The following is a 72,089-nucleotide window of genomic DNA, read 5'->3' as shown; positions in this document are numbered from 1 at the left end:
GGCACTACATGAATTGGGCTTACCCACTTGCAGTCATAAATTGGATAGATGATGCCTGCATCCAATAGCTTAATCACTTCTGCTCTCACCACTTCTTGCATGGCTGGGTTAAGCCTTCTCTGTGGCTCCCTCGATGGCTTGGCATTTTCCTCCAAATGTATCTTGTGCATCACCACCAAGGGGCTGATCCCTTTTATGTCTTCAATAGTCCAATCGATAGCTTCCTTGTGCTCTCTCAAAACAACCAACAACTTCTCTTCTTGAGCACCAACTAAATCAGAAGCTATGATCACAGGTAAAGATTCTGCAGGACCAAGGAACTTATGCTTGAAGTTATTCGGTAAGGGCTTAAGTTCCTTCTTGGGAGGCTCGGGTACTGATGCCTCCTCCTTCTCACTGCTCACCATAGGAGCATTCTCCAAAATCGCATCTGCTAGCTCAAGTAACTTGTCTAAATCCAAATCATCTCCAAACTGAGCTAGGCATGCTTCTAGGGGGTCCTCCATGCTTGATTCTTCAATAGTGTCCTCCATGATCTCCTCTATCAAGCATACATTTCTTACTTCATCAAATTCCAGTGGTTGCTTGCTGATATGGAAGATATTCAACTCCACTGTCATATTTTCAAATGAGATCTTCATTACCCCGGTCCTACAATTTATCACGGTGTTAGCCGTAGTTAAGAATGGTCACCCTAGAATTACTGGTTTTTGAATCCCAACATTCGGAACCGGCTCTGTGTCTAGCACAATGAAATCCACAGGGAAATAAAATTTATCCACCTTAATCAAGACATCCTCGATTATTCCCCGTGGAACCTTCACTGACCTGTCAGCCAATTAGAGTGTCATCGATGTGGGCTTTAATTCCCCTAACCCCAACTCTAAGTAGACTGAGTAGGGCAAAAGATTTACACTTGCTCCAAGATCCAATAACGCCCTCTCAATACAACAGACTCCTATCATGCAAGAGATAGTAGGACACTCAGGGTCCTTGTACTTGATGGGCAACTTGCATTGCAGGATTGAGCTAACCTGCTCGATCAGGAACACCTTCTTTGGGAAATATGTCTTCCTTTTGACAATTATCCAGTCCTTCAAGTACTTGTCATATGATGGCACTTGTTGGATGGCATCCAAAAATGGGATATTGATCTGGACTTGCTTGAATACCTCCAAAATGTCCTCAAACTTCCCTCCTTTCTTAGGTGCTAGCAACCTTTCAAGGTAAGGTGCTTTAGACACAAATGACCTAGAAGGGTCCTCAATAGCTGGTGTGGCTTTAGATGGCTCAGCATCTCTCTTCTCCTTGTTGTCACTCTCTTTCCCTTGTGGCACAGCAGGGTTCTCTTCAAGCAGAACCACTTGATTGTCCACTTGTCTCCCTGACCTCAGTATGACAATCGATTGCACCTACTCCTACCCGTGCGCAAGTTCCGAAGAACTTCCAACCGCATACTGCCCCTTTGGGCACGGGCTAACTAGGGAACTTTCCCTTCTCTCTTTCACCCAAGTGACTTGCGATAGACCCATCTAACTCTCCAACTTGGCAATCGCTTGGGTGTTTACCATTGTCATGCTCCTCACTTCACTGATGGATTGGCCGGTCATCTCTATGAAATCCCTTTAGAGTTTCCTCCAATGACTGTGAAACTGACGCTAGCATTTGAGTGGGAGCTTGGTAAGCAGGTGATGGCTCTGGCTGGGCCAAGCGACCATGAGTCGAAACCGGTGGAAGAAATCCAGGAGGGTATTGATTGTGAGCATGATGAGGGGCTCCTCCCTGATTCATTGGTTCGTTCTGCATCCATGAGAAATAAGGGTGGTTCCGCCACCCCAGATTGTAGGTCTCGGAGTATGGTCCATTTGACTGCTTCCATAGGATACTCTGCAAAAGCTAGCATAGATGGACAATTATGTGGTAAGTTCATAGGACTAGCAAAGATGGAACAACTATCAACATTGAAAGTGTTGGCAGCATTGATGGACTGGCCCACAGCGAGAGCGTCGACCTTCTTGGTGAGGGCATCTATCTTTATCCTCAAATCAGTGTCCTCCTTATTCTCATAGATGCCTCCTTTCTTGAGAGAACGAGTGGACCGGTCCAGACAACCCAAAAAATCCCACAGCTGTGAGTTGTCAGACAACTTGTCCAATGCCTAATGAGCTTCATCCCTGTCATACTTAAAAATGCCCCAACCCCCCCCCCCCCTCGGTTCATTGACTCGATCATGCTACAGTTGGATTGAGCCAATCCTTGGTAGAAGAATTGAACGAGTCTCCACTTCTCATATCCATGAGGAGGGCACTTTATCAGCAGATCTTAAACGTTCCCAACTCTCACAGAAGTTCTCATCTTCCTCCTGAGTGAAAGATCCAATCTCCTTACGACTCTCATTCACTTTTGACATTGGGAAGAACTTGTTATAAAACTTGCTCAACAAGATTTCTCAAGATGTAATGGATCCGGGTGTGTTGGAGTCCAACCATGCCTTGGCTTTATCGTGCAGTCAGAAAGGGAAAAGTCTAAGGTGGACAGACTTTTCAGAGAAATTTTGAAATTTAAAGGTGGCACAAATGTCGTTGAATTTCTTTACATGACTGTAAGGATTTTCAAGTTCCAAGCCATGGAAGGAGGGTAGAAGTTGGATGACGTGTGGCCCCAAATCAAAATGGGTGGCATTGGTTGGTGCCAACACTATGCAAGAAGGGGAGTTTGTCGCAACTTGTGCGAACAAATCCCTAAGCGATGTGGTCTAGTCGACATTCCAAGCTCTAGCTTGCTCCACATTCTCAGCTCTCGCACCCTCGTTCTCAACTCTAGGCTACTCCACATTATGAAGTATGTTATCTCCCATCTCAACAGTCTCTCCCTCGACTGGTGCTCTTCGATTTCTTCTAAAGGTTCTATCAATGTCAGGATCTAAAGGTATCAACTCTAGGTTCAGGGATCTCCGACCAAGCATACACTAAAAAAAAATCCTAAAATAAACTAACTAATGAAAATCAAATATTCACAAAAATAAGAAGGACAAAACAAAGAATTAAAACAAAATACTAACAAAAATCAAACAAAAGAAATGCAAAAGATGTTTTTTTTTTCTTTTTTCTTAGCCGCTTCTCATTTGTTGAAGCTGGCTACAGAGGTGTGCTCGAGCGCATGTAAGGTGCGATTGAGCGTCAGTCAGCTGTGCGCTCGCACGCAACTACGGAACATTGAGTGCAGGCGAGCAAGATGTGCTGCGATAGGCTCGAGTGCGCTCGATTGCACTGGCAAGGACTGGACTTCGCTGAATCTGCAACAAAACACAAAAATAAACTTCTATCCCCTCTTTTTTTTTTAGATCAAAATTGTAGAGACAAAAAAATAATAATAAAATAAAATAAATTTTTTAAAAAAAAAAAAAAAAAACTGCAAAAAAACTAATAAAACAAAAATCTACCTAAACTAATAGAAAAACAAAATCAATTTAAGCAAAAAATCGGTTTTTACAAAAACAAACAACTCCTCGGCAACGGAGCCAAAACATGATGTGAGCAAATTTAAATAACTCGCAAGCACACGAGTCGTGTGAAATAAAGCGTGTGCAAGTACGAGGTCGAACCACATGGAGTTGTGTTGCAAAAATAAATTTTTTTTATCTAAACTAATTATAGTTTAACCTAGTTTCGAAGTTCGAGTGATTTGGTCATGGAAAATTCAAATAAACTAAATAAAATGATTAAAAACAATTAATGGAAAAACACTAAGGTTTTCCAAATCCACCTCGCCAAATCGAATAACACATTCTTGATTTTATGCATACAACCGACAAACAGTAAGTTTTATACATTGTTCGAAGTTCGTAAAAATGCATATTAAATCATTCAATGAATCCAACCGTTAAATGAATCACAACGAATATCCAATTGAGATCAAAGCATCCACTGTATCCGTTTGATATACGAACCACAATGGATATCCGTTCTCAGTTGAATCATTTGATGTATCCATGGATGAAACACAACGAACATCCAACTTTTTATGAATAACAGACAAAAGAATAAAATGACAAGGATGTATGAATATCCAACATTTTGATTAAACATAAAAATTGTATGAATAAAATGACAAGAATGTGTTGTTTATCAATGACGAGGCTTCATCTTCAACCTTAGTTGAAGGTTTTAGCCTCTCATGATTACAAAACTCATATCAAAATGAATTACCATAAGAAACGTAAAACTTACAAAGAGAAACGTAGCAAAAGCCCTACAACGACAAAAAGTCAAAAATATGCTCTCTACGGTGCCTCCCAACGTGTGTTTTACAAAAGAAAAAATGATATAAATACTAAAACCTAGGGTTTCAGCATTGCCAGGTCAGTACGGGTGCACTCACTCGTACACTTGAGCATGCGTCAGGGCTCTGCAGTGTAACACTTAGGCGCTACGGGTTTGGGTGATTACACGAATGCGCTCGATCGCAGTCCCCCTGCACTCGAGCGCACTTCCAGAGATGCTCTTCTTCAACTTCTTCACAATTCTCACACCAAACACCGCAATTTTCTCTCAATGACCTGCAAAACACTAAAACACCAAAACTACCCGAAAACATCAAAAAATAACAAAGCTAAGAGTTTAACAAATACATGTTAAGGGGCCCAAATATGCAATATTTGGCGCTCATCAATGGCATCAAGGAGTGGGATGTTGACTTTGACTTGCTTGAAGACCTCCATTATGTCTTGTATCTTCTCTCCTTGCTTCCCAAAGTGGAAAGTTGCCTTAAGAAGCTCTGGGAATGGGACCCTAGGTTCATATGGTATCTCAAGAGTGGGGGCAGATGAAGAAGATGCCTCTGTGCTTATTTGTTTACCCTTGTCCTGATGCAATTATGTGAGGCCTCAATTTGCTCATCTTTCCTTTCTTTCACATGATTGTCTACCACTCTTCCACTCCGCAATGTAATGATGGCGCAGACTAGATTTAGATTAGAGGAACTCCCCTTCCCAATGTTCAGTCCCTTAGGATTGACCATCGGTCGACTTGGAAGCTTCCCTTCTTCTATTTTGTTGAGGATTTTAGCCATTTACGTCATCTGAGCCTCTAACTTGGAAATTGATTGAGTGTGCGAGTTCACTGTCTGACTCATCTTGCCCACCCTGCCAGTCATCTCGCTCATCATTTGCAGCATTCGATCCTCAAAGTTAGAATCTGACTCCTTAGACCTGGTGTAGGAATTATCTTACCTCCAGCATGGGGCAAGATGGTTGGCATAGAAGAGATAGAAATTCCTGTAATGGTCACAGGCGGTCCTGCAACAAGGACTAGTAATTTTGATCGGATTAGAGTTATTTTTCGTAGCACTCCTACCAAAGCTCATGTACACATTGACCTCACTGAAGAGGGCCCTGTTGCAAGTGAACCTTCATGTAGAGGGCCTAAAACTAGAGGTGGTGCAACTGGAGGGAAAACTATGGATGGTGGAAGTAGAGGGCCTAAAACTAGGGGATTTTGCAGGCAGAGGTGTTACAGTGATAGGTGGTGCATTCCGAGGTGGTGGAGGAAGAAGTGGTGTAGTGAGAGGTGGTGCAGGCAGAGGTGCAATAGCTGCATCTAGTGGTGTTGTAGCAAAGTCTGGAACTGTTGCGAAATCGAAAGGAAAACGTATTGTGACAACAATACAAAAGGGAATTGAAATTATGGAAGTTAAGAGAAAACAGTTGAATCCAGAGTGGAAGCCCTAATGTCATGGACATGAAGTCCTATGTATGTTTGTTTTTTTATATGTAATGTGTATAGAGAACTTGTTAATGTCTATGGAAATTTGATGTATGGAAGTTAAGCTGTTTTGTTGAGGACTATTGTGAATGTGTATGGAAATTAACCTATTTTGTTGAGGATTATTGTGAATGTGTGTGAAAATTAACCTGTATTAAAAGGATTATTGTGAATGTATGGAAAGTAACCTGTTTTATTGAGGACTATTGTGAACGTGTATGGAAATTAACCTGTTTTAAAAGGAGGATTATTGGTCCTGGGCTGATTTTACTAAATTTTGCATTGCATTTACTCATCATGTTGGATGCATCGTTTGGGTTGTCTTTATTTTGGTCCCAAATTACTAACTGCATATATATTTCTTACCATGTAATTGTTATTGTTTGGGAAGAAGCTGTTCACATTAAATAAGATGGCTTCAGGGGTGGACTATTGTTGATTTGATTAATCCACATTTAAAGGAATTAAATTGAATGAATGGGGAATTGAGAGATACCTAAGTTGAGGTTGCTAGAATGGTAGTATACCTGCTACACTTTTGCTGGAAACTGAGGGGGACATATACTCAATTGTGCTCAATTATGCTCAAGCATATATAGGCATCTATTATGTTCAAACACATATATACTCAATAATGCTCCAACATATATACTCAATTACTCAATTTTAGAATGCTCAATTATGCTCAATTACGCTAAAACATATGTACTCAAAACCTAGTTATACTCAAGTATGCTCAAACATATATATGCTCAATTACTCAAGATGGCATGTAGTCTTATGCTCAAAGACATGTAAACCCTAAACACATTGATATAGCAACTAATAACTTCATTACAAATAACAAACTTCATAGAGTACGCTACATGTTTTGTTAAAAACTACATTACAACCACAATGTGCTTCCAAAATTACACAAGCACAACAAACCACATTGTGCTCCCAAAATTACACAAGTACAAAAGACCACATTGTGCTCCCAAAATTACGCATAAACATAAAAGACCATAATGTGATCCCAAAACTACATACACCTCAATTCAACTTCATATGGCCAACTTTGCATTCATACGGACCACTTGGAGTGTATCCAAAAAAAAAAAAAGCAAATTGCACTAAAACAAATTATCCTGGAACACACAAGAATTGTTTGGTAATTCCTCTTCACTGCATGGAGTTTGATCTCCCCAATCTCTACTTCCTTACATTACCGGGAAATTTCTTTATCCATTTCTATCTTCACACGAAGATTTTCTTTCTCCATTTCTACCTTCACCTTGCTGACTTCAACTTCAATTATGTTTTCACAACATTTTGCTTCTGCCAACAATTTTTCGTGCCTTCGCCAGAACCAACTTCCAACCCTTTTACAATTGGCACACAACTCAGGATCAATCCATTCAAAGAAACCACAGTCTCGGTTAATCTATTAAGTAGTAAACAAATATTAATCACCACCCTAAACACAAAATATTAATTCCTAATGAACATTTCAGTTGTATGGTCATGCATTTTCTGGAAAGCACTAGTACTGCAGAAACAAGCACTATGCAGAAAATTACAAAAGCACTTGTTACATTCCCTTTTATTCGCAACTGCCATTAGATTTTCATGAACATTAAACATAACCAACATGAGACTCAATTGCAGGTGTTATGAATGTATAGATGTAGTCATGGAAGTTGCCACTTACCATATGTGTAAAACATAAATTCATACATGTGAAGTGTACCCAACAATCAGTAATGATCGCCAACCACAAGTCTTAGACAAAGTGTTGGAGTATAAAGTAGATAAACTTCGAAGCAATTAGATACACAATAAATTTAATTAGGGTTTTGTCTCAAACTTGAAATAGCGAAAACATAATAGTTGGAACTTTTATTGACAATTTCATAGCTGAAACAAATGGTGACAAGAATAATGTAGTTTTACTTGGTAGGATTTAGGAGAATTCATGTGAAAGTGAAATGACATCGATTACAACGATTCAACTACAACCAAACATGCACTGTAATCAAAATTAGAACCCAAAACAAGAAATTATCAATATCCATCCGAAACACAGAATCCACACCGAAAATTAGAACCTGAAACAAGAAATTAAAACATGAAATTATCAATACTCATCCTAAACACAAAACCCACAACAAAAATTAGAGCCCGTAACAAGAAATTATCAATACTCATCATAAACACAGAACCAACTAATAAGTGCTAAAATATACATATTTTAGCCCCTTAATTTATGTGTGTTAATCTTTTAGTTGTTCTATTTTATGTTGTTTTGCTTCATTTTTGTGTTTTTGTTTATTTTTAGGTGTTTGAAGGAAAAGGAAGCTTTTCTGGAAGTTTTAGGTATCAAGGACCAATTTTGGGAAAAGCTGAAGTTTTGATCGAGCGCACCAGACTTAGGTTCAAGCGTAGTAGAGGAATGATCAAGCACAACCGACAATCAATCGCAAGGCATGGCGATCGAGCGCACTCGAGCTACCCATATGCAGAAAGACTTATTTTCCACTTAAAAGTAGGTTTTCCCAACCCTAATTGGACTAGGGTTTTGTTCTCCAATATTTTTAGGTTTCCTAGGGTTTCTAGGTTTTTGTAAAGCCTATAAATAGACCCCTTGGCCTCTTAGAAAATAGACAATTTCCAGAGCGGAGAATTTGAAGGCTACTTCAAGAAACATTTTCTGGTTTCTTCTTTCCCTTTTTCTTTTAGTTTTAGTTTCATTATGTGTAACTAAACAATTGTTACGGCTAGATTGAAGCCTTAATCATGTCTTTTTAAGTTTAATATTAGTGTCTTTGTTTCAATCATATGTGGTTATTTTAATTGATTATGTATGTAATTGAATTTCCATTGTGATTGTGTCTCACCATTATTTGCTTGTGATTGGAATCTATTAATTAAGTCAATTTAGATGACCGAATCTTGGGCTTAATAAAGTGACGAAAAATCCTCATCATGGGTTCTTGGCTTAATCAACATGGAAACTAGCACTAGATACCATGCCCTAGGATTCATGTGTTTGTCGATCTCCATAGAATTATGTTTCTCTAAAGAACAACTTAGTAGATACCATGCTAAATCCTTTAGGGAAGAAAAGAATTAGAGTAGATACCATACCTAATTTGTTGCTTAGGGAGATCAATAATTTAAGGTGTAGATACCATGCCCTTAGATTGACAAATAATAAAATACCATGTGATTGGAACATTGATCTAATATTTTCTTAATTCGTATGATCTTTATATCTTTTCACCACTGCAAATCTATGACAATTTGGCAATTTAATTTCGGAAAATCAATTCTAAATAAAATTAACAATCCTCGTGGGATGATCTCGTATTTGCCCAAATATACTATTGTTGGATTTCATGCACTTGCAAGTTAAAACGTGCTAAGTATTTGCCTATTAATTTATATGGGTATTTGGTACAACAAATTTTTGGTGCTGTTGCCGGGAATTGTTTGATTTTGTATAGAATTTTTTTTTTTTCCCTAGTTTTTTTTTCTTGTTTTCTGATTTTAGGAAGTTGAGTTCCATTCTGCAACGGTGCGATCGAGCGCACTGCTGCAGGGAAATTGAGCGCAAGCCGTTTAGTACTGAAGCTACTGTGTTTCTTTGTTTTTTGTTTTGCCCGAGTACGATCAAGCACACCTCGCTGTGCGTTCGACCACACCAGCAACCGTGCGCCCGAGCGCACCCCCGCACACACACACACACCTTTGCACGAGTGCGATCGAACGCACCCTCCAGTGCGATCGAGCGCACAAGTAAAGATTCCTATTCTTCGAGCTAGTTGTGTTTTTCTTTTTCTTTTTATTTTTAATTTTAATTTTGTTTTTATTTTCCTTTTGTTATTTTAACTTCTTTTTATTTTATTTTTGTTTTCACTCATGTGGGGAGACATTCCAACACCCCATATGAACACACCGTTCTCTACACCAGGGAATGATTTCTACTCTACATGGAGCCACCAGTCTCATCTATCATGGCAACCGCAAGCTCCTTCAAATCATGCTCCACAATTTCCTGAACTGCTCCATCAATTATATCCGTAGTTCTATGATCAACCTCAAGCTCCACAATAGCAGTATCAGGCCAAGCCACCTCTTCCAAAGAGCTCTGCCTTTAAAGAAAATGTATCAACTATTCTCAGCCAAATGGAGGCCAGCAATCAACTTCTACAATCCATCGATGCCAAAATAGAAGCTCAAGAAGAGGAGTTATATCCCATCTATTGGCCGCCACAACAACAATATCAAGAAGAACCATCTCTTTCAACGATTGTTGATCTTAAAGGTAAGATGTTGAATTTTATGAGCAAGTCTACTCAAATGGTAAACTCTTTACAGGAGATGGAGAACTCTCACTCTGAATCATTTACCAGGAGAGAGGCTCACCTCAAGCAAATATCAGATACCCTCAAAGAAGAAGAGCTCCAAAATCAGTTGGTGGCCAATTCCAATGGACACTACATGAAGGATGAGAGTATTTGCTGTCATAAGCAAGCTATCATCACATTGAAGAGTGAAGAAGTGGTTGAAAATCAAGTGGAAGAGAGAAAGGAGGAGAAAATTGAGTTCCCACATGATCCACATCAAGAAAAGGAAGAGAGCATTGAGGATTCTTCAACATCCACTCCTATTTCCGAAGTACCAAGAGGGCATAAGAGAAGTCTGTTGGGGCTATGTGATGAGCATAAAGAGACCAACGAGGTAGAAAAACTCCCTAAGTATTCTTCTCACTTTACTACAGTTCATAATTCCCTTCCGGATGAGAAACTGTTTAAGAATGCTCAGAGTGATCTACCCCTATCTGGAGACATTTAGAATCACCCCACAGTAGGAAGAATTCATTCTCTTTGATGCAAGAGAAGAAAAGACTAGTGCTTCAAGTTTGAACCAAAGGGTCAAAACAGTCTGGCTGAAGACGTTAGGCTTAGCGCTCATGGGAGGCACCCCACAGCATATCCTTTTTTCCTAATTATTTTTAGTGTCTTTTTGTTTTCCTCTGTTTTGTTTTAGTGTTTTGTTTTTCAAGGACAAGTGTGCTTACATTCAAGTTTGGGGGTGTGCTACGAGCCATACCTTTCCAGGCAGTTTTACCATCTCCTAGGTGAGATCTTTCCATGATATATACACATTGAGGACAATGTGTGAAGTTTGTGGGTATGGGAGACACTTACACACACTTTGTCCCTATATATATTTGTTTTATAGAAAAAGTGCATGTTCATGTCTGTCTTAAAATTTTTGTTGTTCTAAGAAGTAGGATTTGATTTTCATTAGTGATTTTAAAATTATGAACACATGATCTAATGATAGAGTTTCTGAGTTTGGTTACTTACTTTATGCATGTGAGAATTCACCTATTTGATTTGATCCACAAAAGCACACTAGTACCTTTTTTTTTTTTTTTGTGAGTTATGACATGTATGTCTGATATGTATGTTTCTCTTACTTGGGTGAAGCTGGATGATTTATTATATGGATACTTTGGCATGAGTTTTCAAAAAAAAAAAAAAAAAAACTAATCAATTTTAAAATTCTTCACTAAGTAACTGGCCCTCTTGCCTCATTAAGCATTGGGTGTTCATGTCAAAAGGTGAAAGTTTTGAATTGATTAGTGTCATGGCTAGTTTAGTTTTGTAGCCTCATTGACTCGAGTTAGTAAGTCCTTTGGGGTGGCTTTACACCTATTGCCCTAAAACCATATGGTTTAGGATGCATTGGCCTAACACTCATTACATGGGTCAATTAGAAAGCTTAATAGAACCAAACATTGCACAGCCTGACCAAAAGGAAAAAAAATAATATGACTCCATGCCGTAGTTTTTCATGTTGATAAGGATCTTGGTGGAATTTAAGATAGTGAGATAGTGCGCATTGGAACTACTTGGAAGCTTCATATTTATTTGCAAGTTCACCTTACACCATTTTGAGCTTGTAATGCCTTAGCTTGCATGTTGTAAGTAATTAAACTTTTGAAATTCCAATTCATTGTGAAGATGGAGTTTATCTTTTTAAGCTTGCTAATGACTGAAAATCCTGATTCTTAGTGATGCTTTAATTTTAAGGATGACATGAATTGTGCATAAATGTTTGTGGTTAGCATTTCTATAAACTCTCACGAGACTTCACTTGTCCTACTAGGGATGCCCAGGGGTTCAAAAAGCTTGTTGCATATGCTAAATGTAATCGTGTTTCCTATGAAAGTGGAGATAGAGTAGTTTTTGTTTTTTTTTTTTTTCAGTTTAGTATTGCTAAGGGACTAGCAATATGTAAGTTTGGGGTGTGATAAGTGCTAAAATATACTTTAGCTCCTTAATTTATGTGTGTTAATCCTTTAGTTGTGCTATTTTACGTTGTTTTTACTTCATTTTTGTGTTTTCGTCTATTTTTAGGTGTTTGAAGGAAAAGGAAGCGTTTCTGGAAGTTTTAGGCATCAAGGCCCAATTTTGGGAAAAGCTGGAGTTCGGATCGAGCACACCACACTTAGGCTCGAACGCAAGCTGTGATCAAGCGCAAGGCATGGCGATCTAGTGCACTTGGCGACCCAGATGCAGAAAGACTTATTTTCCACTTAAAACTAGGTTTTGCCAATCCTAATTGGACTAGGTTTTGTTCTCCGATTTTTTTTAGATTTCCTAGGGTTCTAGGTTTTTCTGAAGCCTATAAATAGACCCCTAGGCCTCTTAGAAAATATACAATTTCCAAAGAGGAGAATTTGGAGGCTACTTCAAGAAGTGCTTTCCCGTTTCTTCTTTCCCTTTTCTTTTTAGCTTTAGTTTCATTATGTGTAACTAAACAATTGTTAGGGCTAGATTGAAGCCCTAATCATGTCTTTTTAAGTTTAATATTAGTGTCTTTGTTTCAATCATATGTGGTTATTTTAATTGATTATGCCTATGTAATTGAATTCCCCTTGTGAATGTGTCTCACCATTATTTGCTTATGATTGGAATCTGTTAATTAAGTCAATTTAGATGACCAAATCTTGGGCTTAATAAAGTGACAAAAAAACCTCATCATGGGTTCTTGGCTTAATCAACATGGAAACTAGGAGTAGATGCCATGCCCTAGGATTCATGTGTTTGTCGATCTCCATAGAATTATGTTTCCCTAAAGAACAACTTAGTAGATACCATGCTAAATCCTTTAGGGAAAAAAAGAATTAGAGTAGATACCATACCAAATTCTTTGGTTAGGGAAATCAATAATTTAAGGTGTAGATACCATGCTCATAGATTGACAAACATTAAAATACCATGTGATTGCAACATTGATCTAATATTTTCTTAATTAGTATGATTTGTGATGAATATCAAAACCCTAACCTCTTCATTATCTTTATATCTTTTCATCATTGCAAATCTGTGACAATTTGGCAATTTAATTTGGGAAAATCAATTCTAAATAAAATTAACAATCCTCGTGAGATGATCTCGTATTCGCCCAACTATACTACTGTTGGATTTCGTGCACATGCGAGTTAAAATATGCTAAGTATTAGCCTATTAATTTAGGTGGGTATTTGGTACAACACCCACAATGAAAATTCGAACCCGAAACAAGAAATTATCAATGCTCATCCTAAACACAGATCCCACAACGAAAATTAGAACCCTAAACAAGAAATTATGGGTTTGAAGAACTTGCCAAAATTTTCGCAACACTCATCATAAACACAGAACTTGCCTTATAATTTTCACAACCCACAAACGTCCTCCCGAAAGTTTTCTATGTTTGAGTTGTTTTCACAATCATCAGCCGCTCACAATAGCAAAGCCACTGCGGGGAAGATGAAGCTCCGCTTTGAGTGGAACCAACCGATGCACCAAAACTTTAGGTAGAGTCCATCATTTTTCCTTCAATGCAAGAACCCTAGATCCACTCTCACTCACGCCTGTGCCTGCCCTTGAACCATCTTGCTTTCTCTCTTCAGCTAGCTGTATCGCTTACTCTCGTGCGTCTACCCTTCACTTCTTGTTGTTTAAGTGTTGCCAAAAAGTAACTGCAGGTTACTTTGTTCATTAGCTTAGGTTGGGTTGGGTTGGGTTGGGTTGGGCGTGGGTCAAGTGAGACTGGCGTGCGTGCATGTTGGAAAGGGATGGGGACATTTTGGGGACAAAAGGGTCAACAGTGATCACGTGTGTCGCACGTGATCACTATTCCGTCAGTCATAGCGGCTTTGACTAACGTAATGGTCGAATTGAAAAAGTTTGGAAGTTTGGGGGGGTGCATTGCAAAAATTGAAACATTGGAGGTCGAATTGAAAATCGCCTCAAACTTTGAGGGGAGGGGGGTAAAGTGTAATTTTTCCAATAAAATAAAAATGATCACAGTAAAGGGAAATGACCAACTAAACAAAATGTTGCGGTGGCAAAGGGCTATTGGGGTGAGCTAGGGATCAGTGGGGCGCGGTGAGGAAGAGACCGGTGAAACTGAATGCGGCAAAGATTGGCGTGGTGCAGCTGGTGTCATGTCCCAAAATACTGATAAGTGCTAAAATATTCATATTTTCAGCCCTTAACTTGCATGTTTTATTCCTTTGGTTTTACTTAATTAGGCCATTTTAATTCCTTTTTGTGTTTTTCATACTTTTACACGCTTTTGGAAGAAAAAGAAGTAAAACTAGGTAATTTGAACTCAAAAGAGGAAATGAAGACAATTGGAGCTCCTTGGTACTGCGATCAATTGCAGGGTACTTGCGATCGAGCGCAATACCCGAGAGGATATAGCAGCAAATAGGCCAGGAGCGATCAAAAGAAGGAACGATCACAGACATGCGATCAAGCGCACACGGGCAGCAATTGAGCGCACCCGTGCGCAGGAGACTTATCAAGTGGCGGCTGGATTGACATTATTTCCATATTAGGGTTTTTCAATTCCAATTTGTAATAGGTCTCAAAACCCTACGAAATCCCTAGGTTTACTACTTTGTCTAGGACTTCTAGAGCCTATAAATAGACCCTTAAGCCTCTAGAATTGAGGACGGAAGGAGGAGAAGAAGAGGAGCTCTTGAAGTTAAAATCTCGGGTTTATTCTTTTCTTTTCTTTTCTTTTCTTTTCTTTTATGAAGATGTTTAGCATCAACTCTATGTGTAGCTAATTTAATTAGTAGGGCTAGATTGAAGCCCTAGTTATGTTAAATTAATATTTCAATATTGGGGCCTTGTGATAATCTTGTTGTGCTATTTAACTTGATTAATACCTGCTTGCATGAATTCCTCATATCTGTGTGCCTGATCAACATGTGCATGTGGTATGGACTAGTTAGTTAGATCAATTTGGATGACCGAGTCTTGGGTTTAACTTAAGTAACAAAAGAATCCACACCGTGATTCTTGGGTTAATCAACATGGGGAACCGGGAGTATATACTCATGCCTTAGGCCTCATGTGTTTGTTGATTTCCATAGAACATATGCTTTTCTAAAGAACAACTTAGTATATACCATGCTAAATCATTTAGGAAAGAAAAGAGTTAGAGCATACACCCATGCCTAACTGGTTGCTTAGGGAAATCCATAGCTTAAGGAGTATACACCCATGCCCTTAGGTTGGCAAACATTAGATATGCATAACATGATCAAAGCATTGGCATATTGTCATATTAATTGAATATAATTAGTGGTGGATATCAAAGCTCTACTCTTTTTATTATTATCAACTCAATCTCTAATTTACTTAAGGAAATTATTTTTAAACGGAAATTCAGCAATCCTCGTGGGAATGATCCTGTACTTGAACCATATACTACTATGTTGACCTTGTGCACTTGCAAGTAAAAAGTACAAATATTTACCTATTAATTTAGGTAAATTTTTGATCAACAAATACCAACCCTTAAGAAAAGGATTTATTTAAAACAACCACTTGATTTAAATCGATAAACACCCAATTAATCTTAAAGAGTTTTAATCATAAGCATAAAAGTGCAACTCTTCGAGGAGAAAAACTTTCTATTCGAAAATAGCCAAAAGACCAAAAATCAGCTTCTGACCGAACGTTAGATGGGGGACCACCGAACGTTCAAGCTCAACCCTAGTGTGAACGTTCTCCTAGGGACCACACCGAACATTCGCTAACTGAATTGTAAACCATTGGGCATTAACCAAACGTTCAACCTGTAACCCTAGAACCATTGTGTAATAGTACATTAAACGTTTGCACCTAAGTACCGAACATTCACTGACAGTCGAAAAAGGAATTTTAACTAAATCTCCACCTTTTTAAACCTAAGCATGCCCCTCCTACTATAAATACCCCCTCCTTCTCGCCCCAAACTCCACCTTTACACTAGAAACCCTAATCCTAGAGTGAAAAGAGATTTTTGAGAGAGAATGAGGTAACTTTGGAGTGGTTTGCCATCTTCAAGGAAGATCTTCCGCATTTTCTTAGTTTTAATGTTATTCTTGTGATTCTCATGCTCTTTACCTTGAAGATGAATTGTGTTATCATTCTTTTTGAAGAACAGAAAAGGGTTTTCAAACATTTTAAAAACACCTCATGTTTGCTAATATTTGCATGTTATTTTATAGTTTATTATGTTGACATGCACTCATTAAGAGCCTAAGATGAGATTGTTATGTGATGATTTGGAGATAGGAGCTTTACACGCACTTTGGCCACTGATAGAATGTTCTCTGTATTATGATCAAACATTCGCTCTCAAGCCCGAACGTTCGGTCATAAGCTAGAACACTTGAGTCATGTCCAGAATGGGTGAAATTATGCTTTTTGTGACCATAAGGTAGTTTGCTACCTTATGGTAATTGCCTTAATTACTGATAAATAAGATACATTGTATGACATGGTACACCGGTACATGCGGTATAATGGTTGTGGGCTTACTATATATAATTGATTTTATGGTCAAATATGTATGTTATAGGCCTTGGATCCAACGGTTGTTTCGTGATCGGCATAGTCATGTTTGATTGGCGAGTCACTATAAGACGTACATCATTAGTAGTGTGGGCCACCCGAGGTCTAACTTGGTCGGGCTGCTACTGTTATGGACAGTAGCGTACAATAGCCGGGGCATTGAAATTGTATTATAGGTCCTTTAGGACAGTGCCAACTCTGTTGAGAATGGGTAATATCTCGAGTAGACCATAAATGATAGTTATGATCTATTAAAGCATTAATTTTTTGCATTAAAACTTATAGGCGATTGTCACTGGAATTACACCTACACATCTCTGAAACCAAATTATATTTTTATGGCGTAATAATAGAGGCAACACCTCAATTGCTTACCAAAATAAATACATGTCTATTACTTCCTATAAACTGGAGCTCATTTCATACTCAACTGTGGGATTTACTTACTAAGTCTTAAACTTAAGTAGTGTTTGCGGCTTGTTAGATTATCTATTTTAAGAGGGCTTTTAAAGAAAAAAAGCCTGGAGACTCTACCAGGTTTGATTAGAATAAACTGTATTTCAGTTAGTAGCTCCCAGTCTGTGATTAATGATCATACATGCATGCCTTGTGATTTATTTTAGATATCTCAGATTTGTTAATTTCACCCTCCGACCAGAATGGTCAATGCCTGTTTTAGGGGCGTTACAAATGGACGCAGCAAAGATCGGCATGGAGTGACAGAGAAGAAGGCATCAGCGCTAGGTCTCTACAACCGAAGGAGGAGGTACCAGAAATAAGGCTTGGACGGTTGAAGGCCAAAAGCGAACAGCGGCAGAGAAACTGAGCCAACTAAGAATGTCGGAATCGGCGCTAGGCCTTGGATGAGACAGCAGGCCGAGACGTGGCAGAGACGCTAGGCCAGCTAGAGCTACTCAACCGTGGATCTTCACTGATAAGCAAAGTGAGATTCTTTCTGATGCAGCGTGACTTCGTGAGATGCAAAGTAGTACAGTAAGAAGAAGGGATAAATACTCCTAAGACCTTGATACGATCAAGAATCTAAGAAATCTTCTCTAAACACTAGATACTCTATAGGGTTTGAAGGAAAATAATGAAGAAACTCAACTCTAAGTAATCTTATTGATAAAAACAGAATAATAATCAAAAGCTACGTTCAATAAAACATGTATATATAGGCCTACAAACTCTAAACCTAATAATAATACGAAATTAAGTCGAACTACAATTCTACAGCCATACGGTCTCCAGACGAGGACTTCAGACGAGACTCTCGGGTTTATGCCAGTCTGGACGGGTTGCAGACGAGCTTGCAGACGAGGCTCTCTAATCTAAATAATTCTCCCCATGTTGGAGAGAATTCATCCTCGAATTCGGATGGTCCTTACTGTGATCCTTTGGATGCCCAAAACACTCACTCCATTCTTTCCTTTTCAAGATCACACCAATGTAGCATCCTACAATAAGTAAGACTCCACTACTCACTATAGGGTTGTGATGATCATGTTGAAAAATTTTCTTGCTATCTAGAGATGGATCAAACTTTGCCTGTTTTGCCTTCTTTGGCTCACACACCATGAAGATCTCCAAGGAAGATCAATGACCCCTTCCTGTTGTGGCATAAAATCCTCATCTACCAAATAAAACTTTTCACAAGTTCTGTTAGAAGAATTTGATAAAATAGTATCTACCCCAAGGAAATCAACATAATCAAATTTCTCAACAATAAATTCAACGACTTCAACTTATGGGCGCTCATCAAGCACATGGTACTGCCTAACTATCCGAAAGATTTACCTCTTCCTAAGGTTCCTCTTCGTCGGGATATGTGTCACAATCTACGACAGAGCCCTCTTCACGGTCACAAGACAAAAAACCTCTCACCAGATCTTTGTCGATAATATCGCCATCATAGAGGTTGGTGGAGAATCCCAATCCACGAATCCTTGTGAAGGATCTTCAACATCTTCATGCTAAACACATTCATGAACATTCCCATGCTTGAACTCTTCATTAAAGAACTCGGATTCCTGGAACTCCTCATCAACAGATTCACCCCTTCTCCTCCACATAATATGGATTTGGTAGATGGATTTGAGGATCATGAATAACAGATAAGTTGGCCCGTCGCGAGCTCCCCGCATCAAACCATGCCTTCTTCCGTTGAGAATGCGCCCTACTAAAGTTAACCATGTCATCCTCATCCACAAAACGTGGAGTTGGTTGACGGTGATGAACGTTAGGACCACCCATGTAGTCCAATTGGTTAGTGAGGATCTCTATCTGTCCCCTCATGATCTCCAACTGCTCCTCTATGTGTTGCCAACAAATCGCCGATTGATTCTTAATCTCCACCACCTCTATAGGCACCTTCTTTTTGTCGGACGTTTCTATCTTTTCTTTAACAAGGAACTCTTCGGGTTGAAAGCAACCTTGGAAGCCCGGGGTGTCGAGCTTGATGCATGCTTCCCATGGAATAGCATGAGCTTGTGTCATAGGAAATTTCTTTCGCACTCCGTACCCCGCAAAAGGATTGACAGGTTCATTCTCAATGATAAATTTTCCTTCCACCTCCGCATACCACGGTCTTGGTTGAAGACGACGACCATTGTGACCACCCATGTTGAATAATCAAATAGTGAGGGCTTCGACTTAATCCCTCATAGCCTCGAATTGTTCCTCCATATGTTGCCAACATGCCGCCGGTTGCTCCTTACATACGCACTACACTTCGTTCATGTCTACACAACAGTTGCCCCTCCTCATTTATGGAAAGTAACTTAGGCTCTGATACCAACTAATGTAGCGTAGAACTTGAGAAAGGCAATAATAACAACAAGAAGAAGGAATAAATACTCCTAAGATCTTGATACGATCAAGAATCTAAGAAATCTTCTCTAAACGCTAGATACTCTCTAGGGTTTGAAGAAAAATAATGAAGAAACTCAGCTCTGAGTAATCTTATTGATAAAAACTGAATAATAATCAAAAGCTACGTTCTAGGGTCTATAAAACATGTATATATAGGCCCCCAAACCCTAAACCTCATAATAATACGAAATTCAGTCGAACTGCAATTCTACGATGGCCGTTCGGACGGAACATAATGCCGTCCCGACGGTCACTAAAATTAAAGACGAAAAACTAGAAAATAACATAGGCGTCCGGACGGTCTCCGGACGAGGACTTCAGACAAGGCTCTCGAGTTTAGGCCTGTCCGAACGGTTGCAGACGAGGCTTTCTGATCTACATCACTTTCTCTCTAACCCGACAAGAGCAGCTTTTTTTTTTTTTTTAATCTCGTCATATACAAGTGCAAGATCTACTATAAGAGATTTGGAAATGTATTGACTATCAATAACAAGATATAAAAATAGAAGAAAAGAGAAATTCACAGGACCCTTGGATTAAACACTGGCGTTAGCCAAAAAAACTCTAATACCATCATAAACAAATGGAAAAATGAAATAATAGCGGAAATAAAATATCCACGGATAAAGTTCTAAGGCTGCATTTACTCTTATTTAACTTAATGATATTAGAGCATCTTCAGCAGCTTAGCTAAAAGACCAATATTAGCTATATTTAGCTATTATTGCTCTTTTTTTAGCTCCAACAGAGTAGCTTGCCGTTAGCTAGAATAACTACATTGCTACAATGAATAGCAATTTGAAGCTATTCACTATAGCACACTAGATTAATAAAATATTGTTTATTTTTCTTTTGTTTATTGTTTGTTTATTTCACTTCTTTTCACCCAGCATCTTTTATTTCTTTTGACCTCTTCACATCTACTACGTCTCTCTTTCAAACACAAGATTTATCTCTCTCGCTCACAAAATTTCTTCACACAGTTGGATGAAAAAATTGAATGTAGGAAAAATTTATTTCATGGAAACAAATCAATTGCAGTTGGACGAAAAAATTTAATGCAAAAAAAAAAAAAAAAAAAAAAAAAAAAATTATTGCATAAAAACATACGGATGGAAACAAATCAAATGCAATTGGATGAAAAAATTTATTTATGTTATTCATTTTAAGAATTAGTACCTCCATGTGAGATGAATGTTCCTCATATGTGTTTATTATTGTTTTTATGAATGATTTCTATATATGTGTTTGTTTTTCCCTTTAATTAAGTGTTGGCAATAATATAATAAAAAAAGAATGAGAAATAATATTTTAAAGCAAGTAGTGAATGACATAGAGAATCTTTTGGAGTGTGTAGTGAAAAAACAATAGCTAAAGTAAAAAATTGTACTTTTTCACTAAATAAAATACCTAATACTGCTGAAGATGCTCTTACAATACAAAGGCTTTGATTTATAGGAAAATTGAGATAAATACGTATAGTAATTAAATCTAATTGATTACAACAACTATAACCATACGACCAATCGACTTACAACAATAGCAGATATACATCAACAAAAAGGGAAATGAATATTACTACCTACATATTCAAGTCCCGGCCAAGCAATACTAACACAGAAGGTTATCTTGATCCATTTTTTATTTCACTCCCTCAGTCTAAAATTGCTTACATTGCTATTTTGTTTAGGTAAGGAGATCAACTATATGAAGATTTGAGGGCTCGAAGGCTAGTAGGTGACTAGTTTTCTTACAAGAAATAAGATATCGTAAAGGGTTATAAGTTTCTTTTTATCATGTTATCTGAATTTTTCATATAGTGGTTTTTTGGATTTGACTTCCCCGTAGTCATTTTTACACATTTAATGTGTTCAAAGGGATTTTCCACTTAACCAAAAACTATGTGTTGTGGTTTGATGTGATTTAAATTCTGTTTTGATATTGTTGTTCTTTCTTGCTTGTGTTAGGGTAAAGAACCGATCTGGAGTCTTTTCAAAGTGAGTCAATTGATTCAATAGTATAAAAGAACTGTTGGTTTATTAAAGCAATATTAATAACGATGATTATAAATGTATGTATGTATGTATGTATGTATATGCAACGTAGTGACCTTTTGGTTTGAGTAAAGTCTTTTATTTATTTTGTTTCACATCTCTCGTTCCAAGGCTAAATACCAGCCTGGTTTAGCGGTTTTTGGAGCCGATACTTGTACCATATAAAATTTATTGGTTTTCAAACTAGTAGCTCGCAACATCCTAGACTCCTAGTCCATTGCTAGCACACAGCCTCCCAAATTGTTTATTATCAATATTTTTTATTCTCATCACTGAGGCTCCATATGCAATATTTCATTTATGTGCAATATTCAAAGCAAATAATGAATAAAACAAGTATTATATTATTGAAAATCAATGTCATTTATCAGTAAATAATTTATACTTACATTCTCATAGAACGTTGATGTGGATACGTCTTATTAGCAATACTATAATTGAATTTAATCATTTCATTAGCTTAGGACTACCACTAAACCTCATTATATTCATTTATCCATTTTTACTACCCATTACCTTTTTATTCCTCCTATTTAATTATTTACTTACTTTATTTTATTAAACTCTCGTACTTGTCCATTTATTTCCATCCTATCATCTATATTTTGTTTTTTTTTTTTTTCTGAAACATATCATACTCATTCATTGATAAAAGTTGCGAGCCTAAAGCTTTTACAAATAGAGCAAAAAGCTCTGAAGTAAATCATGGAAGCTAAAGATACAGTCATCAACAACAGATCAAATCAACCAAAACACAGCATCCGCTAACCTATGACTAAATATCAGGTTGAAAACTCAGATCTGCATTAAACAGACACCATCTAATGCATAGGTAGCGCTTATTCCTCGGCCTTGAGAGCAAAACCTCCAAGCCAATACTTATTCCTCGGCCTTGAGAGCAAAACCCACAAGCCGATACTCATCCTCCTCGACTCGAAAGCCAGGATAAATTTCACATCCACAACCCAAAAGTTTGGACCAGTAATATCGGACAGCAACCGGGCGCAACAAAGTAGGAGGAGAAAGTCTTATTACAAGCATAAATAAAACCAGACAGGGAAATAAAGAGAACAATAAAACTAATGCAGGAAAAGAAATTACAGCAAATAAAACCAAATATAGGGGAACTCAGGAAATACAACACAGAAAAAAAAAATAAATAAATAAATGCAAAAAACACTCAAAGCGAGTCACGGCAGCCGAAGGAGGCCTATCGCGAGCTGGCCGGAAACTACCGCAGAGGGTGGCATAAAAAGCTTGGCGCGGGAGGGGCGAGTGAAAAGACCCGACAGCGAGCGGTGAGCAGCGAAGCGAGCGCGGAGGAGATCGGCGACACATACACCGGAGTCATACTCCTCCATGGCTAGGCATTTTAACTTTTTGCCATAGGCCTCGATGCTTTTTTAAAAGATGCAAATTATAATAGATGAGTACTCCATCAAGATTAATGACATATAGTGATTGTTTTTCCGTTACACTACAAACCATGCAATGATATATGAAAACATTTTAAAATGGAATTGATTTCATTAGAATTATTACTCTTCGCTCGCCTGAGTCTTTTAGCAGCTATGGTTTGAATGTTTAACCAACTTATGCCCCAAAAATAATAATCATCCCTAACCCTAGCTCTACCTCTCCAGAAGGTGTCATTCAATGCATTCTCAATGCAAAATCTAGCAAGATGAACCCACTAAAACACCAGCCATGAACCAACCCTCTTCTTACCCTTGATTTTTTTTTTTTTTTTTTTTTTTAAATATATTTGCCCACATAGAGAAAAGTAAAGAACAGAAATCAACAAACAGCTCTAATCTGGAAGACGCAGTTAGGATAAGAATAAAAAACCAAAGGAATAGACATGAAAGAAAGCTCTCATGATCTATCAATTCACTGGAAAACAATCCATGAATTAACAAGACTACCCCAGAAAATCAGAACAATAATGACGACTTGCGGTCAAGGAAATAAAGGATTTCGACAAGGGTTTATCTGGAAACGAGACACTTAAAAATTGGTGTTTTTATATAATTAACAAACAATAATATGTTCTCCAAAAATGTGGCAAAAGCACTTGCATTCATTCTTCATCCTTGCTAGCACATTCGCAACGCATAGCGGAGCGGATCCGGGCCCAGTTCCAGATGCTGACTAACATAATATACTCTTACTTACCTCTCTAAGCAGCCCTGCCGTGATGAAAATTGAAGCATCCTCCTCAACCCTCAACATCTTTTTACTTTTACCATGTCCATGTGGGCTTAAGGCTTACATGATAATCCAAATCAAACAAATATAAATATCTTTAAACCGACCCGACTGTCTAAAGATTGTACTGCCCATGTAAGTCTTACCACTCACAAATGATTCTCCTGGGAATGCCCCTGTGTCCATCTTCTATTGAGCTGGCCATGTAATCCTCCCCTCTAACTGCCTCTCCAGTGGACTTCCGCCTTTATCTTTCGGCTGTTCAAAATAGGCGAAGCCTCCTCTAGCATCTCTTCCAATCCCCTTGACGATTGCCCCTTTATGCTCAAGTGGTTTCCATCTCCAATTTCCTCATGATCTAAATTCTCATATTTTGACCAGCTTTGCCTTGTTTTTTTCATCCTCTACTGCCAATTCAACACCATCTTCAATAGGGCCATCCCGAAGCTCCAAATTTCGACCATTCACCCTCCACTCTCCTGGTTCTGCATTCTCATTTCTCTCAGCATTCCTTTCTTGGTCTTCCGTCCCAGACTTGAATCGATTTGGAACTTCTCTCATGATCTCCTTTTGGAGCAAATGCTCAGGATGCTGACAATCTTTAATTTCTACATCCACCTTGTGATCAGTAATAACAGTAGCCATCTCTGCACTCCCATTTTCATTACTTTGGTTTTGCCTACTTCTTGGTGGCATGCGATGATTGTCAGCAGATGAATGATCAGGGACGAGAAAAGATGATATCTGCTTTGAAGCCTGTTCCTCATTCACAGCTGGAGGTTTTGATGGGGCCCGATGACTTCTTCCTTCCACCTCACTGCCCTGGGATGGGGGCACTCTGTTTTGTTCATAGAGTTCCAGCATTTGATTGCTAACTTCTGTGAGACAAAATAACCATAATGATTTAAGAAAATCTTTAGATATGTCCACCTAATAACAACACAAAAGGACAGCCCGCCATTCGAACAGGAATACCAATGGCAAATGATTTTGTGTATGGCCAGCTTGTGGCTGAGCCAACTTCTGACCTTCATCAGGCAATAGAAGCCATCCATTATCATTCTTTCCAGGCTGCCCACCATTTTAATTTGTTAGGCGCCATCAGAAGGAATGATACATAAACGACAGCTAGAATCATCTGGTTTTGGTCTATTTTCACTATTCAAAAGGGACAAATGCTACCGGCAAACAACAGGAAGCATTTGAGCCACAAGGCAGTTAAAGGCTATCATCCCCTTGGGTCCAAACAATTTCAACTACTAGATGAAGGGAAGGAAGGAGACCAACCCTCCAATTGACATGGGGTGACATCAAATTCTTGCCACCAGACCTTCTCACCATCCGATGGAAGCTTCACTTTGAGGAACTTGGCAGCAAGGAAAATGGCACCTGCCGCAATATGATGAGGTTTAAATTGCAGGCAGAGCGGTGTTCTCAGCCTGCAAGCCATTTTCCAGTGTGTGAACAAAAAGGCAAGAGAAGGAAGAGAAAACATTGAACTGGAATTAATAAAACTAAGAAGAATAAACAACATTGGGTCATACCCGTCATTTACAAAATTCCATGCAACTTGAGCAAGGGCATTCTGAGCAACCTTGAATTTCTTTATCGCTTCAACAAGAGGCTTATATGGGTGGTGAACATTGAGGTCGAAACCCAAAGTGGCAAGTACAACCCTCTCCCCGAGTAAAATTAGCTCCTTTTGTTGTTCATATACTTCCTGAATGATACATCATGAGGATCAATGAGACAACTACAAGACCAATAATACAATACCATAAGACAGGAAAAGGGAAGAGTGGGGGGGGGGGGGGGGGGGGAACTTAAAGCAAGGAGATGGTTTACCAATGGTACAGCTGTTGGTGAGAAAAGTGAGGAAGCTGAGCAAGAATTTTATTATAAAAGGAAGTGCAGGGCAAGAAGTTTTCTCATAAATACGTATATTCTGGCACTTTAACAATATCATCAGTAAGTGGACACCTTCTGTTTAATCCTCTGGGCTGCAGCGGGATCTTTTTTGTGGATTATCTCGTAAGAGACCAGAATAACATCCTTCAATGGACGAGGAGTTTCTTCAACCTTCCCGGCCAAGAACATGCACACAGTTGCGATGGTCTGCAAAGCAAATTAATGAAGTTAGGCAAAAAAAAAAACACTTATGGACAATTTTCTTAATTCAGCTACCCACTTTAAAAATTACACTATCAGAAAATCCATAAAGAGGCAAAGAGCGAAATAAAAGCCATCATATAGACTGAGCAAGTACAACAGGGGATTTAAAAAAAAAAACAAACAAACAAATAAACAAACAAACTTTCAACAACTGATTGGTATTATAGTTGAGATGCGAAGCATTGCAAATAACATAATTTAATAATTGTACATTTTGAATAAAAAAAATCAGTTTTTTGAACTCTAAAAAGTGTTGGCCGCCATTAATCTTTGTAACCCACCCCTTTTGGAAGTTCACTAACAGCATAAAAATGAGGGGAAATAAAAAAGAAAAAAAAAACATAACAATTATTTTATATCAGGAAGTACTACTTAGGAAATATAAGAATAACTGGTAAAAGGAAAACCAAGGATCCAACCAGAATGGCACAGCAACATTGGCACTACATGTTTAAAGAAGCAGGAGATAAACACCCACAAGTCAGAATCTAATCAAGACAACCATTTTCCATGCCCTGTAAGCGTGCTTTTACTTTCAAGACACTGCTTTAAGGAAGAGTGCTCAGCAATTTGCAAAGGAAGACACAAACCACTCAAAAAATAATGGGCGTTTGTTACACGATTCTACTGGTCCGACCTAAGGTTGTCAGAATCAAGCTTCAAGAAAGGATCAATTAAGGGTCATCAGAGTCAAACCATAAAAGTTGAAGACTTATGTGCACAACTTACCACAACTGATTAATATTAGTTTTACATGAAAAACATTACAAATCATACAATTGTCAAACACAATTTAATCATAGTAAATCTTATTAAGAATTTTGTTGCTTTGAACTTTAAAATGTTTGCTTCCATTAATCTTTGTAACCCACCCATTTGGAGCTTCACCAAAAAAAATATTCAAATAACAGTCTTTAAAAGTAGAAAATGAGGCAAAAAATAAAAAAAATAAAAAACAAAACTTCTAATTTAGACCGCCAAGTACTACTGAGATAAAATGAAAGACAAACTGACAAGAGTGACTTCACACAATAAGGTAACTCTAAAAACCCATTCAACCATTGCACTTTTCCCCTATAAAATCTCACTTTTCTACTATGCAAAATTAGCCTAATTCGTTGTGTTGAATAAGTAGCATTGAGACCACACCTAATTCATTATTGGATGAAAAGCTGTCACAAAACCCAATGTGCATATGTCAAGTTTTTACCTAAATGTCCCTGCCCTCCATGGGAAATAAGGAAAAAGAAAATGGTTTAAACGTTGGAAACATCTCGAATGTGTGAGCATGTGTCAAAAGAAATGCTGGAGAAGCTTTGATATCCAAAATGTACATAAAACCTTAATAGCATCAATTCCACTTGGTCTAGAAAACATTGAATTTGCAAAAGGAACTTCTCTCTAAATTGCTTTCCAATTTACTCCTACACCACCAAATAACACGACAGGCCATTTAAACTCACGTGATCCATCACTCATGCAAGAACCAAGTTAAACAGAGACTAATGTACAACAAATTGAAAGTTCAGATGGATTAATTCCAAGGGTAATATATATTCCACAGAGTAAAACAACCTACCCTTCTGTCATTCTTTGCATGTGATTGCCGAAGGAAAAACCGATGACAAAATATTATTGCCGTGGCGATGGTTACCTGGGGCCTGCATTGAGAACAAGTCCAGTGAACATTCTGGCCATATCTAGGGAACAAAGTATCATCAATTTTTTTAATAGTTAAAGAATATACCAGCAGATCTACTGTATACACATATACTAAAAAAGCAGAAACTTATGATTTTGGGTAAGTCTGTGCATGTCATAAAAATTGGTCTGCCATATAACATCATAAAAATTAACAACATAGATATAGATGCAATAATCTTCCACCATAAAGAAGCTTCATGTATTGGGTTGGCAATTTCTGTCATCGACAAATTTAATGCAACAAAGCCATCAAATAAAGAACTCTCTCTCTTTCTCACTATTTAACTAGAAACCCAAATCAACATCAGCTTTAAACTGTGCACAAATTAAACTTGCAAAGATTTAATTGATGAAGTAAAAATTATAGAAGAAATAATCAGAAGTGTTGCATATAATAAGTTAGTTAGATATTTTGCAAGAATTAAAATAAATGGACAAGTATGGACTTACACTTTTAACCTCATGCCCAAATCCTGCAAGAATGTGCAGTATGACTTGCGTAAATAAGTTTCTTTCTTCAGGTCAATCACATCTCTTCTTGATGGAGAATTTTCTTCAATTTCCTTTCTGGACATGTACCAGCGACCCACTTCCTCTTGCCTGTCTTGGGAATTTCTTGAAGACCCACCATCAGATGTTACATGATGTGATGATTCCCCAGATAAAAGTCCAGCCATGTCAGTCTTCAAAAAGTACAGGACAGTGGACAAAGATATGGCTACTCTAGCGAAAACAGGTCCATTTCCTGCTCATGGACCAAAAAGATGAGTCAGAAATTAAAACACACCTGAATATGATGTACTAGAATTTTTTCTATGCATAATTTGATGCACTTGAATTATCACATACTTACAAATAGAAGTTCAGAAACACCATGAATTTGTTGAAAACTAGAACTAAGTTACAATTAAATAATCAACAGCAAATGCTAAACAGCAAAAGTCATACAAACAAATCGAAAATCCTGCTGACAGTAAACATCAACATGAAAAACATTGTAAAATGATTTTTAAAAGGAGGGCACAAAGCTAACACAATTAGAACTTATTAATCATAAAACCAGATCATCTTCTCTGTTTAGTCATGATCACTCCATATTTGACTCAATAAGACAATCAATAAAAGTATTCAACCGCAAAGTAGACAATTATTTTTTTTTCTATTATAATTCTCACTACTAGAGCTACATAATCTACACTCTTCACATTGCCACCAGCAATTTTTCTTCACAAGTTTCTCCAATCCATTGGCCTCACATAATATTCACAATGCTTTGATTTTAGAGAGAGAGAAAACACCACTATCATAAAAAAAATTATATAAATAAATAATAATAATAATAATAATAATTCTCACCAAGAAAGCTGCTAATGATTTCAAAAACTTTATTTCATCAGTACGGTGACAAAGTTAATACAAATAATCCAAATAACAATGTTGACCATGCACTTTCAATTCTACAGGCTCAATGATCTATTATTGGTCTGCCATAAGACATCATAAAAATTAACGTAGATATAGATGCAATAATCTTCCACCATAAAGAAGCTTCATGTACTAAGTAGGCAATTTCTGTCATCCACAAATTTAATGCAACAAAGCCATCAAGTAAAAAAATCTTTTTCTTTCTCACTATTTAACTAGAAACTCAAATCAATATCAGATTTTAACCGTGCAGAAATCAACCTTGCAAGGATTTTTCAATAACTTACTACTAAATAAATAAATTTTTTGATAAGTAATTCAAAATCATTAAAAGCGCAAAGGGATGCAACCTAGTAGACATAAAGTATACAAGAGAACCCCTAAAGTATAGAAAAATAATAACAAAACACCAAAAACTTAGAAAAAATAGAAACAAGCAATCTAATAAACACAAAGGGGCTTTAGACAGTATTTTGATTACGTGGGACATAATGGTGGTGGTGATGTTGTCAGGTGGAGAAAATAGATAAGTGCATGGGGAAGTGCACCTTGGTTGCCACCTATAAAAACATTGAAGATCATTCCATCGGGGCTTTTGTGGGTGTCTATAGCCCTAATTCTAATAGGGATAGAACACTTCTTTGGGATGAGTTGGCTGGTATACTCAGTTGGTCTAACTTGCCTTGGTGTGTTGGGGGTGATTTTAATGTTACCCATTTCCCCAATGAAAGTCCGGGAGAGGCTTGCTTATGCCCTACTATGATGGAGTTTTCGGACTTCATTTTTTAATCAAGGCCTGATGGACTTACCTCTTGTTGGCGATACTTTTATTTGGTCGAATAATCAGTCTTCCGCATGATTCAGAATTGATAGATTCCTTGTCTCTCCGGTGTGGGAAACTCGAATTCTTGGTGCATCCCAGAGGAGGCTCTCTAGACTTTGATTGGATCATTTCCCTACCTTCCTTTATTGTGGTGATACTCTAAGGAGGAGTAGGTCTTTCAAATTTGAAAACATGTGGCTAAAGTTGGAAGGTTTTGTGGATAAGGTGAAAAAGTGGTGGGTCTCTTATAATTTCCAAGGCTCGTCGAGCTTCATTTTAGCTTGCAAGCTCAAGGCTTTGAAGATTGATTAAAAGAGATGGAATGAGGAGATGTTTGGCAGTATAGAAAGGAAGAAGAAGATTCTTCTTCTTGATGTCCTTGAAGAAAAAGAATGGGCCTTAGACGTTGAGAAGAAATTGACAAAGGCAAAAGTTGTTAGCGAGTTAGAAAGATCTATTCTCATGGAGGAGGTGAGTTAGAGGCAAAAACCTAGGGTGTTGTGGATAAGGGAGGGTGATAAGTGTACTAAATTCTTTCACACAATGGCTAACTCCAACAGAAGGAAGAACTCCATTGCCTCCTCATTGATTGGCAGTACCATTTCTACCAACCCCACGAAGATAAGCAAGCACATTGTCTAGTTTTACCCAAAGTTATACACCAAACAGTTTAGTTGGGTGTCGTCGGTAGATGGCCTTTCCTTTGATTCAATAGAGGTAACCAAGGCTAGTTGATTGGAGAGAGATTTTGAGGAAGAGGAGGTAAGAGAGGTAGTGAAAGCTATGAACAGTGACAAGGCATCGAACCCTAACAATTTCTCTATGGTGTTCTTCCAAGCTTCTTGGGATGTTTTAAAAGAGTATGCCATGAAGAGTGCCTTATTGCTTTGTTTATCGTCCTTATTCCGAAGACTCTAGGACTTTCACCCAATTAGTCTTGTGGGCGGGTGGGGGGTGTGGGCATTTACAAAATTATTGCCAAGGTTCTAGCAAAATGCATTCATAAGAGGTATGCAAATCCTAGTTCCTATTCTTATTGCCAATGAATGCCTTGATAGTAGATTAAGATTTGGTGAGCCAGGTGTTATATTCAAAATGGATCTAGAAAAGGCTTATGATCATGATAATTGGGACTTTCTATTGTATATGATGAGGAGGTGTGGCTTTGGGGGAAAATGGTACCCTAGGATAGTTCATTGTGTTTCTTCAGTATGTTTCTCGGTTTTGGTAAACGGCACTCCATCAGGTTTTTTCAATAGCTCCGATGGCTTGAGACAAGGGGACACTTTGGCCCCACTATTGTTTGTCCTTGTGATGGAGGCATTGGGTAGCTGATTTCTGCTGTAGTGAGTGGGGGAACTGTTGTCTGGTTTCTTTGTGGGTAATGTTGGTGGGTTTGATTTCTCTCATCTCTTGTTTGCTAATGATACTAGGATTTTCTGTGGTGCTAAGCCAAATCATCTCCATCATTTTTGTTGCTTCTTCCTATGCTTTGAAGCTGCTTTGGGCTTGAATATTAACTTGGCTAAGTTAGAACTGGTTCTCATGGGAAATGTTGAGCATGTGGAAAGGTTGGCTGGTATTCTAGGTTTTGGGATTTTCTCTTTGCGGATGAAGTATTTCGGCCTTCCGATACGGGTCTTTTATAAGGCCAAGCATATTTGGGATGGTATTATTGAGGGGATAGAGCGTCAGTTGGCTAGTTAGAAAACAATGTACTTGTCCAAGGGTGGTAGGGTTACCCTTATTAAGAGCCTATGTATTTCATGTCTCTCTTTCCTATCCTAACAAGTGTTGTCAACCGTATTAAGAAGCTCCAACGTGATTTCTTATGAGGTGGGCTAGGTAAAGAGTTCAAATATCACCGAGTTAGCTGGTCCAAAGTTTGTTCTGTACTCTCTGCGGGAGGGTTGAGAATTTAGAACTAGCTAGTGTTCAATCGTGCTCTCTTAGGTAAATGGCTTTGGCGCTAGGTGCATGAAAGATAGGCATGGTGGACTCAAAGTTTGGCAGTGCGTGAGGTGGATGGTTTTCTATTGATCCTTCAGGAGCGTTTGGGTGGGGCTATGGAAGAACATTAGAAGGGGTTGGGAGAAATTTTCGTGTCACACCAAATTTAAGGTGGAAGATGGCTCCAAGTTCAGATTCTGGCATGATCAGTGGTGTTGGGATGTGGCCCTGAAGAAACCCTTTCTAGATTTATACAGTATTGTGTGTGCAAAGGATGCCTTTGTTGCGGCTCACTTGGATTTTTATGGTGGTTCCAACCTGTAGATTGTGAGCTTTACCAGAGTAGTCATGATTGGGAGTTCCCAAAATCAATTAAGGCCTTAGTGAGAAATGATGTGAAAAGCATTGATGACGAATAACAATTAGCACTACAAGAATGCCTAAAATCTCAATCAAACATAAAATTCACAACACATGAACAATAATACAGTTGCAAAGGATGGTAATGGACAACTAAGCAATAAATTGTTTACCATAAAGTACAAAATTTTGCCAATCTCAAATAAGTACCACCTTCGAAAAGCAAACAAATAGGTATAAGCTTATTATTTAGGACTACTATGGAATAGACTAACTTTACAAACACAAATACAAAACTAATTAACTCTTAAGAGTTCATGTAGTCTTGGACGTGTAATAGCTTGAACAAGGATTAATGTTATTACTACCATAGTATCCTATCACAGCCACTCAGTTGAATGGGAAAACAAAAGAAAAGAAAAGAATAAATAAATGTTTTTTGACATTATATATGGCATGTCAATTTGAGCACACTATTCATAGATAACCGAAATGTTCTTGTTGGTTGTCTGGTTTCAAACTAAACCCGGGAAAGAGAGAATTTTCAGAAATATTATGAATCTAGAGGTATAGCTCCAATTAACAATTATAACCCCAGAATGTAAATCAAAAGCTTCTCAGAACTCCCACATCAATCATTTGAATCATGTCCAATTCTAGTGACAAGCCACTCTAAATTATTTTTCATAAATCCTCCATGAAGCCATTCCCAATTAAACCACCAACGTCTTTCACAACAAGAAGAATTCAATAGCAACAAAAAGTTGATGAAATCCACAAAGTCTGCTCTATATCCCTTCCCATAAATCCCTAAAACAAACTAGCCCATTGAGGCTGTTATGAGAGGGAAACCCTAAGCATACTGCAATTTGGGTTTCAGGTTAAATTAGACATACAATTGGGATGCATATTTATAAAGGACAACAGGCGTAAAAACATTTAAAAATTAAAAATTAAAAAAATAAATAAATAAATAAAAAGGATATAAGACTGCTAAAACATATAAGCTTCGAGTAGGGAACACGAATGAACACAGCATTCACAACAAATGGACAGCAGTTGTGGCCTTTACAGCAATTTGTATAAAAAACAACTATTTGCCAATTTGTTCCCCAAAATATGACCCCGAAAAAAAGAATAATTGCAATTACTCAACTACGCGTAAAGCTTTAAAAGAAACTTAAAAATCAAAAGTTGCCAAATTCACATACGCAAAACAAAAACAAAAAAAAAAAAAAAAAAAAAAAAAACGAAACTTTTGAAAACCCTAGATAGAGAAGTCATCATCATGTTAGCATGTTAGCTATTTGTAGACAGAAACCTAAAAATCGGAAAGTTAAATGTGAAAGGAAGGGGAATTACATACTCTCCCCATCCAAAGTTAATTTCACTTTTACATGTTCTCAAACGAAAGAAAGGAAGCAAAAAAACTTTAAAAATAAAATAAAATAAAGGAAAAGAAAAAGAAGGATATCCAGACCTAATTCTTTCACGTAATCCTGGCCTCCAGATTCCCAAGCGAATTCAAATCTTCATTGGAAGAAAAAGGCGTAAAAATCCCCCCTTGTTTCTGAACCTAAATAGCAGCAGCTTTTGGAAAATCAAGATGGAGAGCGATTGTAAGGGATGGGGATCTTTAATCTCGTAAAAAGAGAGAAGAAGAAGAAATAATGAAAATAATAGAAAGAGAGAAGAAGAAGAAGAAGAAGAAGAAGAAAGGGAGAGAGAGGGGAACCTGGGTCGGTCAATAGCCGGGCGGTGTCGCTGCTGCTCCTGCGGTAGCTATTGCTATTGCTGCTGCTGCTGGAGAGGCCTTTCTCCTTTCCTTTAATTACGGGTCGTATATCAATATGTGTTTTTTTTTTTTTTTTTGGGTTCGACCCACCCGATCCGAGTGGGTCACAGATTGACCCCCAGTGGGGTTTTTTTTTCTTTTAATATAATATTTATAATAATAATTTTTTATTTATAAATAGGAGTAGATTTGAAATTTTAAAAAAAATTTGGGGTATAAAAGTCTTTTACTCATTTGACCGCTTAATTTAACTGCGAAATTCTAATGGAATGGGGAAAGTGAAAGGAAATCAAAATTAAATATACCAAAATGAGAGATTTTAAACTTTAGAAGAGTGCAAAAGACACGTAACTTCGTGGGATAAGTAATGTGTCCCCTTATTTGTATTTAGGAGAAAGTCCACATAACTCCCTCAAACTATCACTCAATTGACAATGTCCCCCCCAAACTTTCAATTGTGGCAATGTCTCTCCAAACTACCAAAAATTGTCAATGTTCCCCCAATGACGAAATTACCCTTAAAAATAAAATAAAAAAAAAACTAAAAAACTAAAAAACTAAAACTAAAACTTCTAGAAAAAACCTAAAACTAACGAAAAAAAAAAAAAAAAAATCCAAACGTTGGCCAATTTTATATTTTTTTAAAATCAATTTTATAAGAAAAAAATTTTAAAAAAAAAAAAATCGATTTTTTTTGTTATATAAAAATTGAAAATTTTCGTTTTTTTATTTATTTTTATTTTTTTTCTATAATTTTATTTAAATAAAAATTTACGTTTAAAAAAATAAAATTTTCATTTAATAAAATGAAATTTTTTGTTTTTTAAAACTAAATAAAAAAATAGTTTTTTTTTTAAATAAAAATTTCCGTTTTTAAAAAAAAAAATTAAAAATTTTTGGTTAAAAAATTTTTTTTTTTTTAAATATTTTTAAATTAAAATTTTTTGTTTTTTAAAAAAATCATTTTTTAAAAAATTTATAGGGGTATTTTTGTCTTATTGAGAAATCTATAGGGGCATTTTTATCTTATTGCTAGTCTTGGAGGGACATTGACAATGTTTTGGTAGTTTGGAGGGGACATTGTCACAATTGAAAGTTTGGAGGGACATTGTCAATTGGGTGATAATTTGAGGAGAGTATATGAACTTTACCCTTGTATTTAAGAATCGCAGAGGAGTGAGCTATTGAAGCTGAGAATCGGTTGATCTTTCTCTCAATAATCACACGCTACTCCCTCCCTCTTTGAGGTGCTATTGGGTTGTGGTTGTGGAACTCTCTGAATTCTATATATTATTTTATCACTATTACTTTTTTTTACCATACAATACATTTTTACATGTGAATATGTGTTAAGACTTTAGTCATATTGGTCAAAGCATTCGAATGCCTTACCAAATATATTTCCAAAAATAATGTTATCTTAGAGTCTATTTAGAAGTGCATTTGAGGACTTTAAAACAACATTTAACACACTAAAAGTCCGTTTGGTAAAAAAATTTAAAGCGCTTTTAAAGGTCAAAGAGCCTAAAAATGACAAAAATCACTATTGACAAAAGTTTAAAAATGAAGCTTTTGTCAAAAAAGTTATTTTTAATTTAAAAGTTCAATTTCTCAAACACAATCACAAACAGGGGCGGATCCAGAGGAGGCATATGCCCCCGGTCAACCCCTAAAAATTATCCTTGCCCTTTGGTAAATTTTTTTTTTTTATGCCCCTCAGCCATGATTATGCCCTCTCTCAGGAATAAGTATGCCCTTTAGCCATGATTATGCCCTCTTCCTCATGCTTTAGCCATATATTATGCTCTTTAGTAAAATGAAATTTGAAAAAATTTAGAAACTTAGTGTTTCAAATGAATGGAAGGAGGAAGACGATGAATAGTACTCTAAACAGTGCGTTTTCTTTTTTGGGAAGGACCATGATACAGATTACACGGCGTGCTAAGGAAAATTTTTTTTTAATATTTTAATGCAAAAAAAAAAAAAAAATTGCACGTGGCGTTCTGTTTTCATTCACCCTTTTGGGAATATTGACTGGGGAGTGGGGACAGGCTGGACAAGCGAGGCAAATAGATAAAAATAAATAAATAACTAAATAACTAAAAAAAAAACTTTGAAAATATGCCTAAATGGGAGACCCGCGTGCTGCAAGCCTGCAACAAATATAAACAAAACAATAAAAAAAATTAGAGAATTGCTACACTTACAAAGGCTTTTACAAACAAAGCCTTACAAACTGATGTGGCAAGAAAAAAGACAAAAAAAAAAAAAAAAAAAATTGGGATCAACTGCCCGTGAGAGACCAGGCTGGGTCGCTGGCAGACCCACTCCTGGGTCTGGCCGCGACCCGTCGTGCGCCGTGGGTCTAGGCCAGACCCAAGCATGGTCTCCTGCCTCCTTCTTTGCCCATCTCTTCGCCTGCTGTGTCTCCCTCTTCCTACTTTGCTTTCTGTGATCAAAAGTTGTTTGGTTGTTAAGAATGTTAAACAGGAAGACAAAAACTACTCACATTTCTCTTTCTGAACCCAAAATACCACAATTCAAACTGTAAGCAACACATTAACAATTTTTTCATTTGTTAAAATTTTTTTCAGTCACAGCAACAAGCCAACAACCATGGACTTTCCAAGAACCAACCAAGCAGGATGAATTTTCCTCAGTGAAGAATATGGTAAAAACAGAATTCGATTCTATACAGAGCTATCCCCGAGTTTGCAACCATACAGACCAACACTCAGGCAAACTCAGACACTCAACAGAAGGTCTGATGATGGATACAATTGGAGAAAATATGGTCAAAAACAAGTGAAAGGAAGCGAAAATCCAAGAAACGAAGCTATTCCCCTGAGTTTGCACACCTGGATCCAGACCCAGGCGGCCCCGCTGGGTCTCGGCCAAACCCAGCGTGGGTCACCAGACCCACACCTGGGTGACCCACGACTGGGTCTGGCCACGACGCTATCTACCGTTCCATCGACGAATCCAACGCCAACGAGGCTCACTTCAAAGAAACAATCACCATGTTCAAGAAACAGAGCAGCTCTAGAGCTAAGCGTGGCACTCTTGATCAAAGATTGGATGGAGTCTAGCTCTGGCGCAGCCTTTTCATCATCCGAAACAGAGTCAAGCTACATACACAAATCAAAGCCCAAATTGCAGAGCTCCAAGAAGCAAGGGAAACCGGAGTATAGGAATTCAGAGAAGCAGTCCAAGCCGAAAATTGAGGGTGGTTTTACGCACAAACCTCACGTACCCACGGCGGGTGGTGGCCAGACCCGCCGTGGGTCTGGCCGCCCACGGCTGGGTCTAGGCCAGACCCAGGCATGGGTCTGCCCGCGACCCAGTCTGGTCTCTCACGGCAGCTGGTCTCAAATTTTTTTTTGTCTTTTTCCTTGCCACATCAGTTTGTAAGGCTTTGTTTGTAAAAGCCTTTCTAAGTGTAGCAATTCTCAAAAACATTAAAGAATGTACTAATGGCCAATGTGGAACGAGTGGTGATATGGGTTACGTCGGCGTGCGTAAACAGTAACGTACGCCGGTGATCAGGCATGTGCCACGTTAGATAAAAAAAAAAAAAAACCGTTTTTTATTTTTGAAAACAACGCCAATGTCAAAGACTCAAATCCCTCCCCCCATTTCATTCTTGAACCCCTGCCCTCAAATTTCCCCCCAAATTTTCCCTCCCTCCCCGTACTGCGAGACGCTTCACCACTGCCGGAAAGCTGTACAGCTCTCTCTCTTTTTGTTTGAGCATACCCAGATGAGAAAAAAGTGAAAGTCCAGCTTCTTCTTTCACCCACGTGATTTCAACGTGTTGAGTGTTGAGCCTTATGGGTCTAAATTTCTTTGATTTCTTCTGTGTTTCCAATTTTTGTTTGGTTTTGTGTGTGATTTCAACGTGTTGAGCGTTGTTTGGTTTTCCCACAGCTCTCTCTCTCGCGCTCTTCTTGTTTGAGCGTAAACATTTAAGATCAAGCACAGATCTAGATCATTCATTAAGAAATCTCTCAGATCCGGGCTTAAGAATCTTTCATTTTGTTTTTCATTTCTTGTTTTGCTTTTGTCTGTTTGTCTCATTTTTTTATGGTGATCTAGTTTTTTTTATATTTGTTGAATGTTTCGGTAGAAGATTTCAATTCACCACTAAGGTTTCAAAATGGCAAGCCACAGGGTTGCCATCATTGCTCCATTTGTAAGCCAACATGCTTACAAATTTCTAGCATGGGCGTTGAACCCACCAAGAGCACCGGCCATGGAGACCCCGTAAGGTTTTTGAGCATGTTTAGCTCCACTAGGGTGGCACCGTGTGTCCTCTCCTCTCCCCACCGTCACCGCCACCGACGACCACCTCCACTTCCTTCCATTAGCTCCGGCCGTAACTCATTCCCTCACGAGAGGAATACACCCCAAAATAGGTCTTAAAATCACTCACCCATTTTCCTCCCAAAATCCCCCACCGAGAAAGGTCGGGCTTGGTGGAGTACGGACCAACCCAGGATGGAAGACAACGATCCTGTCTGAGTCGGAGTTGGGGCCGTCTCTGTCGGAGATGGCGAAGGCGCAGCGTGCGGGTGGAGCATGGACGAGAGCATTTCTTTTCCTCAAGTTTTTTTGTCTTTTGGGTTGGTCCTGGATACCCATTGCTTTAACTTCTTTATTCGACTTTGTTTATGGTAATTCTATTTTGGGGTCGTTTGGTTGCTGAGAAAATTTGGAGGAAAGAAATAAGTGACAAAAAACAGAGGAGGAATTCTGTATATTATTTTTCCATATATCTTTACAAGGAATAACCATGTATAAATAGCATTACAATTGAACCTATTCTCGGCTTAAGCTAATTTCAAGGCAAGAATAAAGGATTTTATTCTTATATGGCAGGATTGTCAATCAATCCTTATATGTAGTGATTGGCAATCCAAGATCTTTCTTCCCATAATAATTTCGGATGACAACTCACGCTAACACTCCCCCTCAAGTTGGTGCATACAAATCTCTGATGCCCAACTTGTCCAGTGAGTTGTGAAACACCTTGCTGCACACAGCCTTTGTAAGTACATCTGCCAATTGATCCTCGGACTTGATAAACGGAAAACAGATTATCTTGGCCTCAAGATTATGTTTAATGAAATGTCGATCTACTTCCACATGTTTGGTTCGATCATGTTGGACAGGGTTGTGTGAAATAGCAATTGCAGCCTTGTTGTCACAAAATAGATTCATCTCACTGTTTGGGGCAAAGCCAATTTCTGTTAATAGTCTTTTAAGCCAGAGAAGCTCACAAAGACCCTTAGCCATCCCTCTGAATTCAGCTTCAGCACTTGACAAGGCCACCACGTTCTGCTTTTTGCTTCTCCATGTAACCAGGTTCCCACCGACGAACGTGAAGTACCCTGAGGTGGATTTTCTATCTAATATGTTTCCTGCCCAATCCGCGTCTGTGTATCCCTCAACTCTAAGATGATCATTCCTGGAGAACATGAGCCCTTTTCCTGGAGATGACTTTAAGTATCGAAGAATTCTAATCACTGCATCCATGTGATCCTCACTAGGGCAATGCATGAATTGGCTTACCATGCTCACGGCATAGGCAATATCTGGGCGAGTATGAGAGAGATATATAAGTTTCCCTACTAATCTTTGGTATCTCTCTTTGTTTGTGGGCACTTGGTCTGGATATTCTCCAAGTTTATGGTTCTGGACAATTGGTGTGTCTGCAGGCTTACATTCTAGTAGTCCCACCTCCGATAGTAGGTCTAAGATATATTTCCGTTGGGAAAGAAATATACCTTATTTTGATCTAGCAACCTCAATTCCCAGAAAATATTTAAGTCCTTCTAGGTCTTTCATTTCGAATTCCATCGCCAAAAGCTTTTGGAGTCTTGATATTTCTTCTAAGTCATTGCCTGTAATAATCATATCATCTACATAGATTATTAAAGCTGTGACCTTACCCAGTTGACATTTTAAGAACAGTGTATGGTCTGAGTTACTCTGGTTGTAACCATACTTCTTCATTGCCAAGCTAAATCGCCCAAACCATGCTCTCGGTGACTGTTTTAAACCATACAGTGCCCTTTGTAATTTACATACCATTTCAGACTCAGAGTTTGCTATGTAGCCCAGTGGAACATCCATGTAAACTTCTTCCTCAAGATCACCATGGAGGAAGGCATTTTTTACGTCAAACTGGTGCAATGGCCAATCCTGGTTTGCTGCAAGAGACAGTAGTACTCTAACCGTGTTTAATTTTGCCACTGGTTAGAAGGTCTCTTGATAATCTACACCGTATGTCTGCGTGTAGCCTTTGGCTACTAGCCGAGCTTTGTATCGGTCTATTGAGCCATCTGCTTTGTGTTTGATGAAGAACACCCATTTACAACCCACTGTCTTTTTTCCTTTTGGTAGAGGGACCAGAGTCCATGTTTCATTTTTCAGTAATGCCTCCATTTCTTCCTTCACAACCTGAGTCCATTTAGGGTCTGCTAGTGCTTCATGGATTTCTATAGGGACCTGGTATGAGGAAAGGTCATGTACAAATGTCTTGAGTGGTTTGGATAGCCTCTTTGTGGACACATAGTTGGCAATTGGATACTTTGAGCTTCGTTCTCCAACATCTGGGGAATATCGACTTGGTGGTTTGCCACGATTATGCCTGAAAGGTAAAGTATAGCCAACAGAGGTATTCATATTACTAGAGTTTGGAGGTATAGTTGGGGAGTTTACCTCAGGAATATTCTCAAGAGATGGGCCTTCGGGTACTGGGGCGTGGGGGGTGTCTCTTTCAGCTTCAGGTAGTGTAGAAACTTCTCTGAGGTCTGGCTCAATTTCTGTGGACATATCCAGTCCTGTATGTGGTTCTCTTTCGTGAACCTCCTCTTCGTTGTTAACTTCTTCATAATTGTGGATTTCAGCCTCGTTAACTCTTGCCCAATCCAATCTCAACCAACTCGGCTCTTCACTATGGATCTCCCCCTGACGAGTAGAGTTGGGTACTGGAGAAGGGAAGAATGATTCTGTTTCTAGAAAAGTGACATCCATAGTCACGTAGGAGCGGTCATTGGCTGGATCATAGCAACGGTATCCTTTTTGATGTAAGGCATACCCTAAGAAACAACAGCGGATGGCACAAGGATCTAGCTTCGTGCATTGGGTCTTATGGAGATGGACAAATGCAACACAACCAAACACTCGGGGCGGAATCATCAACATTGTAGGTAAGGTGACATATGTAGACAACGTATGTAGGGGAGTCTTAAAATCCAAAACTTTGGAAGGCATCCGATTGAGAAGATGCACAGCTGTGGCAACGGCATCATCCCAATGTCTACTAGGCATATGGGCACCAAGTAATAAAGCCCGAGCAGTTTCAAGAATATGGCGATTTTTTCTCTCAGCCACCCCGTTCTGCTGAGGAGTCTGAGGGCAAGAAGTTTCATGAATAAGACCGTGACTTTGGAAATATTCATGAAACTGGTGGTTCACATATTCACCACCATTATCTTATCTAAGAATCTGAATCTTAGCAGAAAATTGAGTTTGAACCATAGTGTGGAACGACTGAAAAACACGTAGTACCTCATGTTTGTGTTTTAACAAGTAAAGCCAAGTCATGCGAGTACAATCATCAATAAATATCACAAACCAACGATTTCCAGATGTTGTAGAAACGGGAGAAGGACCCCATACATCGGAGTGAATTAAAGCAAAAGGAACATTACTTTTATTCATGCTCAAAGGATAAGTAGCTCTATGACTCTTAGCCAGAATACATGTTTCACATTTGAAATCAAATAGTGACATGCTGGAGAATAAATCAGGAAATAAATGTTTCATATAACCAAATGATGGATGTTCTAACTGGAGATGCCATAGCCAAATCTGTCGTTTTTTTCCGTCAACTGGATGATGCATGTGATTTGCACGTCCCACACTGAGATCATCCACATAGTAGAGCCCCCCCCCCCCCCCCCCCGCTTAGTACCACGCCCAATGATCTCCTTGGTAAGAATATCCTGAAGCAAACAGAAAGTGGAATACATGAGTACGACACAATTCATGGCTGTAGTAATCTGACTCACAGATAGTAACTTATGTGAAAGAGAGGGAACAAGTAAACAATAGGTTAGTGATAGAGTAGGTGATAAGTTGACTGTGCCGGCCCCTGTGATTGGGGAAAGACCCCCATTTGCATTTGCAATACACATTCGCCGTGGTTGGGACGTTTGTACAAAGTCTGTGGCATCAAATGTCATGTGGTCGGACGCTCCCGAGTCAACCACCCACGAGCCGTTATCATCATCTCGAGAGGAGCTACAGAGGGCATGACTCATTTACCTGGGTCTGTGGCCGGTGCATCTCCCTTAGAAGTCTCGACATGAGAAGCGAGAGAGAGACATGGTTCTGTTGTAGCCACTGCAGCCTGACCAGTTCCTCCATCCGAGGTAGCATCACGGCGTTTTCGAGTCTGAAGTTCATTCCACCAGTCTGGATATCCATGTAGTTTGAAGCAAGTGTCTCTAGTATGTTTCGAATTTCCACAATGTGAACACTTGGTTCCATCAGAGGGAATTCGTGGTCGAGAAGGGTTGCTGCCTTTCCCATTGCCGAGAGAGAGAGACTTGGTCGAAGATGGGATATTCTGTCCAAACCTGAAGCTCTTCGAAGCCAAGACTACTCCCGGATTATCACTAGAATCACCTGTGATCATAACTGCCTGCCGAACAGCTTCCCGACGAACATGAGCGTATGCTTGTTCAATAGTAGGGAAAGGTTTCATCTGTAGTATGTCCCCTCGAATTTCATCAAGCCGATCATCCAGGCCATCCAAGAAGACATACACCCGGTCTTCCTGAAGCATGTCGTTGTAGTGCTTAATATCAGCCACGCATTCCATCGGGTTTGGTCGGCGAAAATCAATCTCACGTCATAGGCCCTGGAGGTCAGTAAAATATTTTTCAAGAGAGCCGCCTGCTTGTTTCAGCCGAGTCACACGTCGCCGGAGATCATACACCTGAGATGTATCACTTCCGTCAAAGTAGGTGGTCGCAATGGAATCCCACACCAGTTTCGCGGTTGGAAATCTGATGAAGTTCCCGATCAGCGATGGTTCCATGGAATTGATCAGCCATCCTTTGACAATGGCATTGTCTGTGCGCCACTTTCGAAAGGATGGATCTGTTTGTGGAGGTTGCTGGATATCGCCATTAATATATCCCAATTTGTCTTTGCCTGAGATATACATCTCGACAACTTGGGACCAGAGGGCATAGTTGGAGCCGTCCAACTTAATGCCAATTGGAGCAGCAGTTGTGTCGGTGATCTGGGTTGGAGCCGAAGCTTTGGTCAAAACTTCGTTCATTCTAGTGGTTAATTCGGTAAGGATGGATGTTGGTAAGGGGTCATAGCAAGATTGGTCAAATGTTGGGTTGTCGGTAGGTTGGTCAGTGCCGCTCATAGTTGCGGGTAAAGTAGATGGAAGGAATTAGGATTGAAAAAAACTGTAGGTGACAAGATCAAAAACCTGCTCTGATACCATGACAAAAAACAGAGAAGGAATTCTGTATATTATTTTTCCATATATCTTTACAAGGAATAACCATGTATAAATAGCATTACAATTGAACCTATTCTCGGCTTAAGCTAATTTCAAGGCAAGAATAAAGGATTTTATTCTTATATGGCAGGATTGTCAATCAATCCTTATATGTAGTGATTGGCAATCCAAGATCTTTCTTCCCATAATAATTCCGGATGACAACTCACGCTAACAATAAGAACTTGGATTCTCATAATGGTTTTTGGTTTGAAAGTGGGCATTGTAATATGCCAAGTAGAGCTACGACTCTTATATGTCCGATCTCTCACAACAAAATTGTGTCATTTTATAGGAATGAGCGAAAAAGATGATTTATTGCTGCAAAATATATTATCTAATTGTATTTATTTATTTTTTTTTCAAATTATTACATTTCTCTTTCTCCTCGAGTGTGTGTGCTCATGAGTCTACTTGTAGTTGTCATAACTCATTCAAAGTTGATGGCCTCTTTTTAGACATTGGGAATGCTTCACTTCTCGTTTACTCCAATTTTATTTTTTGTTTGAAATCCTTATTTTCTTCTTTTTATGTACTTATTCACTTTGGCGTGCACCCTTTTTTGGCTTTGTTTTGGATGAAATGAATTGTAGTGGGATAGGAAAATGCAGGAAATTGTAATGAGAGATGGAAAAATATGGATTGGATTGGATTGACAAAATGGAATTACAAAGATAAATGGGTGGTGAAGTGCCTGGTCCATCAGCTCAATAAATCCAGTGACAACCAACCTTTAAACTAGTAGCAAAAGTGCTGTCAAAATAAAAATTAAACATCCCTATCCCTGGTGCTTGCCATTGCTAGACAGTTCTGCCTCTGCCATAGTTCAGTCAAATAGCTTCATTGCAATCCCAGATTATATGCAAGGCCATCCGAATTGCATTCACGGTATTCCTTTTTGTACCATTCAAGTAATGTCTCACAAGTCCATGCCATGTACTATCTTTACTCACATCTGCATGCTTGAGCATTGTAGAGAAAACCAATTAGACTTGTGGAGCAAAATTACCATGTTTAAGACATGGCACATCCACTATATTCTTTTGCAGGAAACAAGCAATCATCCATATTAAACCTTTATAGTCAGTTGGAACTGGATTCTTCTCAAGGAGTCGAGAAATCTCCATGAACTTTCTGAATAGAAGTGTTGTTCAACAGAAAGGCACCTAAAATTGAAAGAAGAAAGAGTGGTCAGGTTTTGTCAAGGATTCAGAATTTTTAGTGAAGGTTTGATTGTACCAAGGATTTCCAATGTGAAAGTCACTCAATGCAATGGATAAAGAAAGAAATAGCCACCCTGGAAGCTATGTCAAAATTGGGGAGTCATGTTAATTTATCTCAAGGTCTTAAATACATCAAGAAAGAAACATAATTCAACTCAATCAAAAAACGACATTCTGTTAATGTAATATGTTTAAACAATAGTAGATAAATTATGATAAAAGTAAAAACACCAAGCTATTATCAGCTAGACAAAGTAATTGGAAGCTCAAAGGTTTGAGTGGCAGTCAAGATGAAGATTTTTTTTCTCTATTTCTCATTCCCCCTTTTCAAGATAAAACAGAGAGATCTTTAGATGCTGTTCATGTCAATTTGATAAGAATAAATATATTGCCAACATTAAAGAGAACAAAATACTTGAAGATATTGAAAAAGCCCTGAATTTTTATTAGTAACATGATATCACAAGCACTTTTTGACTTTCATACCAAACTACAACTCTTATTGCTTAGTACAAAGAGAAACAAAAGGAACAAGCAATTACGATTTGAGCATTTACACCCAGTAGCATTTCTGAATAACAAAACTCCCTAGTCTACAACACAACGAGAGTCTACAGGCAAAAAGCCATGCAATTGCAATTTAATCATTAACACCTCATAGTATCATGTCTGAAAAAGAAGACACCCTAAAGTACAGACACCAAAAGCAAACGAAAGAACAAAAATCTAAAAATGATGAAATACTCATCATTTAGTAGGGTGTTATCCTGCTTATTTGGGAATTTGGGTATTATCCTGCTTATTCAAATCATGGACTTGGTGCTACAACCCAATTCATGGGCTCATATTAATCGGAGATGAAACAAATTCTGGCATATTTAACTACTAATACACATGGAAAAGAATATGGCTTTACCAAGAAAAGAAGAAAAACTACTAGTTGCACGCTCCAACACAATTCACTACCCAAACACACAGATGATCCATCTTCAGAACACATCTTTGGCCTACAAATATAAATATTTACAAAATCTAGATGTTTGACATTTGCTATAAACTGTATTTGAACAAAGGACTATAACAAATTCAAGGGGGGTGAAGCCAAAAGATGTAGAGAATGCATGAATTTCAGAATGCACAATCTTTTCAAGAAATATATAAGCGTAAGACCAAAAGAAACAATAGATGCTAAAATAATAGCATAATAGAAACACATGAACGACATTAAAAAGCATGTTGGCTTACAAATGGAGCAATGATGGCAACCCGGTGGCTTGCCATTTTGAAACCTTAGTGGTCAATTGAAATCTTCTACCGAAACCTTCAAAAAATATCAAAAAAACTAGATCACCATAAAAAATTAGACAAACAGACAAGCAAAATAAGAAATGAAAAACAAGATGAAAGATTCTTAAGCCCGGATTTGAGAGATTTCTTAATGAATGATCCAGATCTGTGCTTGATCTTAAATGTTTACGCTCAAACAAGAAGAGCGCGAGAGAGAGAGAGCTGTGGGAAAACCAAACAACGCTCAACACGTTGAAATCACACACAAAACTAAACAAAAATTGGAAACACAGAAGAAATCAAGGAAATTCAGACCCATAAGGCTCAACACTCAACACGTTGAAATCACGTGGGTGAAAGAAGAAGCTGGACTTTCACTTTTTTCTCATCGGGGTACGCTCAAACAAAAAGAGAGAGAGCTGTACAGCTTTCCGGCAGTGGTGAAGCGTCTCGCAGTACGGGGAGGGAGGGAAAATTTGGGGGGAAATTTGAGGGCAGGGGTTCAAGAATGAAATGAGGGGAGGGATTTGAGTCTTTGACGTTGGCGCTGTTTTCAAAAATAAAAAACGCTTTTTTTTTTTTTTTTTTTTATCTAATGTGGCACATGCCACGTCACCGGCGTGCATTACTGTTTACGCACGCCAGCGTAACCCATATCATTACTCATGGGGAACAGCAGCCGTGTAAGTTAAAAAAAAAAAAAAAAAAAAAAAAACAAGAAGTCAAGCCCAAAGTGGAGAACAGTGGCTGTGTAAATTAAAAACAAATAAAAGCCTTGTAAAAATAATTGTTCTTTTAAATGAATTGTCTTAATATTTATATAATTATATTGCTATTAAGCTTATTTTTGCTAATTGTTTTAATATTTAATTATTTATGAATTTATATAGTTTTTGTTTCATATTTTAATTGTATAAATATATAATTGTAGTTGTCTGAGATTATAAAGAAAAACAACGATTCTATTGACCTCTAATCAAATTCTAAACGGCTTTGTGTTGAAGTAGATTTAGTAAATCTGTCCGGAGATCCTTGCTAAAAAAAAAAGTGTGATTATCATCCTAATGATATAGACCAAATTCGAAGAGCATATCTACAAATAGGACAATTAAATTAGCACTAGTAGTGACAAAACAAATCGTAAGTTCTATTTATATGTTTTAAAACATAATTAAAAATTTTGTTAAATTATTCACTTATTCGGTTTGTTATATTTTTGTTCAACTTTATTTTTGTATTCATTAAAAAAATACAGCAATGCACAAAAGGAAGACCAAAAAATTATTTTTTATATTTAATTATTTTGTTATTATTTTTGTTATTTTTATTATTTTATTCATTAAAAAAATGCCTCCACGTAGGAAAAATCCTGTGTCCGCCACTGATCACAAACATGCTCTTATGCATGTATTGCTATCCATCCGCACATATGGCTTACGGGTAGATAGTGGACTTAGGCTATGCAGGGCGGATATTATTTATTTCTACCTACTCATAATATATATATATTAAAAACATAAATTATATCAAAACGGCGTCATTTGGGTATTTAATTCCAAAACATAATTTCCTTGTGGGAAAGGATTTTATACTATAACTTTTCTTCGTTTTTCTCATTCGAACAACCATTAGGAAAAAAATCTCTGCGGTCTGTTAGTACTGTCATGATAATCTATCAATCTCTTGCGACCAATCTTAGCGAGTAAAATTTTCTTTGATTTTCTTGTTGCCCCATCGTGTATATCATTTACTATTACAAGACCCAAAATCATAAAAGCAAAAAAGATGTAAAATTCTCCATTTGGTAATATTTGGCCAGAACTTTGCTTTTGGATTGCAATGTGATATTAGAGGGACATTTTATTGTTGTGTTATGTACTCAGGACATGAAGATCGTTCTTCGGCAATGGCGTTTGTGTAGGATTGCGTAATTTGAGCTCCATTCTTTAATTTCTTAACAGTTCTCACTTAGCTTATCATTTATAACACTTTAATATACAAGAGTTCGACCCCATAATTTAGAAAGTTGGCTTACTTAAATGTTAAGTTTATTACAATAGGCCTTAGAGTTTGTTTGTTATTGCGATTTTATAGATAAAAAGTACAATTTTAAATCAAATTACAAAAAATAGATTATTTGAAACAGTAATGCTATATACCATCTTTTTATCCTCCTAAAATCCCTATAAAGCTGATGTGGCTTTTAAAATCAACATTAAATTTTAAATGAATCATACTTGAATTTTGATTAAATGGTGATTTTGAAAACCACATCAACTTTAGAAGGATTTTAAGAGGATAAAAAGATGGTACCTAGCATTACTTTATTTGAAATTGCGATTTCAAATCCTAGGTAAATAAGTGGTTTTTTTTTTTTTTTAATACCATTTTAAAGGTTAAACTACGATTTTGCCCACATTTTAAAATCTCTATTTTTAAATCGCAAACTCAAACAAACCCTTATTGTTAAGATTGAAAGTATAATTTACTAATATTCATTTATGTTAAAATATTGATTAAATGATTAAATTTACCTAATCCTAAGTTTAAGCTTTTGGAATAAGTGTTAATTTAACATGGTATTAAAATCAAAAGTCATGAGTTCAAACCTTAATTCCGTCATTCACCCCCATTTAATTAATATATTACACATGTTGGATATCACCTATTAAAAGGAAGTTTGAACACACACGTGAGGAGTGTATTAAAGTATTGATTAAATGATTAAAATTATATTTTCCTATAAACTTAAACTTTTGAGACAAGTGATGATTTAATAATTTATTTTCTGCAATACTACTTTTAACTAACTTAGTAATATAATTTTAATTAGTAAGCAATATGGCCATCTAGAGTAGATGCATGGTGTTTGATATGCATACTCTTTTAACATAAGACACATTTTCTCCTTTGTATAGTTTTTCTATTCTTGTTAAATTATCAAGTATCTTAAAAGCTTAAGTTTATAAAAATCGGTAAATTTAATCACTTAAGTTAACACTTCCTTCACGTGTGGGCTCAAACTCTGTTTTAATAGGTGGGGCCCAACTTGTAGAATATTTAATTTAAATGGTTTGTATTAACGGAGTCAAGGTTTGATTTCAGAACCTTTGGTTCTGATACCATGTTAAATTATCAGTTATTCCAAAAGCTTAATTTAACAATGCATAATTTGGGCCTTGATTCATGGGATGTGCTCCCCCTTCTCAAGTCTATATAACAAACTATTTGTAAGCATCATGTGTATTGTGAAATAAGAGAATTCTTTCTTCTTTTAAAATTCTTTCATTTCTTGATAAGACATATCTAAATGCCTTGCTGGGATTTCTTTACAATATCACAAACTGCATTTACACATACTTTTTATTATTATTTTGAACATATTTTTATTTTTTCACCTTCAGGCAAAGGCCAACTCCCATAAAAAAGCTGAAGCAAATGCTCATCACTAAAGCGTGTGGGCTGTTTTACATTGTTTGGAATTGAGGTTTATATAATGTTTAAACAGCTTATATTTTACAAAAATTCAGAAAATACTTATGGGTGAGCTTTTTTGGGTACCTTTATTTTATTTGCATGGATAATATCTGGATGAAAGAATTAGACTGAGCTTGTCTAATAGACCAAATTGAGCACATGTCGTTGCTTAATTAGCCACACTAATATGAAACATCTTGAACAAGACACTCTCATAGTTGATATTATAACATGCATTTGCCTAGCATAATAATTGGAGAAACTTCTAGTCATTTTGAAACTACTACTTCCGAAGTTAAAAAACTCTCAATTTAAGATATCGAATTTTCAATTTTTTGCAATTTTCTGTTTGGATTTTTCGTTAAATATTTTCAAAATTCTCAAAATCCCCCCTTTTTTTATAAATAAAATAAATAAAAAAAAAATTGTAAAGATCAGGCATTGGTCAAGATTTAACGAAATTTACAAAAATACCTACACCTAACTCCTTGCCTGTTTTTATGTTACTTTATTTATTAAAAATGGGGTATTTTGGGAATTTTGAAAATATTTAACGGAAAATCCTAAAAGATGGGAGACATTGCAAAAAATTGAAAGTTCGGTGCCCTAAATTGAGAGTTTTTTTTTAACTTTGGAGGAATAATTTCAAAACGCATAAAAGTTCGGGGGAGTAATTTCAAAACGCATAAAAGTTAAGGGGGGATTTTGTGAAGTTTTTTTCCAAAATTTGTACTAGATCAGGATGTGAATAATTAGAGCAATTCTATAAGTCACTCTTATGTCACTCCATGAATGAAATGGCTTTTAAAATAACAATTTGATCAAAATTCAATATTGATAAATCACAAGCCCAATGATAATTTTAAAAGTCACATCATTTTTAGAGTGACATAAAAAAAAAGTGATTTCTAACATCACTCAAGTAATTGACCTACTATTCTCAAGAGATAGCTCAATCGGCTAGGGATCACGCCTCCGGAGGTCACTAGCTCGAATCTCCCTCCCCCCCTCTTGTGTGAATATGTCAAAATAATAATAATAATAATAATAATAATAATAATTGACCTACTAAAATCTATCTAACTCCATTTTTTATTTATGTTTTGTTTGCTAAATTGCAGGTTGTGTTTCTGTTTGGTAATTAAATAAAGTCTATTAATAGCAACAACAATAACATGATTAGCAACTTTTAAAAACGTTTTTTTCACGACCTTTATTCAAAAATAGATAGAGGACAATTTTAGTGAGGGGTCAAAGTCAATCAATGTGAAGCAGTGAATGTGAAGCTCAACAAGATTTGGAATTGGACTATTCATGTAGCTCAAATTTTGTAATTGGTCTGAAAAGTTTTGTAGTGCTAAATTGCCAAGTTCGAAATGTTTTTATAAGATTAGGATCTTCTATTGAAACAATAAAAAAGCCATGCCACCCATGTAGGGCATTATATAATATGCTAATATTGAGTGAAAAAAGTGACTGCGAAACCAATTTTACGATGTTTGAAAACTGGGCAATTTTAACTTGAATGGGATGGATAGTTACTCAAAAACAAAGTTTGAGTGAAGGAGCACAAACTTGACTTTGAGGTTTTGAGACAACTTCATAATCTAGTTAAGAAATGTTGTATTCTGTATATCAAGTTAAAAGAGCACAAACTTGAAATGCCATCAAGTTCGTTCCTTTCACTGGATCAATTTCCCAAATACTTTTCCTTACTCATTCAAAGCACAAACACATTACCAAGAAGCATCCAGCAAGATGAGAAAAAAATGATCCATTATACAATATTTACAAACTAGGATAGCTACTCAATAGGTACATGAAAGTTTATAAAGCAAAACTAACCAGCCGCAACCTTCCAAAGAGTTGCCAACAAGCGGCACTCCCCATGGATTTTGATTAGATTGTGAAAATATCGTTTAATTCCATTTATATGTCAAGGGTTTCTCACCTTGCTTTACCACCATGGTTCTGTTTTCTTCCCCATCAAGAACAAAAGAAAAAAAAAAAAATTCTTACTGGGAAAGTAAAAAATTTAAGACAAATTGTAACTGTTAAGTATCCACATCCATATTATAACGATTCTAATAGTTGCTGACATTGCATGCCTAAGTGCAAGAGGCTTTGTGTTCAAACCTACAAGTACGTGCATGCTACCCAATTGATTTCACAATCTGGAAAAGAACATGCCCACCACTTAGTAGCCCTTGTTTCCACGAATCCTAGCTCTCATGTCAACCTGGTAAAAACAAAAAAGATATAGCACATTAATGAACGCGCATGATTGATTTCATAATTAGAATAAAAAGAGTTATTATCTAATGAAATGAACAATATACTTGCACATCTTTTCTACAACCATAACATAATTTACACTGTTCAAGAGAATTTGACTACAGATTTATTTATTCTCTCCACTGGACATCAGCCCATAGATATCATAATAATGATAATGCTCACAAAATTCCTTTTTCCCATCTCATTAGAATGAAAGTAGTGGTTATAGTGTGCACAAACACATAACACACCCAGAATGAATGAGAGAGATCCAAAAGACCTAGTTGATGCTATGAACAAAGATGACATTTCCTGATATGAAGAGCGAATTATTTGTTTACTCCTTTTAAAGATATAACAGGAAAAATAAAAACGACACTTGGGGGCCTGGGGCTGTTCAGTGAAACTTCGCTTACACACAAACAAAAACTTTCCTAGTTTAATGACTCAATGCAATAGGTGCTGTTAATGCAATTTTATAAAAGTATCTAAATCCTTAAATTAGAGGATTTTGGGCTTGAACTTAGTTGACACCTTGAAGTACTTGATCCTTAACTAATCCCAATATTGTCCAAGTACTTGAGGCTCCAAAATCTCTCTCCACCATTTAAACATACTCCAACAAGAACAAACATGTATGCTACATTGGTCGGCATCATCCTCAAAATTTGTACTCCCTTCTTCCCATTTTGCTGGTCTTTCTTTCTTTTTTTAGGATATCCTATCCCATTGTGGTCTTATCGATGAAATCATATTTTTTTTTTTTATAAGTAATCAAAATATTACTAAAAAAGTGTCAAAAGTGCAACCCAAGTATAAAAGAAGAATACTAAAAATACACTTAATCAGAACAAAATATATATATATATATATATATATATATTGAAGAAAATTAGGCAAATAATCTATACATCAGCTGTATCAGCTGTCTAGTGGTAAATAGTATTTGAAGAAGAAATACTTTAGCTCCAACACCTTCCTCTCGCAGTCTTCAATCCTTTATCATTTCGTCTCCTCTAAAGACACAACATTAGGCAAGATAAAACAATATTCCACGTTGCAGCAATCTGAAGACTGCCACACATCCCTCTCCAACAAGCGAAAAGGTCTACCACTTGTTTTGACATAACCCAAGCTAACCCAACGCGGCTAAAGAAAGCATTCCTTAAGGCCATATCAATCAATAGAAGATGATCCACAAGCTCCCTACACGTACACATACAACACCAATCAACTACTAAGACATGTCACTTCCTTAGGTTATTCTTGGTGAGGATCTTTCCTAGGGCGGTTGATCAACCAAAAAAAAGTCACTCTCATGGAGACCTTATTCTGCCAAATACTCTTATACGGGAAATGAGTATTATCATGGGGAACAAGGACATTGTAAAACAATCTAACGTTGAACAACCCTCTCTTGGAAGGGGCCCAGTGAAAATTTTCTTCAATTCCTCATCTAAATCTAAAGGATTACAACAAATTGAAAAACGAAACAAAGATATCCACCTTCTAATCAAACTTTAGAAAAATTAAATCTTCCCTAGTGGTTTAAGATAGCAATTAACTCTTTTATAAACTGGTGTGATTTCGCATGAGTTCAAAATCCTCGATCGTATAACAAATCAACCGCAATGCCAAATAGTTAAAATTCAGTGAAAACATGGAGAAAATTAATCATTTTCCCAAGTGTTCTACTGAAAATCAAAGAGAAGTCTCTGAAAAGTTAATTTCCTCAGTTTTTTTTTTTTTTTTTATAAGTAAAATTTATATATCAAAAGCGCTGAGGGACGCAACCCAAGTACACAAGAGAAAACGCCTAATTGGGAGAAGAAAAAAGAACAAGAAAATCAAGATAACTAATCACTAAAGGGGCAAGCCAAACTGTTGTCCAAGTGAAAAGTGTGTAGAAGAAAAACGCCTTGATGTCCTCCAAGGATTTCTCAGAATCCTCAAAGCATCTCACATTCCTTTCTAACCATAAACACCATACTATGCATAGAGGAACCATTTTCCACGCAACGACACTTCAAGAGCGCCCTCCCGACCACCAACAAGCAAACAAATCCACCACCTTTTGAGGCATGACCCATGACAATCCAAATTGGCTAAAGATAGCATCCCATAGAGAGCGAGCAATCTCACAATGGAGAAGAAGATGATCAATCGTTTCCCCATCCGATTTGCACAAGCAACATCTATAGATCACAATAAGATTCCTTTTCCTAAGATTATCGATTGTGAGGATCTTCCCTAACACCGCCGTCCAAGTAAAGAAGGCCACTCTCGTAGGTGCCTTGGTGCGCCAAATACTCTTCCATGGGAAATGACTAGCCTCAGTACTAGCCAAGACATTATAGTAAGATTGAATATCAAACTTCCCTTTACTGGATGGAATCCACCACATTTTATCATCTCCTTCCCTATTCATTTTATGAGAGTATAACAAAGTATAAAACAAGGCTAGCACTTCCAACTCCCAATCATGAATCAACTGAGAAAAACTAATATTCCATTGAAGAGCTCCGCCCATGAGATTCAAGTTGTCAGCAATAGACGCGTTTTTAGCATTAGCTATGGTGTAAAGGATTGGAAAAACATCCTTAAGACACGCTTCTCCGCACCACACATCATCCCAAAATTTGATTTTGGAACCATCTCCTGGATCAAATCTTGTATGGCTAGACAACATCTGCCACCCCCTACTAATGTACCTCCAAAGACCCACCCCACGAGACCCCGAGATATTGATAGAATGCCAACCCCCCCATTCGGACCCATATTTAGCATCCACAACCATTCGCCACCAAGCCCGTCTCTCATGCGCATAACGCCATAGCCACTTCCCTAACAAAGCTTGGTTGAACAATCTCAATTTCTTGATCTCTAAACCTCCTTCGAAAATAGGAGAGCAGATCTTATCCCATTTAACGAAATAATATTTGAATTCATCATTTAAATCTCCCCATAGAAAATCACATTGGAGCTTCTCTATGCGCTTAGAAGAAAGAACACCATTAATGGACAAGGATTCAATGGAGTTGCATCTTCTATTAGAATTGACAATCCGATGAAAAAACTCGGTACACTTATCACCCTTCTTGAGCCAACGGATCCTAGATTTTTGTCTCCAGCTAATTTCTTCTTGTAACAGAGCAATCTCCAATTCCCTAACAATCACCCTTTTTCTATTCTTCTCTTCTTCTCCCAATTCTCTCTCTTCCTCCAATCTATCCATGGCATTCAATTCTTCCGCTTTCTCTTTGCAAATAACATTAACATTTCCAAATTCATTCTCATTCCATCTTATAATATCCATCTTTAACATCTTAAGCTTTCGTGCCAAGATAAAACTTGGAGTGCCAAAAAAATTGTAAGAAGACCACCAAGCTCGCACCTTTTCCACAAAACCATCAGTGTTCAACCACATATTCTCAAATTTGAAAGGCCTCTTACCCCCAATCATACCGTCACAATCAAGCAAGATGGGAAAATGATCCGAGCACAATCTAAGCAACCTCTTCTGAAGCAGGCTAGGATATTTGGCTTCCCATTCTGGAGAGATTAAAAAATGATCAATTCTAGACCGAGAATAAGAATTGGACCAAGTAAATGTCCCTCCTGCAAGTAGAATGTCCACAAGCCCCTGTTTGGAGATGAAGTCCGAGAACTCTGACATTGCGATAGTGAACCGCGCTCCCCCCGACCTTTCACTAGGGAAGTGAGTAACATTAAAATACTTATCAAAAAAAAAAAAAAAAAAAGGTGAGTAACATTAAAATCACCTCCAATAACCCATGGCACCTCCCACCAACTAGAAAGGCCAGCCAACTCTTCCCAAAGAAAACGTCTCAAGTAATCCAAATTTGGGCCATAAACCCCCGCAAAAGCATGTAAACTCATCCTCTACGTTCTTGAATAAGCAGGCTGCAACGAAGTCCCCCACATAGACCTCAATCTTCGAGACCACCCTTCTATCCCACATCACCAAAATGCCACCAGAAGCTCCATCAGAAGCAACAAAGCACCAATCGACGTAAGCACAACCCCACAAATTATTCACAAAACTGCTGGAAATCGATTCCATCTTCGTCACCTGTAAGCACACAATGTCTACCTTCTGTTGTCTAAGCATGTTCCTCACCCTCAAGCACTTATTGCCCTCATTCAAACCCCTCATGTTCCAAGAAACAATCTTAGGCTTCATGACAGATCTCTAAGAGTTCTTCCCTTAGCCCTCCCCCTACTAGCATTACCGTCATAATTAATGGAGCATGTAAGGTTATTGAGTTCTTTCATACCTTTCTTCCCCGTATTTGAGGCCACACCTATTCCCATTCCTTCATTACTCACAATAATAATCGTGAACAGCTCTGAAAGCTTCCTTTCATACCCATCACACGAGATCCCCATATAATGACTAACTCCTCCACAAGCTTCAGAAATTTATTAGCAGAATTAGACCCCTTCTTCACCAAAAACCCCTTAGCTGGATAGCATGTCAGTGAACTGTGCTCTTCCATCTCATATTCTTCCAATTCTACACCTGTCAACCTGGACTCCCTGAGAATAATAGAATTCTCCATCAAATGAGGAACAATAGACACCTCCATGATGGCTTTAGGGGATCCACTAATCCTGTCCTTCCGGTTTTCTAAAGGAACATCCATACAATCTCCCATCGTATCTTCCATCCCTTTTGTCAACCCATCCTCCACCTTTGCTTCAGTTGAAGACAACTCCACTATTCTAGTTTCTATCTCGCAAGCTTTCAAGGATGATGGGATAAAGGCAATCCTTGCTCTAGATGATTCTACAACCCCAGGAATATCCCCCTCACTGCTGGAATCCCCAGGAACAACCCCTGTTGGCACAACTCGATAATCAAAGACTGCCGAAGCACCTGCCGATCGAGTTTCCAAAAGGTTTGAACCCCTGTCGCCACCCCCCACCTCGCCCGCTTCCTCCAGTTGCTTCATCGGCGCCCTTTGTTGCAGGTTTGAGCCCTTGTTGCCACCCCCTACCTCGCCCGCTTCCTCCAGTTGCTTCATTGGTGCCCTCTGTTGCCGGCCCAGATGTAACACACCATTCAACATGCCGGTCAGCCCCATACCCACATTGATTGGAGCTTTTCCCAATATACCCAACTCAGATATTGCCGATGAACCTTCCTGATGCTGACCCATCGTAAAACGATGCCCGGCAACAAACGAGGAAGCTCCTGGGTCGCCTGGTTTGGTCGTCTTCCTTGTCCTTTGAAACTGTTTCACTCTTCTCGGCTTTAGTCTCCTATATTTCTTACCAAACCTTTTGGGCCCAGCCCCTACCGCTTGATTTACGCCCATCTTCTAATTGGGCTGAACGCCCACTTCTTCCGATATTGCAAAATCAATTTTTGCAGGCCCAAGCTCCGATGGCTCATTGACGTATGAAACCCGTTTGTCCACTGCCAACCGCTCCAAGCAACACCCAATCTCCAGCTGTAATTTCTCCAACGAATTTCTTAAATTGTCATATTCGCTACCTCCAAATACCACGTATCCATTGTCAGAACATTCCTTCCTTCCAGTACAGCCCTTTGTAACCGCCATCGCATGAGACAAATCTTTGCTACCCAACAAAACAGCTGTCGCTGGAGCTGGGTTGGCCGGAGAACTATTTTGCACCGGTGACAGAATTGCCAGAAAATCATTGGCGTACCTCTGTTTCTCTTCTTCTTCCACCAAATTACCCATATCCTTCTCCTTGCCCTTTGATGTCACCAGACATCCCACCGAAGATTTGAAAGTGGTTACTGGACCTGATGTCGCCGGACGACCCACCGGAGACTTGAGAATGGTCATTGGACCTGAATTAACTGGAACAACGACTTGACTATACTTCTTCATCTGTAACTCACCTGGATCTGCATTTCCTTCCGACAGCCATTTGGGCACCCTAGCGACAGGTTCAGTCGATAGCCCAAATAATTCCTCATTTGGGCGCAGCGTGGATTGCAGCACCTCAATATAACTTCTCCTCTTCTTCCCTGCATCATTTCTTTGAGTCAAATAAGGTTGAAGAAACCTTATGGCTATTTGCAGTTCAGACTCAAGTTTGTTCCATCCTAACTGATTTTTTCCTTCCGACACCATGACTGCCTTACGCTTCTCCCTCCCCTCACATTCTTCAATCACCAAAAAACTGCCATACCTATTAGAACATTTCTGGGCTAACACTCGAGGGTACCCTAGTTTGGATTGGTCTCTAAAGACCCTTGAATCCTTCACTGAAATCAACTCCTCAAAAATGTGCAGCAGCCAAACTGCTTCACTACTTCCCAGCCTTATGAACCTCACTAGGCCCTTGCTTCCTTGAATATCAAACTAGTATCACCATCCATCACCATCATCTGAAAATCTTTGGATTCCACCGACCAACTTCTTGATAAACCCATCTCACCACCGCCGGCAGCTCTCCTGAGACAAAAGACTATTCCTCCCACAAAAGACTACTACCATACTTCTAGCAGGACAAGTAAAAATGTTGAATCACCTGAGATATGGAGCTGTTGTTCACAAAGTTTCCAGAACTTCTCAAGAATATATTTCCTCAGTTACGTGGGATAGTTCTTTGAAAAGTTAATTTCCTAAATGTTCTACTGAAAATCAAAGAGACAAGTCATTGAAAAGTTAATTTCCTCAGTTACGTGGGATAGTTCTTAATAAATCATTGATTCATTCTAAACCTTTTAAAACTCTAGGAAAACCTTTATACTTCAGATGGAAACTAAAATTTTATGCAAATGTAAAAAACTTTTTTCTTTCTTTTTCGTTCTTAGTAAGTTACACACTTGCCTGGGGTCTTCAACCACCAACCACACTCTCCACCTCACTCTTGAGGGGGAAAAGGTGCCATTTGATTTAGACCTCATTGCAAAGAATCTAGTTTTGAGTATGTACCATCTAAAGTCAAATTATCATGAAATAATCATTTTTAACTACAGCTAGAATTTTTTTTCAACCTTGTCACGTAACGAATCACATCCCAAACAACTTGCCATCTTTTACCATTGTGTTGACGTCACTTGATTTTCCTGAGAACCCAATGCCCATCCATATATAAGTCACGCAAAGCAGGAGCAATGGGGTTTCAAAATTAAATGACCAAAGGTGTCACCAAAGTCTGTGTATGTCTGTTTGCGTGTGCGTACTTATAAGTATTGGTCTGTTATCTTCCTTAATATGTGATTAGAGATACTTATAAATACAGGGACAAATATGAAAATTTAGAAAGAGTAGCAGAAAAGGGTTTCATAAAGAAAGAAATGGGTAGCTCCCTTCTAGAAATTTCAAAGCACATCTTTTCAGCTATAAGCATGATAGAAGAAGAGGTTTTTGATGAGGCTCTAGTTGTGACTACATTTTGATGGAATCTACATCAAATCCGCTGCCACTATGCTGCTTCTCTTTGCAGACACCTGTTTTAGAGCATTGAAACTAAATCTTGAGAGCTACCTATGACTAATTTCTTAAAAAACTGTAACTAAACAAGGGCATCACAATCCTAGATGACTATCAAGAGGGTAAAATTTTCCATCTATGCAAGATTTAAGACTGACAAGAGACAAACTAAGAATAATTCATGACTTGGGGATCAGCAATCTGCAATATTTGCAAATTCAAGTTCGTGAAATGATGCTGCATCCTCAGTCTGAGAGGCAGAACGGCATCCCTTCAAAATAAATTGTGTGACTTAGATATGAACTGTGTTTCCCAGAAAACAAAGATACTGATGCTGTACAAATTATGTCAAACCAAGTCAGGTCCCTTTACACTAGGATAATATCCTACAGTTTCATTACATTTTTCCATAGCAGCAGCCACTTCATTGGCAGTTGGCTTTTCATTTACTAATTAAAAGACAAGGGAAAGAAAACGTAGGCATGTGAAAAGAGATACCAGAGAAATAAAACAAAGTATGAAGAATGAAGAGAAGAAAACATGCCTGGCCTCTTTTGCAATTGAAATATGTTTCCCTAAGTCCCACACACTCACTTGATATTGATGGGCTCTTCATCCCAGCACATTCTCTATATGATCGCTTCTCAACCTTTAATTGATGCATATGGCAACCAAGTTATAGATCAAGTCAAACAATTTATACAAGTATTTCTATGCATTTCACAACTACAAGCTCATATCATCATTGGAAGATCTCAAGCATGATAGATGTAGTAAGAGATTACAGACCTTAACACAATCAGATTCACTGAGGCACTTCACCAGTTCCATTGCTAGACCTTTGCAAGACTTAGACATTTTGCCTTCTTGTAGTCACCACTGTCCTCTCCTCCTGAAATAATTTTCAGCTCTTTACTTTTATGGCTTGATCAAAAGATTCAACCCAAGCCAGTGGTTTAACTCAAGACAATCCTAATCAATTAGGGATCCAGAATTGGAAAAGGGGAAACATCCTTCAATCATTGACACTCAAAATGTGGAATCAACATTTGGATTCCTTGTCTCTCCGGTGTGGGAAACCCGAATTCTTGGTGCATCCCAGAGGAAGCTCTCTAGACTTTGTTTGGATCATTTCCCTACCTTCCTTTATTGTGGTGACGCTCTAAGGAGTAGGTGTAGGTCTTTCAAATTTGAAAACATGTGGCTAAAGTTGGAAGGTTTTGTGGATAAGGTGAAAAAGTGGTGGGTCTCTTATAATTTCCAAGGCTCTTTGAGCTTCATTTTAGCTAGCAAGCTCAAGGCTTTGAAGATTGATTAAAAGAGATGGAATAAGGAGATGTTTGGCAGTGTAGAAAGGAAGAAGAAGATCCTTGTAGAAGAGATACATGTTTTTGATGTCCTTGAAAGAAAAAAAAAAGGGCCTTAGACGTTGAGAAGAAATTGACAAAGGCAAAAGTTGTTAGCGAGTTAGAAAGATCTATTCTCATGGGGAAGGTGAGTTAGAGGCCAAAACCTAAGGGAGGGTGATAAGTGTAGTAAATTCTTTCACACAATGGCTAACTCCAACAGAAGGAAGAACTCCATTGACTCCTCATTGATTGGCAGTAGCATTTCTACCAACCCCACGAAGACTAGCAAGCACATTGTCTAGTTTTACCCAAAGTTATACACCAAACAGTTTAGTTGGAGGTTGTCGATAGATGGCCTTTCCTTTGATTCAATTGAGGCAACCAAGGCTAGTTGGTTGGAGAGAGATTTTAAGGAAGATAGATTACCGGAGGAATGGTTCCCATCACTCCTAGAGACTTCTCTCTTACCACCTCCCCTCTCTCTCTCTCTCTCCTTCTTTCTCTAATCTCTCTCTCTCTCTCTCTCTGAACCTTCCCATGCACCCACCGTTGCTCTAGGTGGTGCAGATAGTGGCCGGAATCGCCAGCCACTCTCTCCTCCCTCAATCTTCTCCTACTCCCAAACCCCCATTTTTCTCTCTCTAAACCCATTCTCTCACGCTTCAAAATCCATTCTCAAATCAACACAATAACACCCATCACACAACCGAACGAGAGAAAACCAAATAAAAAAAATTAAAAAAAAAAACAAGAAATTTCTTTACCTTCTTTCTCCTCTTCACCTCCTTATTCTCGTTCTCTCTCACTCTCTGATTGAATTGGCAGCACAAGGAAATAAGTTTTGCAAGAGAGACGGCACGAAATAGGTTAAAAATTAGCTGTAATTTATTTGTTGTAGTTAAAATTTTCTTGGTTAAAATCTCAACTGTTGGATGTTCTTGTTTTTTTCTATTTCATCACAACTGTTGGTTGTTTTAACGGCGTTGATGCTGTACAGATCCATCAAAGTCTTCACTTCAGAGCTTTTTTCTATGCTTTTTAATTTTTATATTGTCTCAATTTTCCCCTCCAACTCACCAACAAATCTCTAACCCTTCGAGGAATGACCCATACAATCCCAAACAATTGCAACTTCACAATGAAGAAGAAGATGATCAATAGACTCCTCACTTTTCTTGTACATACAACACCAATCCATCAAAATAACATGCATCTTTCGTAAATATGGCATCATATGTTAAGGTATAGTTCCCAAAATCAATTAAGGCCTTAGTGTGAAATGATGTGAAAAGCATTGATGACGAATAACAATTAGCACTACAAGAATGCCTAAAATCTCAATCAAACATAAAATTCACAACACATAAACAATAATACAGTTGCAAAGGATGGTAATGGACACCTAAGCAATAAATTGTTTACCATAAAGTATAAAATTTTGCCAATCTAAAATAAGTACCACCTTCGAAAAGCAAACAATTAGGTATAAGCTTATTATTTAGGACTACTATGGAATAGACTAACTTTACAAACACAAATACAAAACTAATTAACTCTTAAGAGTTCATGTAGTCTTGGACGCGTAATAGCTTGAACAAGGATTAATGTTATTACGACCATAGTATCCCATCACAGCCACTCAGTTGAATGGGAAAAGAAAAGAAAAGAAAAGAATAAATAAATGTGTTTTGACATTATATATGGCATGTCAATTTTAGCACACTATTCATAGATAACCAAAATGTTCTTGTTGGTTGTCTGGTTTCAAACTAAACCCGGGAAAGAGAGAATTTTCAGAAATATTATGAATCTAGAGGTATAGCTCCAATTAACAATTATAACCCCAGAATGTAAATCAAAAGCTTCTCAGAACTCCCACATCAATCATTTGAATCATGTCCAATTCTAGTGACAAGCCACTCTAAATTATTTTTCATAAATCCTCCATGAAGCCATTCCCAATTAAACCACCAAAGTCTTTCACAACAAGAAGAATTCAATAGCAACAAAAAGTTGATGAAATCCACAAAGTCTGCTCTCTATCCCTTCCCATAAATCCCTAAAACAAACTAGCCCATTGAGGCTGTTATGAGAAGGAAACCCTAAGCATGCTGCAATTTGGGTTTCAGGTTAAATTAGACATACAATTGGGATGCATATTTATAAAGGACAACGGGCGTAAAAAAATTTAAAAATTTAAAATTAAAAAAATAAATAAGTAAAAAGGATATAAGACTGCTAAAACATATAAGCTTCGAGTAGAGAACACGAATGAACACAGCATTCACAACAAATGGACAGCAGTTGTGGCCTTTACAGCAATTTGTATAAAAAACAACTATTTGCCAATTTGTTCCCCAAAAATAAGGGGTGTAAACGAGCCAAGCTTGGCTTGTCCGGGCACGGCTCGTTTACTTTGAGGCCAGGCTCGAGCTCAACACGAGCCTAGAAATGTTGCTTGAGCTCGACACGAGCCTAGAAATGTTGCTCGAGCTCGGCTCGATAGGGTTGGAACCTGTTCGAGCTCAAGCTCGTCTATTTTGGTCGAGCTCGAGCTCAAGCTCGATTAACTTTGGGATGTATATGTACATGCATTTGGCAAAATGATTCAATCCTAGAATTCAATATTATGTAAAAGACCAACACCCATCTGTTAGATACTTTTTCTGCTCTAATTTCATCAAACACAAACCAAAATTCAGTAAAAAACAGAAACCCCAATACCTATCTATCCAAAAATATTTACAAATTTTCTGGGCAACTAAACAAACACATCAAACGGCAAAACCCCAAACCACCCAACACCCAAGAAGAAACGGAGAAAAAAAAACCCAAAAAGAAAAGAAAAACCACAAATCTTATCACCTCCTCCGCCTCCGATCCACGGCGTACTGCGAGAGTGAAACGACCTCCGAGAGCGGCGTGGACAGCGGGGTTGGCAGCGGCAAGTTCCTGGAAACCGGGCACGAGCCGTTCAGCTTCAGCCGGGCGTCGAGGTGTGTGGTTGCAGCGGTGGTGGTGGTGGTGGTTGCTGTTGGGGGCACTGGGGGAGTGGTGGGAGCGGCAACAGAGATAGGAGGCGAGGAGGATGGTGGAGACTGTGAGAGGAGGGTCGAGAGAATGGAGAGTCGAGAGAATGGATTCAGGTTAAATTTGGGTTCTCTGATTTGCAACAGTTGGATTTGGAAAAGTAATTAAATTTTAAATATTAAAGGTTTGATTCGTTTTACCAAAAGTTTATCCCATGCGGCTTTCTCTAATTAGATCTGGTGTGTGCTTGTTCAATATGATCCATTAATCATATATATACGTTTTCAACATTTAATATTACTCGTTAAATTAGATCAAACAAACAAAGCTTACCTCTGTTACACCATATACATACTTCTTAGTAAATGCTTGATAGCTGTCATTCATTAATATCATCCAACGGCTATTAGATCATTAAAACATTTTGGACGAAGAGAATCAACCGACAAAGCGCATGCATTACGGAATTAATCCTGGAATATATTCACCTGGAATTAGTCCTTTGTGTGCGTCTGATAGTGAGACCGGTTCCATGCAAGCATAGTAAATGATCTAGACTGTTTATTAGGTCATGACTTTCTTATTCAATTTAGAACGTTAGATTAATGAGCTTATTATGTCATGTGGAGCACCATATAGTTCTTTCAAATTGGTTTACACTTATATACCGTAGATCAAATTCAATGGCCAAGATTAAATTCAATTAAATTGGACGGCTACGATTAAATTCAATAAAAAATTCAAAATTCAAAATTTAAAATTTAGGAATAAAAATTGTGTTATGTAGTATTATTTAGGGTCAGTTTGTTATTTTAATTTCAATAATTACGATTTTAAAAATTGTGTTTTTTTCAATCGCGTATATATTTTTTTCTTATTTTAGATTAAGTATTTTTTAAATCACAACGTAAAACGCTTTATGTCACACACTCACACACACTAATCACTATTATCATATTATATATAATATTATTTAGTAATACATTAAAATGTTAATGCTTAACACGGGTCAAGTATATAATGTCAATAATAATATATATTCTATTTTATACGTAAACATTTATATACTTATATGATTGTATCATTATATGGGTCAATATTAATTTTTATATACTTATATTTTATGAACCCATGATCACGATTTATGACATATTTTTGATTTAAATTCAAATTGTTAACTTTTTACTTACTACAAATTGTGATTATAATGTATAAATTATAAGAAACACATTAGTTACTTAATTATTAAACATTTAAATTTAATCTAATGGTAATGGTCAAACTCTAAGTCCTAAATTCCTCATAATACATTATGAGGAATTGTTATGAGAAATTGTTTACGTAACAACTTGCAGGAAGTAAAAATTGTTAAGTTTTTACTTACTGCAAATTATGATTATAATATATAAATTATAAGAAACATATTAGTTACTTAATTATTAATTATTTAATGGTAATGCTGAAACTCTAAGTTCTAAATTCCACACAATCTAATAGTTATACATTCATACTTAAAATATATGATCATATTATCTTACAATCTATATTAATACTATCTTAAATCTAAGATTATGTGATATACCATTTTTAAGAATAAAGCATCTAATTATAATGCATTGATTAAATAAAACAATAACTTATGCAGATATACGATATGATTATATATATATATATATATGTGTGTGTGTGTGTGTGTGTGTGTGTGTGTGTGTACATATATACACATATACATATATGTGTGTGTGTCTATATATATATATATACATACAGAATATTAGATATAATGAAATAAAGCAGTAAAACCTTCCATGCAGGAGGTAGAACCATCCATGTAGGAGGTATATGCAATTAAAATAAACATGATGCAAGATTTTCCAGAGTAAGCACGAAATTGGAGCGTATAAAAGAGTAATGGAACAAATAGATAATGAAAAGATATCAAAAGATTTGATTAATGATTAACAAGAGAACTTACAGATTGAAATGTAAATTGGAAGTGGTGAAGTTACAAGTTGAAAACGGAAAGGATTACAAGTTGAAAGCAGCAGGATGGTTGCAGATGGATTTCAGGTGTTTAGGCTGAAAGCTTCTGCCTTACAATGGAGGGGACTTGTCCTTTTATAGTGTAACTGTAGTGTCGGTCAGGCACTGTAGCAATTACTGTGATGTCGGCATGGACTATAGTGTAACTGTAGCAATTATTGTAATGAACGGTAATGGTGCCATGGAGGGCAAATGAGCTGTCAATGGTGCCACGGAGGGCAAATGAGCTGTTAATGGTGCCGCGGAGGGCGAGTGATCTGTCAATGGTGCCATGGAGGGCAAATGAGCTATAAATCTTCAAGTCCAGGGTAATAATTTTCACTGTCCTTGGGAAAACCAGAATTTCCAAACCAATCTCGTATTGGATTGAAAGTTGCTTCAGAGGATGCATCGGATTTTTTATCTTCATCAGAACTAGAGCTGTCATCGAGAGAATTGAGCAATGCTTTTAAAGTTTCCTTCTTCTTCTTTTTCTTCGAAGATGACTTTTTCTTACAAGAACTGGAAGAGGTAGCAGGGGCAGTGGTTGCTTTGGGAGGAGAAAGGAAGGTGCTGGGGGTTACTAATTGGGCAGGTTTGCCAATGGTTAATGGTTTAGAAGCAAGAGGAGCTTGGATTTTTGGTAATTGGGCTAGTGCTTTTACATTGTCAATCAAATGATCAGTTCGTGGGTAATTATTCCACCATTAATATACCAATGGAGTTCCAGTTTGTCATCAAGAATAATGTATTGCCACTTGATGATCCAGGGAACTTTGAACTTTTTGGCAAAATGGAGAATGTGGGGAAACTTGGCTCCATATTCATCAGTATGGTAAAGATTTTTGAATGATTTAAAGGCTTCAACAATTTTTAATGGGAGAATATCAGGGATAAGACCGAATTTTTTCCACCAGTTGGAGAACCAGAGAGGGAGAATGCCTCCAAATTCTTTATCAAAACTCAAGAACCAGGAGTGGTCAAATTTGGAATTTTGGAAAAGGAAGAACTTGAACCAAGCATTGATGTACTCATAGTAGCAGAAAGGAATTGGGAAATCATCTAATTTCCTGAGATGCGAGGGATGTTCCCCCTAATCTTTTTCAAGAATAATTTTATCAAAATAAACACTGTGGTAAATGAGTTTTTGGGGATCAGTTTTACTGTAAATGGGTTTAAAATGGATAGACTTTGTCTGGAGTAGCATATTAGTATAATAGGAAAGAGTTTTTTGAGGGTGCTCAGAGATCCAATGGAATTGTGCGGGAAAATAGGAAGTAGCAATTTGAGCGGGGAATTTAATGTGGGATCTGTTTAATTCAATGTGAAACAAATATTCAGAATGAGGAAGAACAACATAAGCTGAGGATTTATCGTATTAAATGAAAGGAGCAGCAGTCTTTTGTGAAACAACAACAAAGGGTCATAATCAGAAATAAGGGCACTGGAGTAAGTGGCCGGAGAACCGGGATTGAAAGCGGAGAAACGATTAGTTAGGGCAATGGATGAGTTGGTAGTTGGAGGGGCAATGGGAGTCTCTGGCCTCAAGGCCAAAGGCTTGGATTCAATCTTCTCCTTGTCCTTTTTGTTGGCCATACCAGCACTGCAAAAATTCACGAGTGAGAAAATCTGGGATTGAATTATTGGAACCTTTAATGTATTCAATATCAAAATCAAAAACACTTAAAATGGCTTGCCACTGGGCAAAAATTTGTTTTGATGCAATATTTTCAACATCTTTTTGCAAAATGTACTTTGCAGATTTACAATCAATGCATAACAAAAACTTTTGATTTAGTAAATCAGATTGGAATTTAGTAATGCATAAAACAACAGAAAAAATTTCTTTTTTAATAGTACTATAATTTATTTGAGCTTTATTCCAGGATCCAGAATGGAATCAAACAATTTGTTCGAGGGACCTTGGTGAAACAATTTGTTTTAGAATACCTCCGAAACCAATTTCAGAAGCATCTGTTTCAACAATTTTGAAAGTATTGTCTGAAGGAATTCCTAAACAAGGTAAAGCCTTGACATGGGCTTTAATTTCTCTAACAAGAGAAGTATGAGTGTTAGTCCAAAGGGAAGGATTGCTTAACAAACGGTCGAATAAAGGTTTACAATGTTTTCTCAGATCTTTGTAGAAGTCTGCAATATAATTTAAAGAACCTAAGAATCTTTGGAGCTGGTTTTTATCAATGATAATATTAGGGAATTTATCGGCAAATTGAATGGCTCTATCAATGGGTCTTATACGACCTTCAGAAATATCAAAAACCAAGGAATCTAATTTTAGTTTGGAAGAGCTTAATCTTTTTGGCAGAAACAACAAGTCCATTGTGTTTGACTGTTTCTAGAAACGAGTTCAAATGTTTCCAGTGTTCATCAATAGATTTAGAATAAATCAAAACATTATCAATATAAACGATAGTAAAGTGGCTAAAGGGATTGAAAATATCATTCATGATATTTTGGAATTGACTAGGAGCATTCTTTAGACCAAAAGGCATAACGTTCCACTCATAATGTCCAAATGGGGTAGTAAAAGCAGTCTTATATCTATCTTTATCATCAATTTGGATTTGCCAAAATCCTGACTTCATATCGAACTTAGAGAAAACTATAGCCTCATTGATACGACTGACTAAATCTTTCCTATTTGGAATGGGATACTTGATCCATTCTAGCACATCATTGAGTGGATTGTAATTGATTACAAGCCTAGGGGTTCCCCTTTCAACTTCAGCATTTTTCATAACATAAAAGGCAGCACAAGACCAAGGAGATTTACTCTTACGAATAATTTCTTTAGCAAGTAGGTTAGCAATTGCTTTCTAGCAAAAATCTAAAGTTTTAGCATTCATTTGGATGGGTCTAGCTTTAGTGGGGATTTTGTTTTTAGAAATTTTTTTAATATAAGGTAAAGAAACAATGTGTTTCTTCCTATGCCAAAAAGCAGTAGGAAGATCAGAACAGACAAGATCAATGATGCGGGTATTGAAAGAGGCAATCTTGGATTGCAATAGTTTATCCGAAAGTTGTTCAACAATTTTTTTGTATTTAACCTCTTGTTTCAAGAAGTTTAAATGTTTAGTTTTGGCAGTGATAATGTTAAAATGACTAATATCAATCTCAAATTTATTAGCAAAATAAAATTTTACTTCAACACCCATTTTAACAGTTGAGACGCCAATTTCATCAACAGATAAAGGATAAAGCATGCAAATGAAAGGAAGACCAAGAATAATCTTTTCAGTCATATTTTTAACAAGAACAGCAGGAGTATCAAAACAGACATCACCCTGGCAGACATGTACACTATTCAATTCATATTTGATTTGCAACTAGCTTTCGCTGGCAGAGTTTAGTCTTTCAGTGGATTTTTCAAAATATTTGTTGGGTACTATTCCTTCTTGGATACAATTCAAATCAGCATCAGAATCAATTAAAGCAATGGTATCAAATGCATAATCAGGAGCAATGGCAATATGAACTTTACAATACCATTTAGGCGGAACAATTTTGTTAATAAGACTGATAATCTTGGCTTTATTGTCGACTTCATTGGAAATTACTTTATTGCTGGATTCCGCTTCATTAGAATGTTCAGATTGCTCATCATTTTCATTATCAGAATTGTGATCTTGAAAACAATTTTGGATTTTTAGTATTAATAGTTGTTGTTTTAAATCATTATTATTAGTTTTAACAGCAAAGAGGTCAGTTTTCAAATCTGCAATTTCTTTCTTGATATTACTAATCTCATGCTGCAAATCTGAGATAATAATTTCTTTGGATTTTTGTTTAGAAAATCGTTCCAAAGTTTCATCAAGAGAGATTTTTGTATTGTTTTGTTTATTAGTATTTTTAACCATTGTATTCTTGAGTTTTTTAAGATAGTATTCTTTTAATTCAGGATTTTCAATTTTTGAGATTAGAGTGATGAGCAAATTTTCTTGTTCTTCAGTTTTTGTGAGAACATAGCAAGTTTTGATACCTTTGCAGCAAGAATCATTGCAGCCAATTTTGAAATCATTATCAGAAAATTCACTGGCAAAATGGTAATCAGAGTTACTTGAAGTAGTTAAAAATTCATAATCAGATGAATCAGAAGAACTTATTGAATGAAGGATTCTAAAAAGATTTTCTTTTTCATTGTCATCAATTTTCAAAGCATTGATTTCTTTTTTCAATTTTTTGGGTGGTTCAGGGCACTTATCAGCAAAATGTCCTGATTTTTTACAATTAAAACATTTTTCTTTGGAAAAATATTTATCAAACTTTGAGTTATTTTTTCGAGATTTATTGGCTGCTGGAATTTTTCTAATGCGTTTATTATATTTTCTTTTCTTTTAACTATTGTAATATGGAGCAGGTCTTTTCTTGAAAACTTTATCGGGTTTCTTCTTATTTCTTTGGGAAGGAGTCTTAGGAGGTAACCCAAATTGTTCGCAGAAATTACCCATTTCATATTTAGCCTTCTTTTTGTTTTTCAACTGTTGTCTTATCATTTTTTTTATCAATACACATTTTTATGCCAAGTTTTTTAACAGTAGAAAACAAATCACCATAAGTTAATTTTTCATATTCAATTAATCTAGTATTAGAATTAATGAGTTCGTCTTTAACTTTGTGAGCAAATAATGAAGGTAATCCATCAATAAATTTTCCTTTCCAATAAGGTTTTTGACTATCAGGTCTAACCATAACACGAGAAAGAAAAACATCTTGATACCATCTATAATCAGACATAGTAGGGCAACGAAGATTATTCAAGAAATCAGAAATGCGAGAAGTGATGTTAGACGATGTTCCAATAAAGTGCTTAATGATTGTGTAAATCAAGGTGTTAACACTATCAACTTCATCAGTGCCACGTTGCTCATCAAAATATTGGTAAGCCATCTTCATCTTTTTTGACAGCTTTTCTAATTGTTTCTCGGGATTCTTCAGTGAGCCCACCATTTCCGAAGAGTTCCAGAGAAGCCAGTAGAAAGCAAATCAACAATTTCTGACTAGCTTAAATTGTGATTAGTAACATAAGCATTAGTATCCATAGACATGTGATTCATTTTATTCAATATTTCTTGTTCAGACAAATCATCAATGTTCCATTCATAAAGTTTGTCAGCAGAAACAGAAAACTGGGATTAAAAAAATCTTTCTTCAAATTGTAAATTAGAAGGAGAGGGTTTTGTATACCAATTTTTTTGTAAGATTAATGGGTTTGGCTTTATCAAAGATTCTTTGGAGTCTTTGATCTGGATCAAAATTTTCTTCAATCATTTTAATGTTGATATCAGAAGGGTATTGAGAATATTCAGAATCATCTGAATCAGATGTCTCATTGATTGTTTGGACAACACAGGCTTGTCCAGAGCTAGAAGCTTGACTAGTTTTCAAATCTTTCAATATTTTGTCAATTCTATCAACATTTTTTTGGTTAGTGGTTTTCAATCCAAGATTTTTTCCTTCTTCAGGAAGAGAAATAATTGGTTTTTCTGTTTTAGAACGAAAAGAAGTGGGAGAATCAATTTTGTCTTCAATATGATCTAACTGTTGGCCAATAATATGAAGGGATTGATTTACAAAATTGTTTTGTTCAATGATTTTTCTGGTCTCATTATGAGTATTGGCAAGATCAGGAGTTTTAAAAGGGGAAGCTTTAACAGTTGTGTCAGTTCCATAAGTCTTGATTAGCAAATTTTCAAGAGGTGGGTGAGAAGCTTTAACTGTGGTTTTATCTTCTTTAACAAATTTTTTTTTTAATAACATTTAAAACATTATTGTTGGGGTAATGGTTTTGAAGAAAATCAAAGAACAAAATATGTTTTTGTGCTTCAATCATTTTTTTCAGTCCAATGAATTTTGATAATGGTTCTTTCTTTTTCTGAAAAATTAGAGCGATAAAAATGTCGTAGTGCTTGGTTTTCCTTTGAAGAAAAATCTTTTTGTAAGGCAAGCCAATCGATTTGGGAAAAGAAATCTTTTACAGGAGCATGAAGGACAGTTAATTGATGAGGAGGAGGAAGAGGTGCATTAAAATTTGAAGTGGATGGAGATAGAGATCCTCCATCATTAGGTTGAGTAGGGGGAGGAATTTGCTTGGCAGTGTAAAAAGCAGAAGAAACTTGAGAATCATTAGAGACACCTTTTAATTTTAAATCAGGGTGACCAAGAAATTTGTCAATATCTTGGTCTCTTCGTCTGAGGCCTTTTGAAGTGGTTGAGCCAGCAAAAGAATTTATTCTTTCATTGATTAATAAAGGAGGCCTTTCAATTCTGTTGGTACCGTTCAAATCGGAAAAACTGATTTTTACAGATCCATCTAAATACTGTTGGATATAATCAAGATTACTGGTATTATTTAC

At 37.2% G+C, this 72,089-nt stretch overlaps 2 protein-coding genes, 1 long non-coding RNA gene and 1 pseudogene across 5 annotated transcripts in view; all 4 read right to left on the bottom strand.

Annotated features, from left to right (window-relative positions):
* Nucleotides 1-641, bottom strand: part of LOC148588221 (uncharacterized) — a 2,860-nt gene extending 2,219 nt beyond the window's left edge. The window contains exon 1 of the mRNA XM_088514831.1: nucleotides 24-641. Coding sequence (XP_088370957.1) covers nucleotides 24-641 — 618 coding nt within the window. The remainder of the gene's footprint in view (nucleotides 1-23) is intronic.
* Nucleotides 642-23,396: 22,755 nt separating this feature from the next.
* Nucleotides 23,397-34,034, bottom strand: LOC132171812 (cyclin-T1-5-like; annotated as a pseudogene). The gene is made up of 8 exons (XR_015909376.1): nucleotides 33,963-34,034; nucleotides 33,708-33,803; nucleotides 28,120-28,414; nucleotides 27,545-27,626; nucleotides 25,774-25,908; nucleotides 25,338-25,513; nucleotides 25,081-25,232; nucleotides 23,397-24,671 (listed from the first exon to the last, which is right to left on the bottom strand). The product of XR_015909376.1 is annotated as a cyclin-T1-5-like (transcript).
* A 10,201-nt stretch (nucleotides 34,035-44,235) lies between these two features.
* LOC132172673 (uncharacterized) lies at nucleotides 44,236-46,687 on the bottom strand. Its single transcript, XR_015909478.1, has 2 exons — nucleotides 46,083-46,687; nucleotides 44,236-44,780 (listed from the first exon to the last, which is right to left on the bottom strand). It is a non-coding gene; the product is annotated as an uncharacterized LOC132172673 (long non-coding RNA).
* A 4,673-nt stretch (nucleotides 46,688-51,360) lies between these two features.
* LOC148588220 (cytochrome C oxidase assembly factor) lies at nucleotides 51,361-63,860 on the bottom strand. Of its 2 annotated transcripts, XM_088512059.1 has the most exons (5): nucleotides 63,532-63,860; nucleotides 61,431-61,475; nucleotides 60,107-60,209; nucleotides 59,862-59,966; nucleotides 51,361-51,840 (listed from the first exon to the last, which is right to left on the bottom strand). In XM_088512059.1, the coding sequence occupies exons 3-5, from the start codon at nucleotides 60,173-60,175 to the stop codon at nucleotides 51,799-51,801; spliced, it is 216 nt and encodes a 71-aa protein (XP_088368185.1). In that variant the 5' UTR covers nucleotides 60,176-60,209; nucleotides 61,431-61,475; nucleotides 63,532-63,860; the 3' UTR covers nucleotides 51,361-51,798. The 2 variants fall into 2 exon arrangements, with proteins under 2 accessions (XP_088368185.1, XP_088368184.1); XM_088512058.1 differs by lacking the exon at nucleotides 61,431-61,475 and having other exon boundaries at nucleotides 63,532-63,857.
* Nucleotides 63,861-72,089: the final 8,229 nt, after the last annotated feature.

Source organism: Corylus avellana, chromosome 1 (genome assembly GCF_965113065.1).
Source record: "Corylus avellana chromosome 1, dhCorAvel1.hap1.2, whole genome shotgun sequence".
Lineage (NCBI taxonomy): Eukaryota > Viridiplantae > Streptophyta > Magnoliopsida > Fagales > Betulaceae > Corylus > Corylus avellana.
This window is presented reverse-complemented; position numbering and strand designations above follow the sequence as displayed.

Excerpts from the sequence above, each read along its gene's own strand:
- LOC148588220 (XM_088512059.1), bottom strand. The coding sequence starts at position 60,175 with ATGTCTAAGTCTTGCAAAGGTCTAGCAATGGAACTGGTGAAGTGCCTC. Across the intron at positions 59,967-60,106 it reads GTGAATCTGATTGTGTTAAG|GTTGAGAAGCGATCATATAG; the intron begins GTCTGTAATCTC and ends CATCAATTAAAG. Across the intron at positions 51,841-59,861 it reads TCAATTGCAAAAGAGGCCAG|GTTGACATGAGAGCTAGGAT; the intron begins GCATGTTTTCTT and ends TGTTTTTACCAG.